This window comes from Hakea prostrata, chromosome 3 (assembly GCF_041222555.1).
Source record: "Hakea prostrata isolate BN-2017 chromosome 3, UWA_Hpros_2, whole genome shotgun sequence".
Classification (NCBI taxonomy): Eukaryota; Viridiplantae; Streptophyta; class Magnoliopsida; order Proteales; family Proteaceae; genus Hakea; species Hakea prostrata.
Genome location: NC_142602.1, coordinates 34,415,854 through 34,487,942, shown reverse-complemented (window position 1 = coordinate 34,487,942; position 72,089 = coordinate 34,415,854). Strand labels below are relative to the sequence as shown.

The window sequence follows — 72,089 nt, the reverse complement described above, 5'->3', positions numbered from 1 at the left end:
CTTAAGAATTTCCGGAAAACATTCAATAAGTTTGAGAAGGAACTCACTCGGGTTTTAAACCAATGCCTTGTAGAAGGAACTCACTCGGGTTTTAAACCAATGCCTTGTAGAAGGAACTCACTCGGGTTTTAAACCGATGCCTTTACTTAAGAATTTTCGGAAAAATTCAATAAGTTTGAGAAGGAACTCACTCGGGTTTTAAACCGATGCCTTTTGACTTTGTCGCTAGATCTAATCTTGAGTGTTGTATGATGCCCCCAATCAAAAGACAAGATGTTGAAACTCGATAATTGTATTGATTAAGTTGAAATTGTTACATCATGAATGAAAATGATAATCTTCAAGGATAATATTTCTTCAGATGCCTAGCATTCCACGAACAATCCAACTCTTTCTGAGTTGTCATATTCTTTAGCTTATAAGCTCCCGAACCGACCTGTTTAATAACCATATATGGTCCTTCCCATGAAGGGTCCCTTTGATGGCGTGGATCTGAAGCTAGGGTATTTCTCAATACCAAGTCTCCTGCTATATACCGATGATTCTTCACTCGGGTATTATAATGTGACGCTATCCTTCGTTGATAATGTTGAGTTCGTGCTATTCCTTTTGCACGAACTTCATCCAACAAATCAAGGCTATATAGCAGTCCTTGTTCATTCGCTTTTTCTTTGAACTCTCTTTCCCATAGTGTTCCAACCATTATTTCGACAGGTGCCAATGCTTCAGATCCGTAAGCCAATTTAAAAGGAGTTTCTCCTGTGGGTGTCCAAACCGTAGTTCGGTAGGCCCACAGTACATTCTGCAATTCTTCGACCCACAAGGCTTTATCAACTTCGAGTCTTCTCTTTATTCCCTCAAGTAACATTCAGTTTGTAACCTCTACTTGGCCATTGCTTTGGGGGTATGCCACTGATGACATACGATGCTCAATCAAATAAGTTCTGCAAAATTGTTCAAATTGTGGACAATCGAATTGAGTGCCATGATCTGTCACGATTATTTTTGGCATCCCGAACCGATATATGATTGACTCGAGCACGAACTTCTCCACCTTTCTTTCTGTGATGGTTGCCAAGGCGCTAACCTCGACCCACTTGGTGAAGTAGTCGATTGCTACTATAAGATACTCTCTTCCGCCCGACACCTTGGTGAATTTCCCCAAGATATTGATTCCCCACATCGCAAAAGGGATGGGATCTAGAATCGAAGTCATGGTTTCAGCTGGGCATGTAGATATCGTAGCATGGATTTGGCAATTGCTACACCGACGAACATATTCTATAGCAACTGCTTTGGAGCTTAGGCCAATATAACCCAAACCTCAAAATTTTGTGTGCCGGGGCCCGACCGCCCATATGAGCACCACAAATTCCTTTATACACCTTAGCCAGAGCTAATTCCGCTCCTTCGGGACCCAAGCATCTCAAAAGGGGTCTAGAATAAGATCTTCTGTACAGTCTTCCGTTCTGCATGATGAATCGTGCGGATCGCACCTTGATTAATCTTGCCTCTTTCGGATTCTCTGGTAGTTTATCATCTCTCAGATATTCTACTATTGGATCCATCCAGCAACGCTCCGCTTCAATATAGGAAATTTCCTTCTCTTGATAACTTGGGAATGTTATATCTTCTATGTAGATCGAAGGGTCTAAATTTTTTTCTTTGGCATTGGCTAATTTGGATAGCTCATTTTCCACTCGTATTTTCTTTTCTTGGGATCGACATACTTTCGATTCCGAATTCTTCTCGCAATATTTGCACAATTTCTTGATATTTCTGTAACCGGGGTTCCTTAACACCATCCTCCCCCTGTAGTTGATTGACAATAAGCTGTGAGTCACTATAAATAGTCACGTCTGCTATCGCCTGATAAGGAAATAATAAATAAGCTTAAACCAGTCTGGTTTAAGCCCAGTTCGACCAGATCGGAATCAAACCGGCTCAGTTTAAGCCTAGTACGACCAGCTCGGATCACGTTAGACCGACCAAGTCAAGGTCAGTCGAATGAGCACAAAGGCTGAATAACAAGGTAAATCTGAATAAGATTCTAGCCAAAGAAACAGTATTCAGTCACGACTCAACTACTCGTGTTTGAGTAGGACTCAATGACTAAGAGTCATATCACAACCTAACTAGGGTTTGAGTCTCACTCAAACTCATACATAGAAAATCTATAAAAAGGTAAGGGAGCACAAGAGAAAGGTACGCTGAATAGAATTATCACTATTCGTATTATTATTGTTCATTACTTTCTTGCCTTCCTTAGTCGGATTTCTAACTAGATCGTCGGAGGTGAAAACTCGACCTTCACGATCGAGTTCATCTATGCAGGTTTAACCGGCTGAAGGGACGAACAGATTGTGCCAGCAACAATTGGCGCCGTCTGTGGGAATCTTGATCAAAAAGTCATTGTGCAAATCAGATCAAGAACGCTAAATCAACCCTCTAAATAATAATGAGGTGATCAAATTCCCTTATGAGATAATATTGTCTTCAAATTTCCTTTAAGGTAAAGTCGTACATCCCCTCTTCTCTTAAATCAAAATAATCATTATTTGATGTCGAGTTTGAGAGTTGGTTACTCTTAAATCGAGTAATCGAAATTGTATGGCAACTCGTACACAGATTTCTGAGAATCGACCAATATGTTGGGTAACTGCATCAGTTTTGCAAAAGTTACACTAAAGACAAGGTTAATTTGCATCATCAAATGTCATTGTCACATTGAATTCTCTATTGTTTATATACAATTACTTAAAGAGATGACAAATTTACAATGGTTACTAATTGAGATTGATGATAACCATTCTTTATGTCTTTTTGCCAAGCAAGTCACATACTGACAATAACGTGAATTCATGATAAGGATTCTTTATTTTTGTCTTTTGGCTGAAGCATCTACAATAAGTGATCTGCAGACTTTTGGCTGAAGCACTAACTTCCAATACTAACAAGCCCAAAGACAATGCCCAGCCATCTGATGCATGCTGGCCGTTCTGTCGTGCTGGAGGGTATATTAGCGAAGTCCGAAGCATGTCTCCGCTGGAACGAAGGGGAGAATCGCCTAATCGGTCTATCTCTCCCAATGATGACTCGAGATGGGCAAATCCCTGATTCGTTGCAGTACTGCCAGAGTATCCAAAGCCTCGATCTATCGGGTCTTGCACTTGGGTGGTGATATATCGTCAAACCCAGTTGCTGCCAGCGGTGAAGATGACGAGGGATAGCCGGTTGCTGATCTTCACTCACTTGCAGATCGCAGGGAAAGACTTTCAGAGCTGAGAAAGGATGTTAAAGTATTCCTCAAGTTGAAGGAACAACTCGTTTAAGCATCATTCTTGCCTTCTTATGGCAGATTTCAGTAAGATCATGGCCTCGATTCATGGTTAAATTCATAATCGGGAGTGCCTTTGGTTCTTCCCCTGCTCTCGGTTCGCTGCTTCAACTCCTTGGAGAAGCCTCTCGGTTCGCTGCTTCAACTCCTTGGAGAAGACGAGAAGGCTGTTGTTTTGGTCCCAAAAGAGACGATGTTGGTTGTTCAGCCCTTTGACTCGACTCCAGCCATCTATATCCCTTGGTTCCAAAAACACAGGCGCTCTTAAGTCTTAACTATTTTTCTCTTTGCTGCTGCCAGCAATTCATCTAGGAGCTGCTTCCTCGAGAAAAGGGGGCTTACATCCTCCACTTGTTTACATCGCCCTAATGGCCTTCTACAGATGTTGAAAGCCAATAAATCTCAACCTTCGTTATTGAAAAGCAACTCATGAGCGAGGTCAGGGAAAACGGCTGCATCCAAAAAAGAAAATAAATATCCTTGAAGGAGTGCGGTAACGTGTGGATGAAGGCAACTATGACACCGCGGGATCGGCGTGAGAAAGGCTTCAATGGCAACGACTGTGTACACGCTAGCAGCAAAGCTCTGGCCTAGCGTCTCAAGCGACGTGTAAGAGCGATTCAGCTCGTTGGGTGTGATGTCCAATGTTGCCAGCGGCGAATGTTCTCTCACGTACGTCACCATCTGAATCTCACCGGCTCATTGTAACTGCATCCTTGCCGCATCGATATCAGTTCTCTCTCGCCGAGAACGAGAAAGAAGACGACAAACCGGCAAGTCACCTGGAGTGTTTTGCAGATAGTGACGCTGAGATTTCTTGCATTGTTTCAAATTTCATGGCGTTGAACAATTTATGCATCATGGCAGTCCCGTTGCAATCCGCAATTTAGCACTAGTCCTGCTGTCGCTGGTTTCCGTAAAAACCGCCCTCGACGTCTCCATAGTATGCGCCTAAGATACAAGAGGCATTGATATCAGGTTGCTGCCGGAGGTCGTGATATTTTCTGCGGGACACTACGGGTGAAGAGGCGCTGAAAATAAAAGCTCTGCCAGCTCCAACCTTTTCTAATACAGTGGCGCTGCTTCTGAACTCTTCACACCTGGCTTGGCCGAAGAAGAGTTAAGGTTTGTACGACCTCTTCGCTCACTCGCAGATCGCAGGGAGTGGGTTCTAAAGAACAAAATCCCAGCGAAGGCTCCAACCAAGCAGCATCGACATATCTGCAACGATGTTGAAGAACAAAAATGGCAGTTCTATCAAACTTCACCAAATTGGTATTAATCTCATCGTAGCCCACCTGATTCATCGTTCTTCAAAGCTTAGCAGAGAACAAATCCATTCAAACGCTTTGGCTATGGGGCTTTGGTTCAAGAAGAAATGATTCAGAATTTGAAGAGGCTTCATTCCCTTTTGTTGCGTATCAATATCGCTCGCGAAGATATTCTATTGCTCAAATCATCAACTTATGTCTTTTTGGGCTTCCTCGACTCACAAACTCACACCTAGAACACGGTGGTGATATATTAAAGTGACAATAACAGCTGTGGGGCCTCCCCACTCCCCAATAAAATATGGCAGTTATTTTTCTCTATGGATTTCCCTAAAGATCTATTTATCTATATGATCATTACTACTCTTATAATGGTGCATGATCGGGATTATTCACTATATATAATATTTTCAAAGTGGAGTTCTCGTTCTAACAGCAAAGATCCTTCAAGAGATGTTATCACCTTCTTCAGAGAAGATGACTCTATATCAAAGATTTCTTATCATTATTTCTTTTTCTGATCTTCAATTTGATGCATGATAGAATATTTAGCTTCAACAACAAAAGCTTTATACATAGTATTTTCAAAACTTTTGAGTTCGTGGAGAGCAAAATATCATCAAAGTTACAAGTATGGGAGCTCGAGATAGTCGACCATACCTGATTGGAAGAAAGGAATTCTACATACAAGCAAGAGTTCTTAGCTGGATGAAGCATAACAGCTCAAAAAATACTTGACCTATCATGCTCAGGGGAGTAAAGAGAGATAAGCATCTCACATCTCGACTTTCTTGTACACAGAGCATAAAAGGTTTGAAAAGTGACAAGTAGCTATGCTCGGCGAAAGAGGTCTAGATATACAAGTCTAAAAGACTACTATACTAGAAACCTACGAGTCGACCACAATCAACCTACTCGACTAACATTGGAAGGACGCTGCTCGACTTGATCAATAACTCTACTCGACCAGCATAAAAAAAAAAAAAAAAAGCCCTAAGTTCCTTAGGCACGAAAAAGCCCTAAGCTCCTTAGGCGAAAAAAAGCCCTAAGCTCCTTAGGCAGAAAAAGCCCTAAGTTCCTTAGGCACGAAAAAGTCCTAAAATTCCTTAGGCATGAAAACTTCAAAGATTGTTTCATCATACTCAGAGTTATCATGCCCGGGGGGTAATAGGTTATGACTGAGCAACTGTTGACGAACAATTACTTGGACTTATGACCGAACAAACCCTACCGAACAGCATGGCTTGAATGATGAACATAAAAGACAACGAACATTGAAAATTATTTCACATGTTCGGTACCAACAAAGACGAGGGTTGGATTCTTCACAACCGCCTACCAAGCAACATACTAGCAATCGTATGGAAGGATGCCACGAATGACTGATACACATTACTTCAGTATACCGAACAAAGATACTTGAAGAGAAAGGATGATAAACAGGCACACCATATGACCGAACAAAGATATTTATTTACTTCAAATTCACATCGTGTTCGGGGAATAACCGAACACAAGGTGTAAGACCTAAAGGCTTCCAGAAAAGGTGTAAGACCTAAGGGCTTCCAGAAAAGGTGTAAGACCTAAAGGCTTCCAGAAAAAAGTGAAAGACCTAAGGGCTTCCAGAAGAAAGTGAAAGACCTAAGGGCTTCCAGAAGAAAGTGAAAGACCTAAAGGCTTCCAGAAGAAAGTGAATGCGAAAAGCCCTAAGTCACTTAGGCCACCGACCTACTAAGGTCGGGAAGAAAAGCCCTAAATCATTTAGGCACAAAAAGCCCTAAGCAACTTAGGCACAAAAAGACCTAAGTCACTTAGGCCACCGACCTACTAAGGTCGGGAAAAAAAGCCCTAAGTCACTTAGGCACAAAAGCCCTAAGTCATTTAGGCACAAAAAGACCTAAGTCACTTAGGCCACCGACCTACTAAGGTCGGGAAGAAAAGCCCTAAGTCACTTAGGCACAAAAGCCCTAAGTCATTTAGGCACAAAAAGACCTAAGTCACTTAGGCCACCGACCTACTAAGGTCGGGAAGAAAAGCCCTAAGTCACTTAGGCACAAAAGCCCTAAGCAACTTAGGCACAAAAAGCCCTAAGTCACTTAGGCACAAAAGCCCTAAGCAACTTAGGCACAAAAAGCCCTAAGTCACTTAGGCACAAAAAGACCTAAGTCACTTAGGCACAAAAAGACCTAAGTCACTTAGGCACAAAAAGCCCTAAGCAACTTAGGCACAAAAAGACCTAAGTCACTTAGGCCACCGACCTACTAAGGTCGGGAAGAAAAGCCCTAAGTCACTTAGGCACAAAAAGACCTAAGCAACTTAGGCACAAAAAGCCCTAAGTCACTTAGGCACAAAAAGACCTAAGTCACTTAGGCCAACAACCTACTAAGGTCGGGAAGAAAAGCCCTAAGCAACTTAGGCACAAAAGGACCTAAGTCACTTAGGCCACCGACCTACTAAGGTCGGGAAGAAAAACCCTAAGTCACTTAGGCACAAAAAGCCCTAAGCAACTTAGGCACAAAAAGACCTAAGTCACTTAGGCCACCGACCTACTAAGGTCGGGAAGAAAAGACCTAAGTCACTTAGGCCACCGACCTACTAAGGTCGAGAAGAAAAGCCCTAAGCAACTTAGGCACAAAAAGCCCTAAGATCCTTAGGCAGGAAAAGAAAGACCTAAGATACAGGCAACAAAAACCGACCTACCCAGGTTCGGGAAAAAGCCTTGAATCTATTAGGCACCAAAAAGATTTAACTCTTTATCTAGTATACAAACAACCAAGCTGTTATGTTTGAAAAGGCAAACGCATTGATCAAACTGAGAAATCTTAAATAAACTGCTTCATTCCGAACAAGCAGAGATTACAAATTGAGAAAGGCAGGAAATGACGAGCAGAGTCAAAGAACAGAGAAAAAATGCAAAAGAAAAATTCAGCAATTGAATACAAATGCAATAACAAAATACATCACAAAACTCAGAAGAGAAAAAAGAGCTTACTTGTGAAAAAGAAGGCTGAAACGAACACCAGAGGAAGGCCTAGAGCAACTCTTGAAAACTCTGCAACTCTTTCCATCTTCGCAGAAAAAAGAAATGGAATAGCATAAATGAACGACAGAGGAAGAAGAAGGGTTTATATACCCCCCCCCCAAATATCCTAATCTAATGGAGGTCATTAAAAGGCTTCAGAGCTTCCAAAAATGATCTGGATCCAACGATCATAAGGAGGCACTTCATCTGATGGTTCACAAAACCATAGCAACTGTGCATCTTCCATAAGATTCCAATCTAAAGGTTGGGATTTAAGAAAGGAAAATGATTGAAATTCCATTATTTTTTAAATGTCATCATCAGAGGTCATAAATGCCTGGACACGTGTCTGAGAAATGACTTCCTCAAAGAACGTGCGCCGTCATTCCCAGCTTTAACGGCGCAATACCCTGTCAGATAATGTCAGCCATAAACCAGGAATACTGTGAATATAACTCAAGTAACACTGGTCGGAAATGCTGTCATAGTCGGTCATCAAATCTCTAAAGCCCGAACTAAATAAAGCTCGGACTTCAAGAGATGGGGGGCTTATGATAAGGAAATAATAAATAAGCTTAAACCAGTCTGGTTTAAGCCCAGTTCGACCAGATCGGAATCAAACCGGCTCAGTTTAAGCCTAGTACGACCAGCTCGGATCACGTTAGACCGACCAAGTCAAGGTCGTCGAATGAGCACAAAGGCTGAATAACAAGGTAAATCTGAATAAGATTCTAGCCAAAGAAACAGTATTCAGTCACGACTCAACTACTCGTGTTTGAGTAGGACTCAATGACTAAGAGTCAGATCACAACCTAACTAGGGTTTGAGTCTCACTCAAACTCATACATAGAAAATCTATAAAAAGGTAAGGGAGCACAAGAGAAAGGTACGCTGAATAGAATTATCACTATTCGTATTATTATTGTTCATTACTTTCTTGCCTTCCTTAGTCGGATTTCTAACTAGATCGTCGGAGGTGAAAACTCGACCTTCACGGTCGAGTTCATCTATGCAGGTTTAACCGGCTGAAGGGACGAACAGGATTGTGCAGCAACATCGCCAATGCTTTTGACAATCTAAGTCCAGCTATTAGGGCCTCGTACTCCGCCTCATTGTTACTTGCTTCGAATGCAAATCTTAATGCATATCGAATAATAAATCCTGCCAGGCTCTTAAGGAGAATTCCAGCCCTTGCTCCTTGCTTGTTACTCGAACCATCCACATATACCTCCCATACTGTCGGAATAGTGGGTTCGACAATTTCTTCCATGGATGCAGTAGTCTCTACTACAAAGTCGGCTAGTGCTTGAGCTTTGATTGCCGTTCGAGGCTTAAAGCTTACGAAGAACTTTACTAAGGGGAAAAGTAGTAAATACCTCGATTGAATGAGCCTGAAATTATAGCCGTAGTTTCCTAGCTACTATCATAAGAGCTAGAGCCTGCTTCTCGATCTGAGAATACCGTGTCTCCGCGTCAAGTAGTACATGGCTGACATAATAAATTGGCCACTGCTTCTTGTCTTTTTCCCCAACGAGTACTGCTGACTGCTGAAGGGGATGTTGCTAAATATAGCTATAGGATTTCTCCCTTCTCGGGTCAAGACAATAGCGGTGGTTTTCCCAGTGTCTCCTTCAATTCTTCAAAAGCTTTCTAACATTCCTCAGTCCACTTTGCCTCCTTATCGGCCCCGCAAATCTTTGAGTGCTTTGAAAAAAGGTAGGTACTTTTCTCCTGACTGTGAGATGAAACGGTTCAATGCGGCTACTCTCCCCGTTAAGCATTGCTCATCCCGAACAGTCCTGGGGGCTTCCATATCAATCAAAGCTTGTATTTTGGTTGGATTAGCCTCAATACCTCTTTGTGATACCATGAAGCCCAAGAATTTGCCTGACGAAACTCCGAAGGCACATTTCTTCGGATTCAGCTTCATTTGGTATTTTCGCAGCACCGAAAATACCTCTGTTAAATCTTCAATATGTTTCACCCTCGCAATGCTCTTTACCAACATATCATCAACATAAGCTTCAACATTCTTCTCGATCAAGTCTTTAAAAATTTTGTTGACGGCCCTCTGATAAGTAGCCCCCGCATTCTTCGTGCCAAATGGCATGACTTTATAATAAAAGCTTTCACGATCAGTCATGAAAGCCGTAAACTTTTCGTCCTCCTTGTTCATGAGGATCTGATTATATCCTGAGTAGGCATCCATGAAACTCAATGTTTCATATCCTGCAGTTGCATCTATCAATAGATCAATCATGGGCAACAGGTAACAATCTTTAGGGCAAGCCTTGTTGAGATCTGTGTAATCTGTACACATCCTCCACTTCCCATTTTCCTTTTTGACCATACCATGTTGGCCAGCCAGATTGAGCATTCAATGGGCTCAATGAAACCAAAGCTCTTCAATTTTTTAACTTAGCCTCGAATGGCTTCGTATTTTTCCATGGGGAAATTTCTCCTCTTTTGAATAACCGGTTTTACCTTTGGATCTATTCAAAGTTTGTGCTCGCAACATGCCGATCAATTCCTAGCATGTCATCTGCAGACCACGCAAACACATCACTATTTTGTTGAAGAAAAGACTTCAACTCCTCTTTGAATTCTTCCAAATTGCTCGGACCCGATATAAGTAACTTTTTTTTCATCGTCGGGATACAACTGTATTTGCTCCAGTTTCTCTACTGGCTCGGGTCTTTGCATTTCTGCCTCGTCCCAATCAACTCGTATTTCAATTGGTAACGCCATTACCTTTCTCGGGCCCTCCTTATCTTTTAAATATGCAACATAACATTGCCGAGAAATTCTCTGGTCAGATGAAACTTGACTGATTCCCATCTCTGTCGGGAATTTTATTTTTAGATGTTTCATGGAAACGATAGCACCTAACTTTGATAAGGATGGTCTCCCGAGGATGACTTTGTAAGCTGGGAGCTCTCGAACTACTAAGAAATTTACCCGAACGGTAGCTTCCTTGGGGATGCTTCCAATTGACAGTCCAACTCGGACCAATCTTTCCGCCACCGCGACGATCCTGCAAAGCCATATATGTGAAACCCGGCCCTAACCTTAACCCGGATACTCTTTTGTCTGTAGGTCCGAAGACCCGAAGTAGAAGTGAAAGTCAACTATGGGCCATATCAGTAGAAGATATAGTGTTCGACTCTGAACCTATGGAGATTGAAGATGATGCCCTATACTTGAAGGCAGTGTTGGATATAGAGAAGAGACTATGCCTTGATGAAGAGAAGATTGCTTGATGACCATAGAGCTTGGTGGTATATGATTTAAAGCCATTTTTCCATGCTAGGTATGTTATAGAATATGTGTTTAAAGTTTCGTTTGATTCCGAGTAGTGGAAGGCCCTCAAATCCCTGTCTTTGGCCTTGCTGTCTGCCTGGGTCAACTGCTTGGGTTGATCGGCCAAAGCTACCCACCCAATCGACCCAGAGATGCTGAACTCGAGCAGAATCTTCTGTTTAGGGTATCTTGCTATATATACCCCATGACTTCGTGATTTTAGTATCCCTAGCCTCCAAAACACTTAGAGAATGAGGGGAAACCATCTCCAAGCCTCCAAAAGTGTAGAAGAAGATCTAATCTTGCAAACTTGCTATTCTCTCTCTCTTGTTCTTCAATCAAAAGTTAGTATTCAATCTTTTGTGTTCTTGATTTATTCTTTCCATGATCACTCTCATCTCTCGGACCGAGATTATGATGAAGATGCTGCAACCTTATAGTCATATCTTTACAATCTCTTTTCATTCTCTTAAGCCATGATCATCTCATGCATTCTTAACATGATTTTTATGATTTCTTCTTAAACTATGATCATATTCTTATTTCGATTTATTCTAGCATTATAGATGCTTCTCTATGATTATCCATACCTCGATTTATCGTGTTCTTGTACTAGAATGAGATCTTATCATCTCTAGTTCATCTCTTTCACTCATAGCATGTTTCCAATGAAAACCATGTTTTCTACCAAAATAGAAACTATGATTTCAAATTAGTATGTAATGGTTTTAATGGTTGTTTGATGTCTAAATTATGATTTTTAGTCTTAGACTACTGTGTTAGACATTCTCTCCAAGTTTCGTCGCATTCTGGATTGTGTAGCATAGGTTTCGGATCAAGATTCTCTTTTTGGATTCGGATTTGCTCTTGGGCAGACTGCCTGGGTCGACTGACTCAGTCAACCCAGCCAATCAACCCGCAAGAACAAAATTGGATTTCTTCATCCGTTTCGATTCGATTGATGCTTATTCTTTTAGGACTACTTCCTAATGATTGTGTGATGCTATTCTAGGGTTTGTTTGCTAACTTTGGATTCATCCTCTTGTCCATCCGGAATATATTCGAATCTATTTAAGGTAAGGAAAGTTGTTACCATATTAACATAGATTGCATAGATTTAGTTTCCAATTTAGGAACTACTTAGATTTGCTACTGTTATGTTAGTTTCTATTGTGATACGAATGCTGCAAGTACATTAGGATCTTATTTCCTTATTTACTTTATGTACTTGATCATGTATGAATACTTATTCATGTATGTTTCTTATTTATTTGATCTTGTCTTATTATACTCTTTCATATGATGAGATATCTGTCGTGGATGATATGACTGAATTATGATTGTGATTGTTTAGGTATGATTTGGGATTGGGGAATGTCCTTTTGACATTTCTATCCTTGGACCTCATTTGGAGTAGTATGGGATATTTCCAATGTTGCCCTTTGACACTTTCCCGAATTATTGGCTTTCATACCTAGGACTTGTCTAGCAAGTGTTTGGCTAGGTTATACCCTTGTTATATCAGACCCGATTCGGAAGGGTATTGAGACCGAATGACCCGTGGTAGCAATGGGGATTCATGGGTGCTCAAGACCGGTGAGTTATATCTGTGAGGGAACATGAATCACATTGTGGGGACCATTTATGGGTAGAGTTGCATATGGATAGACTTGGGCTCAAGGGCGTTCAAGACCGGTAACAACCCATGAGAGGACATGAGAGCTTCTCGTTTACTATATGTGGATGACCTATAGGGTTGATGAGTCCATATTTGAGAGAGTCGGATACGCTGACTCTAGTGTGAAGGATACCGGAAAGGATCCCGAGAGGGGAGGAATGGACGTATCCGGAGCTGAGTTGATGTAACTAAGTAGATGACTTGCATTGGGCTAGGCTTTACCCCGACATGCGCCAATACTTAGACCAAATGGTGATGTGAGAGAGAGGTGACTTAACCCCCAGCCATGGATTGTCCAAGATGGATGAAGGACCCTTTGCCAACCGAGGATGAGTGAATTGAGACTTACCCAAAGAAGTATGGTGCTATGACTTAAAGCATGTCTCCTTTATAGAGAACAAAGATACATAGAGTTAGACTTATACATGCATTGTCCTGTCTCATATCATATCACTTTATGTTTTGCTTATGTTATCATGTTATTTATGCTATTATGGAATAATTTGCCTTGCTAAGTTTCTTTTAAAACTCACTCCTTTTGTACAACATCTTTTGTTAGATTATTCTCGGAGCCTTGATGACTATGAAGCGCAATATGAAGAAGCGCAAGATGAAGAAGCATACCATACGCAAGGTGTTGGCAACTATGAAGATTACATTGAGGATTCCTCGAGTGGTCTCTCTTGTTACCAAGATTAGCCCTACTGTGAAGTGGGAGTGTCTGAGCGTGATTGATGAAGTCTATGTTTACGAAGACATTCTTTACAAAGGCGGGCAATAGACTCTAGCTTAGTTAGATTATATCTTTCTTTCTTATCTTAGTATCAGTTGTAATTTCCTTTGACATTCGATCTACATTCCGCTGTACTCGTGGAGTGAGATTCCGCCTCACTCTATATTTTGATTATATATCTATTGGTATCATTTCCGCATTCTGATGATTATCTCGTTACTTTACCTTGATTCATTTGAATAATATTGTTAACCTTGATTTAGTCTTGTTCTTGATTATATTATTGTGAATGTGGGAGGCTAATTTCTCCGAAACTGGATCTTGTGGACTGTGGATCACACACTCGGGTATGCCAGATAGGGTACCGGCTGGGTGGATGTGACAATATAAATGTGTGGATGACGGCTCCATCAAGTCTTCATCTACCTTAAGTTTCTGATAAGCTGCATAAGATAAAAGGTCTGCAGCAGACCCGGTGTCAACTAACACCCTGTGTACTTCACGGCGCGCAATCTCTACCTTGATGACTATGGCATCATCATGAGGTAACCAAACGCCTCTTTCATCTTCTTCGCCAAAGGTGATCAAACCCTCACCATTTGGCCTTTTACGCTTCTGCGTCTCTCTGGTCCCAACGAATTTGGATTTTGCTTTCAGCTTCAAGAGTGATTCAGGCTCGGGACCTCCAAAAATTGTAAGGATCGGTGACCAAGTAGCATCGATCACCTCCTTACCCTTCTTAGACTTAGGAGCCTCCTTCGGTTGGTCTGGGCTAACCGAACCGTCCATTTTTGCACCTGCGTCACGTGGTTTCTCTCGTCTTCTGCTGACGAAATTGGACAAGTGTCACTGGGATATCAATCTTTCAATATCTGCCTTTAAATGTCTGCAATTATTGGTATAATGGCCATAATCCTTGTGGAAACGGCAATACCTTTCTCGATCCTGCTCCCCAGGTTTTGTAGGAATGTTCGGAGGCCACTTCAAGATATTCCGTTTCTTGATAATATTTAGAATATCAGCCCGCGGAGTATTTAATGGAGTATACTCACTTTTGTCGGGAGATCTCTGCCGCCATGCCTGATGAGGCTTCCAACTCAATCACAAATATTCTACTTCGGCTTCTGCTTGTTCTTAGGAGCCTTCTGTTCTTTTGCAGAGGCTTTATTGTCCCCCTGGCGTGCGTCTAAGATTTCCGTGACTTCTGCCTGCTTTTGGCATCTCTATACCAATTCAGCATAAGTTGTAGGCATATCTTGAAGTAATAACTCCAAGAGTCGTTGATTAGTGAGTCCAGTGAACAAAGCAGTTTTAGCTACTTGCTCATCTAGATTCTCTATCTCCATTGTAACCCTGTTGAATCTTTTCAGGTATTCCCGAATCGATTCACTCTTCCCTTGTCTAATAGTAACAAGGTTTCCTCGGTCTTCTTGATATAGATTCCACTCTGGAATCGTCCTATGAATTTGTGTGCCAATTCATCGAAATCCATGATCCTTCCTGATGGGAGGTTTGAGAACCATTTCTGTGACGCTCCTGTCAAAGACAAACCAAAGACCCTGCAAAGGATTTTATCAGAATTACCTGCAACTGCCATAGTCTGTTGATAATAATTGATGTGGGCCGTGGGATCTCCAGAGCTATCGAACGTGGAAATAGTTGGCAAACGGAAATTGTGAGGAAACTGATATCCGGCAATGGGCTCGGCAAATTGAGTCTTTCGAATAACTGAATAGATATCATCAGTTATCCTCCCTCTCGCCAATTGTCCGAGCTTTTGATTAATATTGGCCAATTCTTGACCAATATGTGCTGACCGATCCCCAACTACACGATCACTCCCTCGAGCAACACGATCATTCTCTCGAGCAACATGATCATTACCTCGAGCAACACGATCATTATCTCGAGCAACACGATCATTACCTCGAGCAACACGATCATTATCTCGAGCAACACGATCATTATCTCAAAACGACATGTCTGTTGGTTGGTGAGTGAGTTCACACTCCTGCACCCAACCTTGTATTTGAATCGGTAGTACTCCCTTGTGGTCCGTCGAACCGATTGTCGCGCCTAGAGAGATCCTCAGTTCTCCTAGGTACTTGGTCGCCTTCTCGGAAGTTTTGACCGACATTCTGTTCATCGATCAGTCTTTGATCCCACTGTGATGCGCGCCTTCTTGCATCACAATGATCGGGTCCTTGCGGTATCACCACTTGTCTGGTCAACGTTCGGAGCACCTGACTTACCTCCAACATCTGGATTTTCAGTTGATCCAGTTGATACTGGAGTGAATCTGGAGGATTATTACCTCCTTGACCACCATCTACTTCAACGGGTCGACTTCCCTCCGGAATATCTGGATTGTTTACTCCAGGAATTTGGACGCCAGCATCTCGCTGTGCAGCAGCTGCTGCTGCTACCGCTGATCTAGTCGCCATAGCTTTCTGAAACGTTTCCCACAGACGGCGCCAAATGATGCGTCCAAAATCTGCTAAGCCCTTAGATCTTCTGAGGGTGACCTGCAAAATATAGCGTCAAATGTGGCCCTACTGCTGGGATCGGGAGTCCACCTCCGATGGCTAAGTCAGTTGATGAAGGCTCTGCTAGAACACAGAGCTAAGGAATGAATAGCAAGAATACGATTCAAATAGTAAGCATCTGAGTGTTTTCGTCCATCCCTACCTTGTGGGTAGGTGATGTCTTATATAGAGTGTACCTTCGAATCTCCTTCGTTGGATGTATTTGAGCCTTCTTCGGATAGTCGTTGGATCTTAACAGATATATCCGTTGAGTGATAGACTTCTACTAGTTTGGACAAGTAGATGACTCCTAGGATAACCCGATCGTTATCTGATGGTTATCCGTATGATAGCGATAAGTGACAGTCGCCGAATTCTGCTATCCGTCATTAGGTTGATTAACCTATTCTGAACGTATCGGATTAGGGCGTGCTTGTGGCTGAGTTAGTTTTCTTCCTCAACAAGCTATCTCCTGGACCCAGCTCGCTAGGAAGAGAGTCGATTCCTTTCGTCCCGACCGGAGTCAAGGGTCGAACCAAGAATGAACCAAGTTTGATCATATTTTCTCCATATCAATATGATATAATAAAATGCAAGGAGAACAAGAAAGAAACTTTTTTGGTAAATGACAGGAAAGGATTTGGAAGATAATTAGATTCTGATAGAAAAAATGGATAGTGAAATCATGGAGGGAGGGACAAAATTTAGGAGAAGATTTTTCTTTTGTTTCTTTTAGGAATAATTCCATATTAGTAATCAAAGAATATTCAATGAAAAAAATAGAGATAAAAAATGATAGACAATAAAGAAGTAAAAACATTTTAGAGATAAAATATGATATAATAACCAATGTAGGGTTGGTAGAGTGTTAGGGTGTCGATTCGATACGGTAATGGTAATTCAGTACGGTATGGTACGGTATTGAATTTGAAAACCTCAAACCATAACCATACCGCACCATATTTATACGGTACGGTATGAAAACGGTATTTTAAAAAACGGTACGGTATGAAAACGGTATAAAATCGGTATGGAAAAACGGCACGGTTCGGTATACGGTGCGGTTTTGTTACGGTATTGTATGGGAACAATTTTTCTTTTTATGATTGTTCAAGTATGGAACACGCAAAAAAACACAATGTGAATTATAATAAGCATAAATCAACAAGTGTCTTATACAACCACAGCCAGTGGCCCAATGCAAGCAATTCATAACATCCTTCCCCACTGTTCAGATACAACATATTAAACCAAGACCATAAATAAGTGAAGTAGTACTTGGGAACTTGATCACAGTTGGGCAACCAACCAGCATGGCTATTCCCTTTCTTACCCACATGGCAGCTATTAGTTTTTGTGTAAGCTTGACCACTAGCACCTCCACCCACAGACAGCTGGTTGGGTTTTACAGCTCCATATGAGATATACCTCTGCGATTCTTGGAGAAGAAGCCTTGCAGCTGTCTTTGACTCCATCAGAAACTCTTCTTCTTCTTCGTGGCATTCTGCAATTGAACCGTTGCATCGTGGGTAGGCATCAATGGTACTGAGTGTAGCAGAGAAGACCACTGCTGGTAGAACAATGAGGAGAAGAAGGAAGAAGAGATGGTAATATCTAACCCAGCTGGTTTCCATTATAGTTTGTCTTGTTTCTCTGTTGCCCTCTTCTTCTTGTTCAGTGTTCTCTATCTTTGTGACTCTTGTCCTCTGATTCTTCGAAGTGAAGCGTGACTCTCTGAGATAAGTTTAGGGTTTAAACTGGGTTAATATCTTTACAGTAAACGGTATAAAATACGGTACGGTAAATGGTAATCGGTAAAACGGTACGGTAAACGGTATTTACCGACGGTATGACCCTGTTTACCATAACCGTACCGTACCGAATTTGGAACCGGCTCGGTACGGTACAGTTTAAACGGTTCGGTACGGTACGATTTAACGGTTTTTTAACCAAATTGACACCCTCAGTAGAGTGTAGAGATCCAAGCTTCTCAGTGGAGAGGTCATGGGTTCGACCCTTGCGAACAGCGTCTCCCTCCCTGAGGATGTAATCAAGGTGTGCGCAAGCTGGCTCGGATTAACCTCAGCTTAACAAAAAATAAAAAAATAATATCATAGTCAATTGAAAGATTTGTTTTCTTTGGTCGAAAATAAAAATATTTGGTACTAAAACAGAATACATGTTTTCATCCCGAAGGGCCTATGGCTTTATGGAGCCACCATGATGACTGGTATCCACTTGGTAAAAAAGAAAAATAGTACAATATATGGTATGATATAATATAATGCAAGGTAATATATATATATATATATATATATATATGACTCAATAAGAGTTGAGATCTGGGTTGAAAGAGATGTAAATGTATCCCTTGGCCCAAAAGGAAAGGCGAAACCCCCCCTTTTTTGCCTTCTTTAAACTCACCCCTGAGGGAGCTTTTTGTTTTATGTTTTGTGGGGTTAAGTAGGGTGGGGGGGGGGGCCGTTTTTTTTTTTTTTTTTTTTTTTTTTTATTTATTAAAAAAAAAAAAAAAGAGGGGGGAGTATAGGTCATATTTGCATATAGCTTTGCATAGTTCGACCCAAATGAACTTAAAACTTTCGGAATACCCCCTATTAATGGTATCGGTAGCGAGTTACTTTCTCCGTGATCGTGTAAGTAGTAGTTTTGCATTGCATAATTATGACATGAAACAAGCCCTTAGTTTCTTTAATGTATTACATTTATCAGATGTTTTTCATGCTGATAGATAGATTAGCCATTTATGGTGAATTTGGCTTACAGACAACTTTTATGAAAGATTATTATAAGTCTTTTGTTAGATTTATAGTTTACAACAAAGAATCGGATTTACATCAGCTTCCCGATGAAGTAAAAGATATCATTTTTGAGAAATGTTTAGATAATTATCAAAATATTCATTTTGATTTAGATCCTTATGTAAAAAGATATGTATCTGCAGGATGGAAGTATAACTTACCAACTCCTGAAAGATGTCTAGGACAATTATTTGGAAGAAATGATTGATTATATTTCTTTCATAATTATTGTTATGATTAAGCAATTTCTTTTCTTAAAAATAGTTGAAGAAATTGTTAATGAGATATGCTTCCAACAGATATAGTAGATCATGAAGATTTCAGCTTTTCTGAAGAAGATTCAGATTATTATCCCTTGGAATATGGAGAAGATAATGAAATTACAGATACCAAAAATTGGTACAATGATGACTGATTTAAAAATATTAGATTATCTTGGTCTCAAGTTTTGGATAAGATAGGACAGATTACCACTACTATAGATAGATATAAGATCAAATGTTATTTTCGCACTATTCACTTCGCATAGGCTGCATGTGGAAGATTTAGATGATACCCATGAAATAATTAATTCTCTCATGGATTTAGTTATAAGCATGAGTATAAGTCTAGAAGATAATTGGAGTAAAATCCAAAACACTATAGATAGGATAGCCGATATCATAGGAGATAAAAATAAGATATTAAAACAGATAAATCAGACTCTTGATTTAGGAAAAGATAACACCCAGATTCTTAAAAATCTAGATTACATAAATCATAAGATTGAAGATTATAGAAAAATAATCCTCAACATTGATTTATCTAAGATTCCCTCCAAAGATGAAATACGAGAGTTAATCCACCAATTAAGGTTAAGAGAACCTAAAGATATAGAAAGACAGACTCTAGCAAATCTAGAAAATTTAGAAGTTGAAGCCCAAAAGATGAGCCTCCAAAGGCAACAAGATTCAGAAGAGTTTAGAAAGAGAATGTCCTTAATAGATACAAAGATAGATAACCTTGAAAGTTTAACCAAAAAATTATTTGGAATATGAGTTTATCTTGCAAAGATAGACTATATGAGAACCAAAGAAAGATTGAAAGAATTATATTGGGGAGACCTACCAGAAGAAAATGTAGGAATAACCAAATACAAAGCTCCAGGAGTTCAGAGCAGCTTATCATAGTTCAGAATAATATTGAACTAGAGATGCTCAAGACTATCATGGAAAAGCTTGATAGGATAGAATCCAAGATTAGCCAACCAAGTAATGCTTCAAGTGCTGAAATTGACAACTTGAATTCGCCCTTGGATAGGTTAAAGGTTACTGAGAATATCATAAAACCTAAAGGAGATTTTATTAAGTATTCTCAAGATAAGACCTTTAGATTTGGTCCATATTTTTCAAAATGAGTATTAGACCATTTATGGGAAGATCCAATTCTGTAAAAAGATCAGGATATGAGTCAAGTGGCTCAAACAGCTTCGAGACTACCATAGGAAGAATATTTAGAAGATTTAGATCTTCTAGCACCCAAAGTCTTGCACTAGAAGAGGTCATAGATATTGACCAGAATATAGAAAGTTTTAGAAACAATAGATTGAGTTTATTAAAACTAAGAGTTGTATGCTCGGAATGGTTTTCTTAAAGATTCTGGCTTAGTAAGAGCTTACCAAGAACAACCCATGAATGTCACTGGTAGCCAAACTGGAGTAATCCAGGTTCTATCCGATGAAACATTGGGGAAGTTAAGATTGAACAAGAAGATGAACTTGTTACATCTTGGTGTCATAGTAATTGGCATCAAAGGACTAACAAGAAAGAATTTAGGTACCAAAGTGTTGGTAGCCCTGACAGATGACGGATGGCAAAATCCCCAGTTAATCAATTATAGCCGTTTATGAAGTAGATATGAATAACAATATAGGATTGTTCTATATTGCTCCAGATTTTATGAAAGATATAAAAGATGCTCGACGGATAAGATTAAAGATTATGACAAAAGGCTATGAGAGTTACGTTGGACATAACCTTTTGGCATGCGAGGATTTATGGGGAAAACCTCCAATAATTCTACAATCAAGTTTAATGTGCGGATAGATGATGTTATCCAAGGAATAGCATCAAAACATATAGCTTTACAAAAACCAGCCATGATTGACCCGATAAGATTGGCAGGATTAGAATGGGATGTCACACAACTCATCCACCAAAAAGATAATAAGGTAATTACTCCAACAGAGAATACCTTATACCAAGATTCGCAAGGTAATACTTTGCTTAGATTCCATAATTATTTAGAAACTCAACAAAGAGTATCCACGAGATAGGAGAGATGAAGATAGTAGTAGCATAAGATCAGAATTTGAGTAGACTTTGATGGACAAGAGAAACCAAAAAACTCGTGAAATTAGAGAAAGAGCTATAAAAAGAAGAGATGAAAGAATGAGGTTGATGGCAGAAGATGTTCTCTAAGACGAGGAATTATATTTGAAGATAATACCCATACGAAGCCGCTGAGATTGAATCCAAATTTTTGGCAAAAAATAGATGATGAGCCTACCGAAAAAGATGAGATAAGGTCAATCCCCGAATCGACCAATGACAAGATAAGAATTAGAATGGATAAGCGGGATGAATACTTGAATCGGATTCCTTCTGATTTGGAAGATGTTGGTGAAGAATTAGACAAAGAAAATTTTGTAGGAATGAACATGCAAGGAGCTCCATATGACCCTAGTAAGCCATATGGACCAGGTAATTCAGATATGAGGTTTGGAGACAGACCTAGATTAAAGATAGAAAAATTAGATTATGATGTTGAACAAATTGGACCAGGAGATATAATCAGGCCTCGAGGAAGAGAAATGCCTCGTAGAGCCTCCAGCTAGATTAGGATTAGATACTATCACAGAACAGGAAGATTATCCAACCTAGGACACCATGATCCTCAAAGGTGGGACAAGTGTCATAGATGTCCCTGGGAAACTGAATGTCGTTAACAAATTCTTTAAAGAAACTCGTAATTGGACGGCAGAAGAGATGTACAGATATTTGGAAACCTTTTTAGGGGAATCCATGAAAGCTAATTGGGAAAGGTATAAAAAGCAATCACCCACAATCATATACCTGGACTTGTAAGTCTAGGAGTAAATCCCTATAATTTTACAAGTTTTATTCATATGTTATGTACTGGACAAGATCCCAATAGTGCACAAACAAAGGTTCAAGCTATGGCTTTAACTAATCTTGAACAGTTAAGCCTTCAGAGTTACAGATACATAAAACCATTCCTTAAGTTGTATTACTATTATACCAGTATAAGTGGTAATATTTTTACTAAGGAGATAATGGACAAGTTATTTAAAAAGTTACCAGGACCCCTTGGAACAAAGATTAAAGATAGCTGGACTCCCAGTAGAAGGTGACCTCGCAAAAGATAATGTGTGTATACGAATCACACATATAATTACAAAATTAGTTGAAGAATGTACTTTTATATAGATACAAAGACAGCCTTCAAAGTACAGATTTTGGATTTTGTAAAGATATTTTCACCACACAAGCATTTGGTGAAAGAAATCAAGATCACAAACCAAGGAGAAAACCTAGATACATCCAAGCACCTAGGAAACCTCAGATAGGTTATTATGAAAGACCTAGAAAAAGATCCTACCAGGAAAGGAGAAATTGGTATTTAAGAAGATCCACTAGGAGGAAGCCCTTCTTAGATCCTCAGAAACATGCTAGGAGATATAACCCAAATAGGAATTATAAGACTAGATTAGCATGTTATAATTGTGGAGATACCACCCATCCGGTAAAAGAATGTCCCAAATTAGTCAATACAAGATAGCAAAAGAGCAATGGTGGTACAAAATACCAATGAATGCTTGATTGCAAGATCAAGAGATGTCGATCAAGAATCAAGATATAGTGTTGTATCAGGAGAAATACCAGATACCCAAGAAGAAGATACTGAACCATACCCGGATTTGATTAACCAGCTTGGTTAACCCTACAGATTTGTATATTAGAATGGTTAAAACCAAAGTGAGAAAGATAAGCATCTTTGGAAACACAAAGGTGGAAGATACCATATTGCTTGTTCAGTCGTAGAAAATACCCCTGGATTAGACCTAAGATACCAATGCAGAAATTGCCTTGACGAAAGATGTGTTTTTTGCCTAGATAATTCAAGGAATACTTGTTAAAGAAAGGGAAAGTAAAATTACTATCCCGGAATTACAAGAAAAAAGAGATTCCACCAAGTTAGAACTTTTACAAGATGAGTTAGCAATTATCAATGCTAAAATAGATGAAGATCCAGACTCGATATCGATGGTTTTCTCCGAGGTAGCTTTGCACCCTCGAAAATCTACAAAATATACGCTTTAGGGTACGACATATTTATCCCATATGATTGTATCCTAGAGCCTCAAAAGCTAACTATCATTGATACGCTCGTTACTTATACAATCAGCAATAAGTTCGGAATGATAGTCAAAGATAGATCTTATTATGCATCACAAGGTTTGCAAATCCTTGGAGGTGTGTTAGATGCAGATTATACAGATTCCATAAAGATTTGTATGATGAACCACAATGACAAAGAGATAGTTATCTCCGAAGGAGAAAAGATTGCCCAGATCATAATTATACCAAATTATGGTATTGGTCCCGAAATTAAGAGGAGAGGAGGTTTTGGTTCTACCAATCAACCAAGCACCTCACCTCGATTTCAAGAAGTACAGATACCCCTTTGCCAAACAAAAGATGATTTGAAATCTATTGAGGTAGAATGTCAAGTCAAAGTTGGTACTAAGATAGTTTCTTTAACCGGAATAATAGATACGGGTTGTACAATTAGGACATTGAACCCTAAATGGTCCAATGATCCTAAGTTTTTAGTAGATATACCACCCACTATCAGAGAGGAATAGATGGTATACCCCATACAATAGATAAGATGTTGAAAAATCCATTAATTAGTTTCAAAACTAATTGTGGCCAAAGTCAGTGGTTCCAGATGGGTAAAGTTTGTCCAAGACCAACTCCGTGGGATAACCTCCTAATAGGACTAAACTTTACTTTAAGCTTTAATGGTGCCTTACAAATTAACAAGCACTATGTTCAGATTAATAGACAGAGTATTATGATTCCCACTCTTCCCTACTCCAGCCCTCGAGTAGCGAGCGAAACGTGGTGGATAAGATAAGAAAAATTCCCGATTGCAAATGCAAAATACCAGGTTCTTGTAAGATTGCCTTAGATATTGAAGAAGATGAAAATTTTGAGTTCAGAATAGAACAAGAATTATTAGAAGAAGAATATGAGTTTAATTCTTGTTATGAGATTGAAACAGATTATTTAGATTTTAGAAGATTTGAATCTAATTTTCATGAACTGACAACTCAAAAGGTTCTAGAAAAACTAGAAACATCAAAGATTATACAGATAAAAATCCCTTAGAATTCTGGCATATAGATAAGCCAATGATTGAGCTAAAGATAAAAAATCAGGATATGAGGATTATTACAGAAACCCTAAGTATAATCCCAAAGATGATGAAGAGTTCGATATGCACCTTAAAGAGCTCAAAGAACTTAGATTAGTACAAGATTCAAATAGCCCCCATAGGTCACCGCTTTCATTGTAATGAAAGAATCGTAAAAGAAAAGAGGTAAAAGTAGAATGGTGATAAACTACAAAAGATTGAATGACAATACCGAAGATGATGCATACAACATCCCCAAGAGAGATTTCCTTGTCTCACTAATAGACAAAGCAAAGATATTCAAAGCAAGTTTGATCTTAAATCGGTTTCCACCAGATAAAGGTCCACAAAGATTCAATTCCATGGACTCGCTTTTACAACAAGCAGAGGACATTACGAATGGAACATAATGCCTTTTGGACTAAAGAATGCCCCTTCGTGTTCCAACGCAGAATGGATCGGATATTCTTAGATTACAGAGAATTTATTGCAGCCTATATAGATGATATTTTAGTATTCAGTAGAAATGAAAAGGAACATGTTGAGCATTTGCTCACCGCCTTTAGACTATTTGCTAAACATGGTGTAGTCATTTCTAAGAAAAAATTAGAGATAGCCAAAGAACAGATTAACTTTCTCCGGGCTTAGTCTTAGGAAAGGACCCGATATCTTTACAAGATCATATTTCGAGAAAAATCTTGGAATTCCTGATGTCCTTGAAGGAACAACCCGATTAAATCTTTTGTTAACTTAGTCAACCAAGCCAGAAATTTTATAAAAGATTTGGGAAAAATCTTAGGCCCCCTATATGCTAAGACTTCCACAAAAGCCGAGAAAAGATTTAACCAACAAGACATTAAGTTGGTCCAAAGAATAAAACAAATTGATTTCAAAAGTTAAACCCATGAGATATCCCAAAGATAATTACTACCATATTGTTGAAACAGATGGTTCACAAGAAGGATGGGGAGCAATACTCAAAATTAGACCAAATGAGTATTCACCTAAATCCAAAGAAGAAATCGCAGATATGCCTCTGGTTTGCACCGTAACAAAAATTTGGCATCAATAGATTTTGAAGTTGAGTCTGTTATTAAAGGATTAGAAGCCTTTGAACTTTTTCTTCAAAATAAAAAGATTCTTGTTAGAACCGATCGCCAAGCCATAGTCGATTTTATAAAAATTTAAATGAGAAAAAGATCTCACAAAGAAGATGGTTGATTTTTAGAGATACCATTATTAACAAAGGTTTTGATATAACCTTTGAACATATTAATGGAAAAGATAATTTTTTTGCAGATGGATTATCCAGATCCTTATTTGGAAAATAATTTGCAGAACTAGATTTGGTCAAGCTTCCCAAACTCAAAGATATGGCTGATTCTCAGCCCAAAGATTCTCAAGATACGATCGGTTCCCGCCAAAAGATACTTCTATTGAAGAGATTATAGCTTCGTGGTTAATACCCTGAGCAAGCAAAGATAAAGTTCCTCGGATGGGAAGTGCTATCTTGAAAAGGAAGCATGTACCAAAGAAGATTATGTATGGGCAGAGATATCTCTACACCATAGATGAAAGATTTCAATTCAAGGTTTTACTTGAAGTTGAAGAAGAAGATAGAACAATTTTAGATAATCTTTGGATTTCTCACCATCGGAGTGTCCAAGAACCAAGCAGATAAAAGCAAACGTGACTACCCCAGCTCAGCCATGAATTGCTTAAATTATCGATGAACATGGCTTATTCCAAGTCAAAGTCCAGCTTATAGATACTACGTTGTGTTTAAAGGAAAGCCGCCGGAATTTATACACAATGGTCGATGTCTCTGCTTGCATCGAAATTTTGACAAGCCTCTTTACAAAGGCTATGTTGATTTATCCGAAGCATTGAAGGATGCCAGGAAAACTCTTGGTATTAACTTCTACAAAGACCCGAAGATTGAAAAAGTTGATCAAAAAGATTTCAAAGGAGCACTTATGGCGTGCGATGAGTGTTCTATCACAAAGATGGAGATAAAAGATCTCACCGAGCAATGTGAAATAAACAGGGTGTCCATGACTGCGCCTTGTTGAAGAAGTAAACAGCCTTAAGGCTTGCGAACCGTAAGCTTGAAAGCGAGAAAGTAGAGTTGACAAGACATCTACTTCGTGCCAAAGATCTCTTAGGCATGAATGAGTCGTAGATTATGACATCATTTGTCTAGAAAGCATAAGAAAAGATCAAATGAAGATTCCAAAGATAAACCCTCTACGAGATAAACAAATTGTAGAAGCTTTAGAATCTCCTATCCAAAGAATATGTAAAATCAATTGATGAAATGCCGGTACAGTCAAGAAGCTACTATCGCGGAAGATGGTGGACCCAGCTCATCCAGCTTCTACAGATCAGATGGCTCGTAGAAGGCCCTCCAGAAGAGATGAGTATAATAGAAGATCCAGAAGAATAGTCATTGCCCAACTTGGAGACATTTCTATTCCAAGATGGGTAAACAGATATGGCCGGATACTTGGACGAAGATTCAAGAAAAATAAGAAAGCTACTTGTTTTCTTAAAAGATATGAAAAGAAGCATGATGAAAAGGTGACCAAGAAAGCCAATAGAAGGAGCAGATCCCAAATCATGGAAATAATGGATGATCAGCCCTTGAGATACAACGAGACTATTGCAGTAAATCATTAGCCTCGCACCTGAAGATTTTGAAGTGGGAACAAGAATTGCCTAAAAGATTCCACTCACAACAAAGATGCTGCTGACGTCATGCTGATGTCATGTAACCACTAAAGATTCCACTCACAACAAAGATGCCGCTGACGTCATGCTGATGTCGTGTAACCACTAAATAAGAGTCCTTTTATCTTTTATTAAACTACCTTTTATAGTTTTTGGATTCCACTTTATCTTTTATTAAATTATGTTGTATAAACTTTGAAGTCCATAGTCTATAAATAGGACTTCTTGTTTTAAATAGAAAAAAGAGAAAGAAGGAAGAGAGCTTGAGAGAGGAGTGAAGCTCGTAATAGTAATCGTTGTAAGGTTTGTAATAGATGTTTATGAAGTACCACTTTCAAATATTGCACTTGTCTTGAGAAGATCAAAGCGAAGAAAGACTGCGTCTTCTTCCGTAAGTTTTTTTTTAATTTCTTTAAGATATGGGCTTGTAGTAGTGTAGTAATTATGTATTTCATGTCATTTGCATGCATACTCGAGGTGGATAACCGTGGAACATGCCTACGTAGTGCCTCCGTTCTTGGTGACGACCACCACCGCATACATGTAGGATCATCTCGCATCAATAATCCCGGATGAGTAGTTTCAAGTGGATAACCGAAACTAGATGTATGATCGATGAGTACAAAGTTGAAAGAGACCCAACTCCAGTACTGCCTAGAATTGGTGAAAACTCGTTACGAAACCGATGTTAAAAATAATCCTAAGAATTATTCGGAAGTTCAGATGATGTTTATAACCCCGTGAAATAGCTCGGTGAGGTGCCCAACGGTCCGAAAGTCTGTCTAAGTCTTAAAGAATGAGTAAAGTTAAAGGACCCTATCTGATAAAGTCAAGAGGTAAAGGCTATAACAGTCAAGGACTGGGTAAAGGCCTCAGCAGAGCCGTGAAGGGCATTGAGTGTAAGTCCCGTTGTGCCGGCAAGGTTGCAGAGGTGCCAGATGAGTTTGTTTATGGAAGCCTCTCTTGACCTAAGGAGACAAGTACCATTAATTTGGTTGGGTTACTCCTTGAAAAAAAAAAAAAAAAAAAAATTTCACACTTGACTTTGCATATCATTTAGACTTTGCATCAACTCATATAGAACTCAATAAGAGTTGAGATCTGGTTGAAAGCAAGCATTAAATGTATCCCTTGGCCCAAAAGGAAATGCAGAAAGCATCCCTGCTTTGCAGTGCCACTTCCAGAGCGAGCTTGGCTATAAGTCTCGGTGGGTACGATGTAAGTATGCAGGAGCCCTGTAGGCCTTGTGTTTTGCGTCTGTTTGTCTCAAATATACTGGTCAAAATACTCTGAGAGTATAGGTCATATTTGTATATAGTTTTGCTTTGTTCAACCCAAAAAAATAAAAACTTTACATTAATAAAAAAAAAAAAAAAAAAAAAAAAAAAATAATTTTATATAATTTTATTTAATTTTATTTTTTAAAAAAAAAAAAAATAATATAATATAAAAGGGAGTTCCGGAGATCCTGGCTCGAATAAGCGATTGGTCGATAATGAAAAAGGGTGGGGATGACCACCAGACTCGTGACAAAGAGAGTTTCTTTGCACCTAAAGCAAGGAAATCAGCTAGGTAATTTTGCTATCTATTAATATATACAACTTTAAACAGATCAAAAGAGGTACTAAGGACTGAAATTTCATGAAAAAGACCTTTGCATAACCAATCAAAACTCGGAATTTCCTTTAGCAAATGTAGAAACCATCGGCTTGAAATCAGTGTGAATACGAACTCGTCAAATTCCAAGGTTCACAGCAAGCAGAATTTCATCCCTAATAGCTTCTAATTCAAGCAGGGCAGCAAAAGCACTGTAGCAGGCAATAGATTTTGCCACTAGAAATGACCCAGATGGAGTCCAAATAATGCAGCCTCGACCTCCTTGAGAAGCGTGGGCATCCCAAGCAGCATCGGTGAAAATGAGGTGAGAGTGAACATCCTCCATAGTTGTAAAAGAAACCTGGCTAGAGGGGGAGGGTGAAGAAGAAAGCACCAGAGCATTCTGCAATTCTGCAATTAAACTTGAAAATTGGATTAGAGTTTTATTAAAATAGGGGCTTTCCCCTTGAAATATGAACCTGTTCCTGCTTTTCCAGATGAACCAACATAAGGAAGACCATAATGTGTCCACCCATTTCATATTAGAAGAACTTCGAAATCGGGTATGAATAAAAGTCATCCATTCTTGAATTGAATTACCAGAAAATTCCAACACATCTATTCTCAAAGGCGAGAATTTCCAACATGCTAATGCATGATCGTAGAAAAAATAATGCATGGGCAATTGTTGCAAAATCAGAACAACAAATATAACAATAAGGTGAATGAGAACTCTTTCTATGGAACAAAGGTTGATTAAGAGCAACAACACCATGACCCAATTTCCAAAGAAAATTTCTTATTTTTGGGAGAGTATGAATAGTCCAAATCTCCTTCCAAAAAGTAGATGTTGAAGCTGGAGAAGCGGACAAAAGTGTGAGCTGCCTAGCCAAATGGTAAGCAGATCTAACAGAAAAAAACCCAGAATTTTCTAAACTCCAAATCCAAGAATCAAGAACCAAGGGTGAAAGAATGGGTAGGGAGAGAATTGCAATTTTTTCCCGGGGGAGACAAGGGAAGTAATAAGTCTTTCATTCTAGCATAGACTTTCCCAATTAATTAAGTCATGAACATAATCGATTCCCTAAACCAAGGGGGGGGGATGTTATTCTTTTGATGGGTAAAGAAGGGAGCCAGGGATCATGGTAAATATGTGTGTTCAAACCGTTTCCCACTCTTTTCAACAACCCCTTTTTTAGAAGATCTCTACCATTAAGAATATTGTGCCACCCCCAGGATTCACCCCTTTTATGATGGGCTTCAAGGATAGAGCAGTTCTTGAAATACTTATCCTTAACAACCCGAGCCCATAGAGAGTTTGGGTAATGAAGAAGACGCCAACTTTGTTTTGCAAGAAGGGCAGAATTGAAACAATGAAAGTCCCTGAACCCCATACCTCCAAGCATTTTAGGTTGACACATTTTATCCCAAGCAACCCAATGCAGCCCCCTACCAATCTCAGATTTCCACCAAAAATTCCTAACCTGTTGGTTCAATTTCTCACAGAAGTGTTTTGGGAGTAAAAAGCTAGACATCACATATTGAGGAATTGCATTTGCCACTACCTTAATGAGAGTTTCTTTTCCAGCAACAGAAAGGTGTTGTTCTCTCCAGCCCGACAATTTGGAGGCAAATCGATCAAGGATGTATGAAAAGGTGTCAGATTTAGATCTGCCTAATAAAGATGGTATTCCTAAGTAAATACCAAGGGATGGGGAAGCTGTGATGTGTAGGAAAGAAGAGATTGAGGTCCTGGTATGAGGTGGGGTTCCCTTACTGAACATAATTGCAGATTTTGCACAATTAATGTGTTGACCGGAAACAAGACCATAATCCGATAAGATTTGGTCCAAAATGGATGCATTTTCTATCTCGGCTTTAGTAAAGAAAATACAGTCATCTGCAAAGAAAATATGGTTTAGTTCTGGTCCATTTCTTGACAATTTAATCCCTGGAAACCTAGGAATGCTGGAGGTGGAAGATAATTTCTGAGCTAATGTTTCATGACACAAGATAAAAATGTAAAGACTCAGGGGGCAGCCCTGACAAATTCCCCTCTTTGGAATGACCTTCTCGCTTAAGACCCCATTGATTTTTATGTGGTATTCAACTGTGGTTATGCATTGCATGACCCAACCAACCCATTTTCCCCCAAAACCCAAGTGGAGAAGAACATTTTCTATGAATGACCATTCTAATTTATCATATGCCTTGCATAGATCTACCTTAATAGCCATGGACCCCTGTTTAGCTTTAGATTTTCTCAGGTGGTGTAAACATTCATGAGTTAAATAGATGTTATCAGAAATGGTTCTTCCAGGAACAAAAGCATTTTGAATCTCACTCACAAGGGAAGGAAGAAGTGCTTTTAATCTGTTGACAAGGCATTTGGCAATCACCTTGTAAGGTGTTGTGCATAGGCTGATTGGTCTATAGTGGGTCATTTTCGAAGGATTTTTTTTTTGGGATTAAGGAAATGACCGTTCTGTTTATGCTGCAAAGCATAAACCCCCTTTGAAAGAAGTGTTGCACACCTTGGGTGAAATCATCACCCAAAAGATCCCAATTTCTGTGAAAAAATCTACTAGGTAATCCATCAATTCCAGGAAATTTATTCCCCTTAATCTGGAGCAGGGCTCCATGAATTTCCTCATCCGAGAAGGGTTTATAGAGGTCCAGATTTTGTGCATCATTTATACAGGGGAGGGTGCTATTCAAAAACAAACTAGGAGAATGGGGTTGGGATGATTCAAAAAGGTTAGTGAAATAGTTTCTTACCTCGTAGTGAATGTCCGGTTCATCCGAAATCCATTGTCCCGAAGAAGACCCGAGTCCCGTTAATTGAGTTGCGGTGTCTATGTTTAGCAAGTGGCACAATGGAAGTAGGACGTGTTTTTATCCCCTGCCTCAAGCCATGTCACTCGAGATCGCTGGTGCCAGTACTTTTCTTCTTGAATGAGTAGAGATTCAAGTTTTTTTGAAAGTTCCATCTCACGAGCCCTTTGAGAAATAGAATCAAGGCAAGCAGCAATTGATTCTAATTCTATTCTAACCTTTGAAATTTCCTTTTCGCAGAACGAAATATGTTTTTACTCCGAAGCGAAGATGTTTACCAACTTGAGAAATTTTCTGTTGCAAGAGGAAGAGATTGGATCCCATTGTCTCTCGCTTGCTAACCCTGCCGAATCTAGTGTGTTAGATCTGAATGAGTTTCCCACTTTGTTTCATAATGAAAAAGATACGTTTTCCTCCCGTTAGCCTCTAAAGTCAGTTCCATTGGAGTGTGATCCGAACCAACCATAGGATACCTGTGTGCATGTAGTCCCTGATAGACTTGAAAGATGTCAGAATTGCAGAAAATTCGGTCCAGATTTTCTTTGATTAGCTCCTGCCCTCTTCATTTGTTTGACCATGAAAATTGGGGTCCTGAATATTGAATTTCCATTAGATTGCAATCATTTATTGTTTGTTGGAAGGCATCCAATTTCCACTGCGCTTTGGGTTTGCCACCAAAATTTTCCTCTCTTCTTAGTATTGCATTAAAATCTCCTAGAAGAACCCAAGGGGTGTTCACGAGATCCGCTCAACTAGATGAGTTCTTTCCATTCCATAGATCGTCCGGCAGCTTTTTGAGCCCCATAAAAAAAGAGATAAACGAAACCCTGCAGCAGACGAACAAGGTTTTATTAGTACATCCACTATATTTTGATTGGCTGAAAGTAATTGTAAAGATATATTAGAGTTCCAGAATAGACAAATCCCACCTGAGTTACCATTGGAATCCAAACAGAACATTTCTGGAAAACCAAATTTCATTTTGATTTTATTCATAAACGATGTCTTCTGCTTGGTCTCAAGAAGCAGAATGAGGTTTGGCCTTGCCGAGTTGCTGATTTTTCAGCAAATATTGCTAGGTCAAGGGTTGGCCCAGCCCCTGCCCATTCCAGAAAATAAGCCTCATGGCCCCCGTGGGGGCTGAGATTGGGCAGCCTGCCAGCCCCATTCAGAGGAAGGAGAAAGATTTGCAGAGTCAAGAGAAAGAGAAGAGTTCTGAATCGAAGAAACTGGATTTTGAGCTCTTTCGCATGCCAAATTTTTTAGAAGTCGAGAATGATTTGGCCTTTGGCTGAGAGAAGTTTCAGCAGGTGGCAAAGCTTTAACGCAGAGTTGATGTTCAAGGCGCAGTCTCTTGAATCGGTTAATGAGGTGTCCAGTAGATGGTTCTTTGAGTTGAGGGAGAAAGAAGGGATGGGTTCAGGCCCATTTTGAATCTCTTCAATACGCACAGAAGAAGTATTGTGGTTGGATGTGGCCTCAGAAGTGAAAATCATTATTGGGCTCTTGCAAGTTATTGCGGAATCAAAGGCCGGATCTGGGCCCTTAGAAATATTATGGGCCATGGTGAAAGCCCCAAATACATCATGGGCTTTGGGGGAATGGACCTCAGAAAGTGGGGGTGAAAATCGGTGGGTAATAGGAAGGTCTACATTTGGGTCAATCCAAGAAGATTCAAGTTCAGGATCCGAATTTCTGGAAGCCACTAGAAGCACTTCGACTAGGGCTGACGTGGCATTAGATTCCCTGAAAGGAGCCCCAGAGGGTTGCCCTAAGAAATCCTCCACGCCGGCGCCGCTGCCGGAGCCTGAAGGAATAAGCGGCAACGAGGGAGGCTTCAAGATCAAAACATCTGGAGTATTCTGCACCGGTGGGATATTAGTCGATACTACCGATAATAAATCTATGATTAATTGCAGGATCGGTTGAGGCACCGAGGTTGGAGGGCGATGAGTTGTTGGATGGCAGAGTAGTGCACCGACTTCAACCAGTAGAACTTTTGCAAGGAGTTTGAGCCAGGTTTCCATGGGGGGTAAAGGGAAAGGGCTTCCCATTCTGACCCAGTCACCAAACAGAGAGTCGCAAATCTGAGAACAATCAGAAGGAGATATTTGAGGAAGGTGGGGATAACCATTCCGATTGACATGGTTTTTTAAAGAACACTGAGGGGAGTCATGACCAGTTCGTCCGGCATAATAATAGAAAGCAGGGAGTCTTGAATATTTGAAATCGACCCAAATCGGAGAGGTATCAGTCCTCATTAGACGCATCCCCACTCTAACCGGCAAAAGGATCCTGCGAGTAATGCGAAAAGATAGCGGTTTCCCAATATCCTTGAAGTGGTGGAGGGGTTTTGAAAACCTGACCTCCCCAAGAGTACTTCCAATTTGCACTGCAGTTGAGTGAGTCATAAGATTTGCAGGAAGACTGAAGGTATGAACCCAAATATCAAACTCATAAAAGATGTATTTCTCCAGAGTAATCTTCGGGTCCCAAATCTGAAGAGCTATAAGGCAACCTTTGATTAACCACGGTCCTAGAGAAATGGCCATGTTGATTTCATCGACGTTCAAAGACCTTGATCGTAAAGAACCGTGAACCAATTTGTCGGGCTTCGAGTACTCTTTGAAGACGCCAAGCAGCTTGGAGGGATTTAGCAACCGTTAAAGCACTGATCCGGCGATGAGAAAAGGTACGCCTGACGAGCACAGTAGTCCAGTCTAACTCTCGAGAACTTCCGTCTTCAGAGGTAACTAAAGTTGCTTGAGGTAGAATAATTTCAATGGGTTTTGAGACGGTATTGTCAATGTCCTCCATCGAAAACCGTGAAATGGAGAAGAGCTGATATCAGAAAACTATATTTAAAATATAGAGCACAGGAAACAAGGTGTTAAAAGGAGAGCAAAGAGACAATACCATTTAAAGCTAGCTACAGTGATTGAAATAAGAGACTCAGAAACATTAATGACAGACTGGATTTAAAAAATAGCTTAAGAAGAAGGAAAGGAAGCATAAGAGAAATCTTATCCAAAAAGGATGTTACAGATGTCTCTCCATTAGAGATAGCCAAATGCCATTTCAAAAGAGAAAGGCGAAAATCTTACAGATCTTAGTGAACTGTGTTCGAAGGAAAACCCTGGCACAACCTTGCCAATGGGAAGAGAAACCTCAAAAGGAATATAAACAGCACCGCCGATACGCAGACGACATGCTAGGATAGTAACAACCTCAAAAGGTAAGAGAAAACCCTAAACGAGAAGGGAGGGATCCCAGGTAATATATGATATGTTACAATATAATGCAAGATAATAGTATAATACGATTTTAAAATCCTACCGAAAATCAGTTGGTCCGATTCCAGCATCAACGGAAAGATTTCAAACCGGATTATCCAGTTTAAACCAACTAACCAATAGACTGTCGACCCCGCACCTGAAGAATACGATACACGATACTAGAACGCTCTTGATGTCGGCTGCGAAAGTCGGAAATCTCCAGGCCTGCGTTTCACAGTGACATTTCGATTGCCTGAACGCTCTCTGCCTCCCGCTCTCTTTCCATCTGCGTTTCTCTCTGTTTAAGTCAGAACTGTAACTGGAACGATTTGGAACTTACTTACCGGAACCATGAGACCGATTTTGATGAAAGGGCATGAAAGGCCTCTGACCTTTCTGAAATACAACAGAGAAGGAGATCTTCTTTTTTCCTGTGCTAAGGATCATACGCCAACTGTTTGGTTTGCAGACAACGGCGAGAGACTGGGTACTTACAGAGGCCATAACGGGGCCGTTTGGTGTTGCGATGTCTCTAGTACGTAGTGCATGTTTCCTTCTCCTCACACCAATGATTTCGTGATTCGTTTCCCCTCTTCATACAAAGTTGTTATTATGTGTCGTGAAGGTCTCATCTTTTTCTATTTGCTGTTGTTTTTGTTCTCGCTTGAGTTTAATTATGTAGCTGAATCGATTATTGTGCTTGGATTTTTAATTGTTGTCTTTCGTGAAAGGATTCATGTTATGAGTAGTTTCTCTTATCGTGAAATTCAGACTGCAAGTTGTATTCAAACTCTAAAGCGATAATAAAAACTGCTACGGGTGTTATCTATGAAGCCCATGGTTGCTGCAAAAATCCTGCTCGACTGCACAAACAAGTGAACCTACAAAAATGTGTTCGATCGTATTGGTCGAGTAATGCCTCTGATGATTAAGTTAGCAAGTTGCAGGGCTTAAGAATAAGAAAGCTCAATACGGTTCTTGATGCTAAGGGAGAATACCTCTAAAACGCTTACCTGTTAATGGCGAAGGTGTGTGTATTCATAGATTAGGAAAATTTACCTTAACTATGTGGTGACGGAGTTCAACTTGAACTCTATAATTGTTGCTAACTTCCCGAGAGGAGAGGAGGAATGTTATCTGCTAAGAGAGTATTACTTGGATTGTAGTTGTGGAGTTTGATCTTGACTTTAAGAGCAATTCGAACTATTCGACTTGATCATGATCCTTATCCCTATCTTTAAGGAAGGTTGCAATTCATATTGTACACGTTGCTTAATACATATGTTACAAATGTTTATTCGTGGTCCAACCAAGGTTTGGTCGGTCAAGTTTTATCCTTGGTCGACCCAGGTCGACCTATTATTGTTCGGCCACATCATAAGCCCCCTAGTCATTGATCACGTTAACTCCGTGCTCAGGCCAAGGGACTAAGTTTTTCCCGATGAGGCTTTTGGTCGAACAATTTTTGACTTTACTTGTGCTTAGTCAATTTTAAAGACAACACAAACAGCGCATTAAATGCCGATTTGACAGTTGCATAGAGTAATACCGCAACACGGTAGGATGCTGGAATTTAATCTTAGCCTTCTTTCCCGAAGTTACAACTCAGCTTGCTTGATGATTGATCGAGTTTTTTGTAATCGGTAACATTATATTTCTTCTTGCCTTTGCTTATTTTATGTGGTCGATCATAATATTCTTCTTGTATGTTTCTTTTGTTATTTTCTTGGTCGAGCATTCTTCCATGGTCGATCAAAGACTTAAAAAACTTTTAAGTTACTAAATGAAAAACTTTCAAGTTGCCATGTTCTTGATGCTAATCTTTCGATCTAGACGTTCCTTAGAGTGATAGAGTCCTTGCTGGTCTCCAAGACCTGATAGTGATAGTCCTTGTTGGTCTCCTTGTTCGACCACGAATCCATTTTGAAGTCTTCGGAAGTTAGTTGAACTCTACTTGTGTTCATTGTTTAATACGCACATTATGTTACGCGGTTCACCTATGTTTGACCAAGTTCTGTTCGGTCTGGTCCATTCGTGCTAAACCCTGGTTGGTCTATTTTAGGTTCACCATAAGTCACTTGGTCATGGTGACTTCATTCTCGGATCAAGGGACTAGGTCTTCCTCTTAATCAAGCTTTGATTTGGTCGAGCGGAGTTCGGTCTAACTTTTGCTCGACCAATACTGCAGGCGGTGCATTTAGATAATATCATTTGCATCATCTCCTATTGAGCCAGTGTCTTGGTTGAACGCATCTGAATTTCTGTAGTGATTAAACCATTGATTTGGTTGAACTAGTTGTGGTCGAGCAAAATCATTGAATTGGTCAAGCTCTTGAGCTTTCATTCCAATTGGTTAGTTCTCAAATAGCCGAGAATGAGACTAGTGCTGTCGAACAGGATGAGTCCGATGAATGAGGCTTTGACTAGTCTGGTCAAGAAGGCTCCACCAATGAGGAAGATGAGGTTGGCTAGACTACAACTTTTCTTGGTCTGACCTAGGTATAGTCGTTCATGTGTTGGCCTTTGTAAAACTTTTGTTATTTGATAACAAGTTTGTTTGGTCGACCTTGTATTGGTCAAGCATTGTGTTAATCCTTTCATAAATCCTTTGGTCTTCTTTGTCGTTTCTTTGGCTATTGATTTATCATTGATCATCCTCCTTGATCGATGACTTTGCCAAGTTGCATGGTTACCTGTTCGATATATGTAGATATATGTTTGATCAGTTCCCCGGAGCATGATAACTTGGGAATTGGTCATCAAAACGAATTGATGCTAAACAACGAATTTATTCGAGAAATAAAATTTTCATTGATGCTAAAATAGCGAATTCAAAGATTTGCTCAAAAAGTGAATTGATGCTAAATAGCGAATTATTGTTCTGGATGAGTCGAGTCATTGTTCTGGCCGAGCAGAAACACTATAGTGCTCGTCAAGCATAGTCATTCCAGTGCCCAAATTATTTTAAAATACTTGCTCAAAAAGTGAAATTTGCATCGATGCTTAATAGCAAATCGATTTGTTGCCCAAAAAGCAAAATTTACTTCAATGCTAAAGCTCAAAAAGCGAAATATTTGCATTAATGCTTTTGTTGGATCAACCATTTTTGTTGGTCAATGTTGCCCTCGGTTGACCATAGTAAAATTTCTTGATTGAGCACGATATTCATATTTTTTGTAACTTTGTTGAAGACATGCCTTTAATTGTATTTGCATTGTCAACCACCGCCCTGGATTATCAAAACATTATGTTCTCAAGTTGGCATGTTTCGGCCTTACTGATAGTATTTTCTGAGATTGCTTGGGTTTCATGATTAAGGAACCTCTTGTCTGGTCTCTCGGATCACGTAAGTGATATGATCCAAGTGTTGTTGTTATTCTCGAGTCCGGCCAGTAGTGCTTCATACTCAGCTTTGATAACTTTGAACTTTGAATCGAAGTGCATATTTTATAAGTAATCTTGCTCTACTGCCTTGTGCATTACTGGATCCATCTATAGATAGGACACATCTTCTTACTTGCTTAGGAATTGCTTACTCTTCCTCGTGCTCGTCCTGTGGATGTTGAGTTTCTACTAGAAAGTCCGCTAGAGCTTGACCTTTAATGGTCGGCCGTGGTCGGAACTCGATTTGATGCTCACTGAGCTCAATCGTCTAGGTGACTAGTTGAAAATGTGCCTTTTTCTAGCGGTGTTATTATTATTATTTTTCTCAAAGTGTATTCCATATTTATCTTCAACATGTTTTTTGAGGAAATAACAGATCAAACTTCCTTAGAAGAAGATAATGTGGTCAATATCTCTCTTAACCTCCCTTGTTGCTAGTCCACTCGTGTTCGAACTTTTGTACGGGGCCTTGATTGGTGATCTTGGACATTGTCTTTTTAACTTTTAACTCTTAAAGCAATACAAAGCAGAAGCCTCGTACAATCATGCATAATTTCAAAGATGAATGCAGAATTTGGATCCAATAATGACAAGGACAATTCTGACGCATAAACGGGGACCATTAGAATGAGCCAAAAGCAAGGTGTAACATGTGAATTTCTTCCTCAGATCTATTGGTGGCTGCAACTTTTGGATCTCGTTTCCCAACTGATTCAATTCACAGAGCACCTCCATAGATCAATCGTTCATAAAATGTTCTTTTGTCAGAAATCTTGAGAGAATGGATCCAATAGGACCCTCATCAAAACAGGAAGAGCTTCATCAGTCCCTTTTAAGTCTGGAAAACTTCTTCTTGGAAGATATTCAAATCAATTCCAGTGCTGCTGAACCCTTTACACCTCATAATAGAATATGGAAAGCTCCATGACCTAAAATCTAAATCTCTGAAAAGTAAGATCACAATGACGAAGAACTCAACAACTGAAGCTCAAGACTTTAACAATGATCTCTCATTCCCAGCATTAACCAGCAGTGAGAACTAACAATAAATCATCTTCAATTCTTTGATCAAGAGGTGCAAAATAGCAATGATCCTCATGAAACAGAAGCAGAAAATTGATAGCCAAGAAACGCTTCTTGAAATAGCTTTATATTAAAGGAAGAAGTGACGCAGGTTGATTAGACAGATCTGTTGGCCCTTGACAGTTAAAATGACTAGATTTAAGATATAGATTTTAAAATATAGATTATTAGATCAGAAAAAATAATCTTTGAGAAACCCAAAAAAAAAGAAAAGGAATGATAGATTTAGGTCCCACTTATACAAAGGCAGAATTAAAATGGGAAGATTGAAAGCTTGATTCAAGCCTATAATGCCTATATATGACCACATTTTGCCATTGCTGTCTAACATCATTTGACTTCTCTGGCCTGCTGATATTGTTACAGCGACTAACTGGACAAGTATTACTGGCACCTTCCATTCTCCCAAACAATAGAAGAAAGGGGAAGAACAGAGACAAAATAGGGGAAATTGGAGTTTAATTCTCTTGATGCTTCATTCATTCTCTCTGCCTCCTTTTATAACAATAATCCCAAAATAACAACAAAACAAAAAGATAATTCTAGAACAATATTCCCTATTGCAATCATCCAAATTCTGTGATTCCCACACTGTCTTCCATATTGTCCTTTCCCTAACAAACTGTCCTTGCCTTATTTGCTGTAGTCCTTCAGATAAGCAGGCGTGCGTTTGTTCCTAACGGATCGCCTGGGAGGCCCTTCTAGAATGCTCTGCCCTGCAGTCTCTTGCCATCCCAGGTGGCATGCCTTGTGTGGTGGCCCTGTTGGTGTTAGGTGGCGTATCACTACTATCCAGTGGGGAAACAACCTTGTCCCCAAGGTTCACTACCAGAAGTTGGTTCTGTATTTCACTGTAATCTACCCATGACACCTCTTCTAGTGGCATGTCTTGCCATTGTACTAGAGGACGTGAAGTACTCATTGACTAGCTCGAATAACTACCCGTTGTTGCAAAATGGCAACTTGAATGGGAACTTCTGGTGGTAAGTGTGGAAATCCCGCGCTTGAGGAATCTGGTGCTTCTCCGAGGAATGGTTCAAGGACCGAGTTGTGGAAAATAGGATGTATCAGAGAATCTGACAGCAACGCAAGCTGATAGGCGACTTTTCCAACTTGCTCCATTATTTGGAAAGGGCCACAAAATTTATTGGAAAGCTTATGGTTCAAGCATCGAACCACTGAAACTTGTCGAAATGGTTGCAGCTTTACCAAGACCCATTTGCCCACTTGGAATTCTTTGTCTCGCCTATGCTTATCTGCTTGATTGCACATTCTGCCTTGGGCCCTTGTTAAGCTTCATTTAATGGCAGTGAGAGTGAGATTGCGGTCCTACAAATCCTGATCCACTGTTGCATATGTAAGAGGTTCTTGGAATATACTGCAGCAAAGTTGGGGGTGGACGGCCATAGAGTGCTGCAAGGGAGTTGTATGGCAGAGTGGTAGGATGAGTTGTAGCACAGATCTGCCCAATAGAGGAACTTCACCTATTTTTCTTATTTTGCTTCTATGAAAAGCCGTACACCTCCAATGTCTGATTCAAGTTCTTTGTCTGTCTGTCGGTTTGGGGATGGTATGGCGTACTCATCGCTAGAGATGTTCCCTGAAGTCAGAAAAGCTCCTTCCAAAAAGAGATGAGGAAGATTGAATCGTGAATGCCCACAATCGACTCGGGAACATTGTGAAGTCTCACAATTTCTTTGGCAAATACTCTGGCAACCTTAGTACTACTGAAATGTGGGGTAAAACACAAAAAAGGCCCATATTTGGTTAATCGATTCATGACAACCATTATTGCGGTTTTGCCGTTCAAGTTGGGAAGATCGACTTTGAAATCCATGGAAACGTCACTCCAATAGGCATCGAGTATAGCGAGTGGTTGATGTAGGCCATATTGGGGAGCTTCACGCTCGTCATCTGTTAACAAGGCAAGCACTAGGCGACGAACTCGTGAACATCCTTCTCCAACCCTCACTAGCAGACATTAGCAGTGATACGTTGTAAGTTCTTAGCACTCCAGAATGCCCTCCTGATGGTGTTGCATGAAATTCTTACAATAATCTGTTCTTGAGCGGAGAACCTGCTAGAGTAACAAGATGGTTCTCGTAGTACAGGAGTCCAGCACGAAGGGCATATCTAGAGAAGCGGCTTAAGTTGTCGACCATCCCTTGGCTTATGCGCCACAGTTCTGCCGATTGGGCTGTCTCAGATCGAAGTTCTTCCAAAAAGTCAAGTGCCGACACTAACATGGCAAGGTAGCAAAGCTCTAACTTGTTGCAGTGGGAAAGGACATTAGCTACACTGTTCTCCTTCCCAGGCTTATAATCTATGTTAAAGGTACACACAAATAGCTTTGAAAGCCATTGAAATTGCTCAAGGGTTTGAATCACTTGCTTTATCAATTCTCTTAGGCTTTTTTTATCCATCCTGATTGTGAACCTCCACCCAATAGATACTGATGCTAGTGAGCCAACAATTGTGTTATTGCCTACATTTCCCTCACATATGTCGAAGCTCTTTGTAGCTTTTGTGATATCTTCTTGCTAAAATAGCGACTGGGTGCCCCATTTGAGTTACACAACACCAATCCTTGTTCCAAATGCATCGGTCTTCTTCAAAGTTGGGCAACACAAGAACCAATGCTTGGGTTAGGGCTTCCTGCAATCTGAGAAAAGCTTGTTGGGCCTCGTTAGCCAATTAAAGCTTCCCTTTCTAAGCAAGTTTGTTAATGGGCTTGTGAGGTGGGCATAAGATTTGATAAACTGCCAGTAATAATTGGTAAGGCCCAAGAACCTGTGGATTTCCCGTACCATCTTTGGAATGGGCCACAAAATTACAACCTCAATCTTAGATGGATTAATCGCTAGACCCTGGGCCGAGACTGTATGGCCCAAATAGTTTATATTGGTCTAGTCAGAGGAACACTTGGGCCTTTTTGCAAACAATTTATTGGCTTGTAGGGTCTCCAAGACCTGCTCCAAATGTTGTAGATGGGGAGATGAAGTGGGGCAGTACACCAACAATTCGCCAAAAAAGACTAAGACTAGTATGGAAAAACGGTTTAAATACCTAATTCATCATCACCTAAAAAGTTGCCAGAGCGTTGGTGAGGCTGAATGGCATTACGAGAAACTCATAATTGACCTTCATGTGTTTTGAAAGCTGTTTTTGGCACATCTTCTTGGAACCTGATCTAATGGTACCCCAACCAAAAATCCAGTTTGGAGAAATACTGAGCATTGTAAAGTTCCTCGAAGAGTTCATTAATGGTAGCGAGAAAAAACTTGTCTGGCACTCTAATGGTGTTCAACGCCCTATAATCGACACAGAGTCTCCACCATCCATCCTTCTTCTTGACCAGTAGAATTGGAGATGAGATGGATTGATGATCCTCATCTCCAGTGTGCTATTAACCTTTTTTCGAGTTCCTTTTTTTAATAATTTTTATAATAGGGGTATTTGTAGGGTTTTACACTAACCGGCAACGCCCTTGGCTGTAGATGAATCTAATGGTCTTGATTGTGAGTTAGTGGGAGGCTTGTGGGCTCCTAGAACATGTCTTGAAACCAGTCCAACGATTGCTAGAGTTCCACTGTTAATATGGGAAAGGCACTGGGCTTGGGCCCATCCATACTTAACACAAGCAAGGCCGTGTATTGTTAGGCCTGCATCACTTTGCTGCCCATGGAGTTGCAACTCAGTTGGTGGTTGGTGTGTCTCACCCATCAATTGAACGGGGTTTGCTCCTTCACCAAACTCCATGGTTGAAACGGGTTAAAGCCTTGTAGTAAAATACTACCGGTCCTAGTTCAGCCAACTATAGAATGCCAAGTATGATATCGGCCCCACTAAGAGGTAGGACATATGCATCCATGTGTGCCGTATACCCCTGCATGAGAATGGGCATTTTCTTTATTTTACCCTCATGCCCTAATTGCCATCCATCACTAGTACGGTGAGTTGCGAAACCTGCTTAATCTCCATGCCCATCTACTTGGAGATGGTGGCCTGCACGAAGTCGTGAGTCGCCCCTCTATCAACCAGAATCTGCAACAGATGCCTGGAGACGCAACTTGTGAATCGTATTGTTGTCGGCATTGCCATTCCTGTGAGCGAATGGTATGAAGGTTCAGTTGGTAGTGGTGGGTCACCCAACTTGTTTTGGCATCGGTGGCTCATCATCAAACTACAGGAACAGCTGGAAGTAGCGGTGCCCAGGAACGAATCACTCATTGCAGTTAAAGCACAAGCCCTTCTCTCTTCTTTGTTGTATCTCTACTGCTGTTTGATGTTTGATTGGTGGAGATGTAGTGTTGGAAGCTTTGGTGGTTGCAGCAAAATTGCTAGAGGCCGAGGATGTCGGAGGTTGTGAGGATTGCAGAACTGAACAAAAAGATAATTCTAGAACAATATTCCCTAATGCAGTTATCCAAATTATGTGATTCCCACTGGAATAAATTTGACCGAAACGGTTGAAATTTTGGTCGAAGTGCCTGCATTTTCAAAAAATGAGACAAAACTACCAAGATTTCGTCCCAGTACAAAGTTTGGACTGAAATTTTGCAAGTTTCAATACTCCAACTTGTTTTTCCTCGGTTTTTGTTGATTTCTATCTCGTTTTCACCTAATTTTCACAACTCCTTTGCCTTTGAACACCTCTTTTGCTCTTCTTTTGCCTTCAAACACCTCCGGATCCATAACAACTATACCCAATAGTTCAAAACTTCCCCTTGTTATATTTTTTGTTTTGTTCATTCCTTAAATGATCTTGTATTGCTTTAAAATTAATATATGTCTAGTCTAGGACTATGCTTTATGATTGTATGTTGTTAAACTTATTTTGATTATTGCTACTATTTTTTTTTTTTAAACTATTTTCTAACTTATGTATTTTTTCATATGTATACATGATATATGGGCTTGAACTTAATATATGTGAGACACCATCACTTGATCTAGTTGGTCATTGTATTTAGTTGACTTGTTGTATATGTAATCATTCTATCAAGCAATTCATGTATGTTGATGATTCTATGCCTATATGCAATACAATTTTTACTTGTTAGAATCAATCATTTGTTAATGTACTTGAATGATAACTTTTCAGGAGTTTTTTAACAAAATACTAGTTCCATTGTGTTTATTATGCTTTTAAATAGGTAAGAGACAAGAAAATAAGATGAAATAGAGGTCATATAAGGCCCGAAACCTAGGGTTGAAATTTCAAAAAAGTACTAGTTTTGACCCCTAGAGATCTCGGTTTTTGCTTGGGTCGAAACTTAGGTTTTGACCGAAATTTGCACCAATTCCCACTACCCTCTACCATATCATCCTGTCCCCAACAAACTCGTCCTTGCCTTATTTGCCGTCGTCCTTCAAAAAAGCAGTGTGCTTTTGTCCCTAACAGATCGCCTAGGAGGCCCATCTAGAATGAGCTGCCCTGCTGTCTGTTGCCATCCCAGGTGGCGTGGCTTGCGTGGCAGCCCTGTTGGTGCTAGGTGGTGTATCAGGAACAGGGAACCCATTGCAGTGATATTAAAAGCACTTTAGTAACTCCTAGGAGTTATAGGAGTTACTTCCCCTTACATACATAATAACCACCTTATGCTGATGTTTCTTAAGGCTGCCTCAGGTTACATTCTCTTGCTTGGCTTATATTGTGACATCCGAGTTAACTTTACAAGTTCTAGACTTATGCTGGCTGTACAAACTTTAGTAGTACATTTTAAATGAAAATTTCAACTCAGGAATCCTGTCAGTTGCATTTTGAGTTGTGGTCGATTTCAGACTGAAATGTGGTACATTTCATTGATTGGGACATTTTTGACCCAAAACTTTAGGGAAACCTTAGGGCCTTAATTAAGCATCTATAGATATTCTAACCTTTAGATTGTATGCACATATACCTTGAATGGTAGTTCGTCTTGGACCTTAGAGGAAGCTCTTGATGTCCAAGATGACAGTCCTAAAGGTAAAACATCAAAAGTAGAGCAAATTACATTTACACCCCTTGTGTTTGCAAACAATTACATTTACACCCGCTAAATTTATTCTATTACATTTACACCCCTTATGTTTTTGAATTATGTAACAATCTACCTCTACTGTTAGATGTTAAGTGATGAGTCAGAATGTATTGTATTTGCAAAATTCCTAACATTACCCTTCTTTTTCAAAGCCTAAAAAAAATTAAAGAAAAGAAAATGACCGTAAGTTTCCTATCTTTTATCAAAAAATTTCTTTTTCTTGGCAGTTTACTTAAAAGCCTCCTAAAAAAATTGGATTCACCCTAAAAATTGACAGACTTTTTATGTATATATATATATATATTTTTTTTAAAACTTACATTAAGATTCACTAAGGGTAAATGTGTCTTTTTATATTTAAAACTAATAGTGTTGGGCACAAGGGGGACTTTTGTAATAGAATAAATTCTAGGGGTTGTAAATGTGATTGTTCGCAAACACAGGAGGTGTAAATGTAATTTGCTCTTTAAAATGTGAGGAAATTCAGCCAAATGGTTCCTAAAATCTAATCAAATCTTAAAGTTGATGCTGCAGAGTTGGTCACCAAGTGTTCATTCAGCTGTAAGATGAGAGAATTCTCCAACAGATTTAGTTTTTTAAGTAGCTCTGGATTTCTCAAATGCAAGGGAGCGAAATCTCAGAATTCTGCCCTAATGAGTCAAAATTAGTTAGAACCAAAATCTTGGTTGAAATGCCCTTTTTTTCCCCCCTTCTTTTCCTTAAAGTTGAAATCTTGTACACCTGTAAAGTAAAACCCTTTTGCTTATCAATGCTTCTCAAGACTGAAATATTTCACTAAAGTTTCAGTAAAATTCGGTGCTTATCACTGTTGTGCTGTTTTAATCAATTGGTGAACAAGTAAGAACAGCAAGCATGATGGAGTTTACTTTAGAAAGGAGTGTTTACTTATTACGTTTTCGGTGAAAATGGATTGTGATTTATGTTGTTACTCAAGTCTCAAACCACTCATATTATGATATATATTTCACTGCAATTTCCAGGGGACTCCAGGCGTCTTATAACTGGAAGTGCAGATCAAACAGCCAAGCTTTGGAATATACAGACAGGAACTCAGCTGTTCACCTTCAACTTCGATTCCCCAACTAGATCTGTGGATTTTTCAATTGGTGACAAGCTCGCTGTAATCACCACTGATCCATTCATGGAATTACCTTCATCAATTCATGTGAAAATTGTTTCCAGAGATCCTAGTGAACGTAAGGACATATGTTATCATTGGTGCTTTTACTGCTGATTAGGTTATTCTGTTTGTAGTTCATGTAAACTTCATATTCAAATACATATGCTCTTTGGATATCTCAGTGGCATTTTTTCTATGGTAGATTTGTGAAATGTTAGTTTGACATTGTCTCTGCTATGTTGTTGTTGGTGCATATATATCTCCAAATCCTGCTTCTTTCCTTAGGGATAGGTAGGGTAGAGATATATTTTGGGTCTTAAATGCCAAGGGTTTGCTTTGTAATAGGCTTCTTTTATGGACCTAGAATATGGGTTTTTAGGCTGAGCTAGAAATAGCTTCTATACTTGTTGCTTTTATCTCATGTCTTTTCTAGTTGGGTCACATGAACAAGTGGTTCAGTTGATTTAATTCAAGCTAGTTTATGACTAGCAATGACTAATTTGGACTTCTTTTTGAGTCCGTTTCAGTTTCCTAGTCAACCTAAATTACCTAATAGGTTATGGATTGCACGAGGCCTTTTCTCTCTAGTATAGGAGTTGTTTACTTTTAGGCCTTTAAAATAAAGTTGTAATGTGGTCTGTTGTAGAAGACGAGTATGATTATTGAAATTGCTAAGCAAAGCCGCTGCTGTCTTCTCCTTGTGTGAGTGTTCTAGTCTATTGAGTGACATAAAATGTTGCAGGATTAGTTTGTAATTTCCAATTGACTCCTAGTTGGTCAGAGGTTCTAACTAAAGCTGCCCCTTCAACCAAGTTGAAGATTTCCTCCATCAACAAAGCCCTAATTCAGCTCCTGCTGTTGAACAACTGCAACTATAGTGAGTTACTTTGAATTTCTACAATTCCTTCCCTAATTTTCTAGAAGTTCAAACACAAGGTGTTTTTTTTTATAAGAATGCTTCTGCCTAAGTAAATCTAACTGTCAAAGCCTTCTGAAATTTGATTGAATCTACTCTAACCCTGAAGGAGACTTACCAAGTTTTGTAGACATCCACCTAGCTGAATGCTTGAGATTAACCTTTTACCTTCTATTCCATTACTACTAGGAATCTTCCATAGCTCCAGAATTAAAAACTGGGTTTAGATGTAACTCTCAACATATATCCTAACCACATCCACTTGACGATTCCTGCACCATCGATCCTAGCCCTAACCACAACCTTCATGTGAGACCTTAACCTCAGTTTTGGCTCATATGAATTGGCTGGTTCATACAGGATCCTAATTAACTGCCCTTAGTTGATCCCCTTCAATCTAGAGCTAGCCATTTCTCCTTAAGAGCTAAAACAATCCTAATTTGGAAGAATTTGACCAAATAAATTGTGCCATGTTAATAAAAGAAGTGCATTTTGTTGGACGAAACACAAACTTAGGCTTATCAACAACTTAGGGTGCAGTTGGAAATGTTTGTTTTCCAAAACACATGTTTTCCACCTAAAATGTTCTTGTTTTCTGTTTTTGTTCTCAAAAGACATTTATGAGCCATAGGATTATGTTTGGTAAACCCTGTTCCTAACTGTTTTTGGGACCGAAGAAGATCAATAACTGTAGTTGGTAAAGGCTGTTCTGACAGTATTTTACATAAATTTTATGTTAAATAAATGCCATTTGTGGACTAACTTGTACAAAATTACCATGAGATTGGCAGCATCATTATATGAACGCTGAAATAAAACTATGAGATTAATGAGGTAGGCACTTGTCATGAGCAAACATTGTGTTCATAACTCTAGTAAAAACATAACATTCATTCTCTTCACAGGTTTAATATAAAATTATTTTCAATCCCATCTTTTTACTTTTTAACTCTAATTTCTTAATTGCACACAAGAAAAAGAAAGAAAAAACAGTTACATAATCTGCTTGTATGCAGAGACAAAACAATAATGGGATTCTATTCAATCAGTTAAAAACTTTCATTTACTTTCCGTGCCATCACAGTGCTTAAAGAAAAAATGTTCTTAGTATTTACTCAAGGGTGTATCTAGTTCCCTGGGAAGATAAGGAAGAGGAAGAGATATTAAAAGCAGTCTCTGGACTGACATGCGCATATAAGCCCAGATGAAACCTGTTGATATAACCTAAGCTGGGCCTAGGGTTAGGGCCTTAGGGGTAATTTGGTAAATTCCCTAGACGTAGGGTTAACCCAGGAACTTCCAGCGAAAGGGAAAAGCAGAAAGAGGTGGTTATGGGTTATTCTAAGGCTCAAAACACTGCTGCATTTGGGGATTCAGGTGTGAAATTGGTCATTTAGGGTTTTATAAAATTCTGAGAAAAATCTCAATGAAGAAGATGAGTTGCAGAATTTTCCAGATTGGGTAAATAGGGCTGATTGGGTAAATAACTGTAGAATAGATTCTACAGCTTCGGGCGATCCTAGGGGAGGCTGAAAGAGGTCTAAAGGGGTTGGGAATGAAGGCGTAACGGGGGAGGGGTGTGCTGTATCACAGGGAAGAAAAGAGAGAGGGAAGAGCTACGGTGGTTAGAGAGGGGGTAAATTTTGGGTTGAAACTGCAGGGGAAGGGGTGGGGAACTTCTGAACTTGTAAACTGAAAGGCTTGCTGGAACTGTTGCGTGAATGCTTGGAGAAGAAGATGGAGAAGTCAAAGTGCAGAAACTATAGCAAATACCCAGCCGCAGGTCACCCCAAGGGATCCCATGACTTTCTCTCTAAAGCCAATTTGCAAATTCATCCAAATCAACTGCTGATTACATCGACGCTAGGCTATTTATAGCCTTGAAACAAACCTGACTCAACTTAGGATTCCTTAATTAATAGAGATCCGACTACTTCAATGCTTGGACTCTTTAAGTACCAGAGACTTACTAATTAATGACTCAAATAACTGACTTTCAAATAGAAAATAACTCCAAAGATAAGATCCCTTTGGATAAGGAACCCTATCACAATCAACTAGCAACCTTATAACAACCAAGTAACAATCAACTCCTCCAACTCAACTGACTTTCAAATAACTCAAGATTGACTAACCAAAATAAAAATATAAAATTAGATCCCTGACCCTGGGACTGAGGGGAGTAAAACTAGACCCATATTCAGCCCCAAAAGGGCAGGGGAAATGACCAAAACACCCCTGGGGTATCTGGCCAGATTTAAGAGACTTCTTTGGGTCTGGGTTTTGGGCCCAATTTTAGGGCAATTTTAGGGGGTCCAACCCAGGTTACTTCATGATGTTAATGTTGCAAAGAATGTTTTCCTTTCTGTAATTTGCTTTGCCATATCCAATGGTGGACCATGCCCTCCTTTTGCAGATGACTTTAAAGTTTTTGCTTGAGAATTAGTGAAGTACATGCTAGTGGAAGATGGAGACATGCCAGTGTTTTATAGCTGATGGTGAAGTAAAGTCTATGGCGAGGATGCGCCTTTCCAAAATGTTCTTAAACTTTGAGATGAAATTAGGTTCCTTGTCTTGGACTCTGATCTATCTGCTGCAGCAGAGAATATAGGCTAGCAGAGTCTTTTGGACCATAGATGGAAGTACAAACATACTGCCAAGTATGAATCTAATGAAGGATTTTGTATCAACTGGATGAATGCATCTGACCCATGGGTCGATGAAAAGAAATTTGATTCAACCATGTGGGGGTACAAGGCTGAAGCTAATAGAAGTTTTAGAAAGGTTTGAACGTGGTCTTGGCAATATTATTTTTCCAGCACCAACCTAGAGTTGCTGTGAAGGCTTGGCTCCCATTTGTAATCAACGGATTCTGTTTTGCACTGATGGGTCTCCTTGTGTTATATCCTCTAGCCGAGTGATGTGCAACTGTGATTATCTGGGGTGTTATATTTATGGAAGAAACTATTAGACCTGATTTCTGACATATATCTGCAGAGACTGCTGAATCTATGCTTACGATCAAGGGGCCTCAAGGGAGAATAAATAGAGCTGTGTGGGGACCATTGAACAGAACTATAATAACTGGAGGTGAAGATGCAGTAATTCGTATCTGGGATTCTGAGGTAACTAGTCGTATTTGTGCACTGTATACTTGATAATCTCTTGTGTGGTAATCCGTGGTTTTGTTCAAAGATATAATACACAAAGAGTTTTATCTGATTGCTTTACTTTGAGGGGCTGTTGTTCCTAGCTGTAGTCATGGATTTTTTATTTTTTTTAATAAAATAACTGAAGGTCTTGGAAGGGTGGATTTTAGTCAATTTTCGTTACTTCTATTTACAGATGTAAGCTTTGCATGGAATTAATCCCACATATCGTTTAATTTTAATTGGGTTGATAAGTTTCTGGATTTCCAATTTAAAGACAGGGAAGTTGCTCAAGGAGTCGGACAAAGAAACTGGCCACCAAAAGACAATTACATCACTAGTAAAATCTGCAGATTGGTCACATTTCCTTACTGGATCTCTGGATAAATCTGCCAAGGTAATATATAACTTTCTTGTTCCTTTCGCCCACATGCACTTGGATGTATGAACATCTTTCTTCCATTTTGCTGTACTAATTGTTTTCCCCATCTTTGTTAGCTCTGGGACACCAGAACCTTGACGCTTATCAAGACATATGTGACAGAGCGCCCAGTTAATGCTGTTGCCATGTCTCCACTTCTTGATCATGTATGTGATTTTGCTTCTATGATCTCAGCCATCAGTATGTCTATCGTCAAATTTGTGTTGGGGACATGATTAGTTGTGTATTTAGATGTGAGCTTCTTGACTAACAATGGTAATGGATGTTAATGGGTTCAAATCTTTCAGTATCCAACTTGGATCTGTTAGTTCGGCACTATAAATTGTATTTGATATCTGTTAGAGGGTGAAAACCAATGCTGGGTCTTGCTCAATGTTGTTATCCAGATAGTATGACGGATGGGCAACATGGAGTCCCCAGAAAGGTTGATCATCAATTCATCATCAACTAGCTTGGGGTTTTGAACTTCTGCCCCAAACTTAAGAAGAAGAAACCCACATGGAAAGAAGGATTATACAAACAAAGGGCAGAAGAAAACCAGCAGACACTGCAATTTGTTTGTTCTTTTTGAAGAAGTAAATTTCAGTTATGAAAAACTGAAGTTTAGGGATGTTTTAGCAATAGACCAGATTAGGATAGATAGCAGGTAATTCATATACTAAGAATTGGACAGTGTTTGAATTAGAGAAATCAACAAAGGAGCAACCTCATTGCACCAAGATTCTGCAACTGCTGGGTCTGGGGGTCCATAATGTACACAACCTCACGCTTTAACTAAGAGGCTGAAATTAAAGAAAACTAAATGAGAAGAACATATTTAAGGACAATTATGTAACTTCACGAGGACTGGTCTAATTGAGCTCAAACCGTGGTCAAGTGGCTCTTGAGATTGTGGTCAAACCAGGAAAACCCCTTATTGTTAATTCTTTTAATCTGAAGGAGTTTGCTATACTTCTTCTTAAAAGATAAACATCATAAATAGGTTGCTGGTTCTACATTAAATAAAGAATTCCCTTCTACTTTTCAGTGACTATTCGTGGTGGTTACCTTCGCACCAAAGTAGGGTTTGACCAAATGATTTATGTTGTAGACATGTAGTTGATGTTTGACTGCACCTGTTGTTCCACATTAGAGCAAATTCAAATTTTTTTGTCCCCCATGGGTAAAAAAATATGGATGTCTAGTAGTTTTCTAGTGATAATTAAATAACCAAACCACATCCTTTGATCTGAACGCTGCATGGAAGATGATCAATTTGGACCCCCTCCATCTTGGAATAGGAAGAACACACAGCATTGTTTCATTGAAAGAACACACCTGAAGATCCTCAAGTGCTTCTCCTCCCAATAGTGGTTTTGTGTCTACTTGAGTTATGTTAGATTCTTTTTTATTTGAAATGTGCAAACTGATCTTCTAGAACCAAAACCCTGGCTACACCTAGGGGTTGTTTTCGCAAAAATGCTATTGGGAGGGGGGAGAGGAAATGAGAAATCCTAGGAGGGGATTGTTAGGCTTTGCTTTGTGCCCTTCTGTTGTGTGGATTATATAGGTAGTCCCCATAAAGTTACTAATGTAAGCGGCTTCTAGGACTTCCTAAGGAGGGCCCAAAGGGCTCACCAGTGTCCTATGGCCACACCAGCTACCTAGAGAATTTTGGCCAACACCAAGGGTATTTTGGTAATTTTTCAAATGTCGTGATGTTCTAGTTCTGGGTCCCATCAAGTCCAGTTTGTTATCTGGATCTTAGATATATTTTTCTTCTATTTTTTTTTTTAATTAATACTTTGCCATTTATTAAAGAGTCCTAGTTTAGGTGAGACTCCCAGAGATGTTTTGATCCCACAATTTGAGTTCGTTTTAATCTTCTTATTTTTAGGAGTTAGGACTCCATTTCTACTCTTAGAATTTGAATTGGAGTAGTAGTTGAAGTTGAGTTGGTTTTGGATAAGCCTGTTAGAGTTCTAGTTGGTTTACCAATTTAGAGTCATTTTTTATTTCTTATTTGAAGGCTATAAATAAAGCCTTCCAGCTATGTAATTTTCAAGTTGAATTGAATTTCATTAAAACTGAGTTTAAAGAAGGCCAGTCAGGTCATGGCTTCCTGGAAGGCCACGGCAGTTGTGTGAGCTCTCTCTCTTCAATCTCCCTTAGTTCATCAATCTGCAGCAGCAATTCAACATTCCCATCAGCCTTCCTCCGTCAGTCAAGGAAGTAAAGCCCTTCCCCTCCCCATTCCAGCCCCCTATTCCATTTCTGGTAGCCAATGGCTCCCTTCCCACCCTTCTCCTACATCCACAAGACCTTCGCCACCCCGCTAACCCTAATTCTGGAAATTACAGCAACCTACCCCTAACAGACCCTTCCCAACTCCTCCCCTAGCTTGCGACATCCCTAGGACCCCTTCCCCTTCAACCCTAGCCCTTCCTTTACCTTCCCCTTCTGTGTCCTCCTCTTTCCTTTCTTTAGCTTGCGGCAGCCAAGATACACCAGTGCAGAATTTCTGGAAAGAAAAGCAAAGAGAAGAGAGAAAAGAAAAGAAAGAAAGAAGAAAAGAGAAGAAACGAAAAGAAGAAAAGAAAAGAGATAAAGAAAGATCAAGAAAGGGAGGAAGAAAGATCAAGAAAGAAGGAAGAAATCTCAAGAACTGACCGTAGGTTTCCCAGCCCCTTCCACCCCCCCCCCTGCAAGCTTACCTATCCCATTGTAGTGTTAATTTTGTTCCTCAAGTTCTTCCTTTGCATTTAGGGTTTTATTAAACCCTAAGTTGCCCCAATCCACCCATCACATATTGGATATTGTTAAAACCCTGTTTCTCCCTAATCCATTCCACACAATCCTCAAACCATTATTGTGAGTTATAATTTTCAAACCAAGCTTCCATGGATTTGTTATTTGATTGTTGGCTCTCCTGGAGTGACCCAATTTTAGGGTTATCTCACGATTACACCAGTTGTGTAATCACATACAATACTCAACTTTCCAATTTTATAAAATAGAACTTGGGGGATGTAAGAAATTAGTGCTAGCCCTTTGGTTGCATTGTAGATCCAATTGGGAAACCCTCGTGCACAAATCCAATTCCGAAAGTTGCGATTAAACAAATAATTAGTACGTCATATCACAAAAGCGTTTTTCAGAACATTAGTGCCAGTTTTATAATTCGGGTGGTGGATACTGTGTCAAGTGGTACTGCAACTCGCGGTCCATATTCTTATTTCTAGAATATTGGCCTAGGTTCACTTAAACTTTGGTCATTGATTATCCAAAGAAAAAATGTTTGTAATGCAGCAACAAGTGTCCCCTACTCCCCTGAAGTATAAGGTCAATGTGACTTATGTCTACTCCGCCATTGCAACTGGCAATATTACGTGCGTAAGAATTGACTAAGTTAAAGCTGCCCAACCCTAGTGTCTTAAGTGTACAAAATGTGACAACCATATCATAAGGGTTGCCTAGCCCATATCCTAGTCGTGACTACCAATTTATTATAACAAATGGACTATATAATGTTGAATATTATAAATGTTTTATCACACGAAGTGTCAGACCAAAACATGCACTAGTGGATTAGGACACATACATCCAAAAGTTGATCTTCATTCTACAGTAGAACTATCAGGGAAAATCCTGTCTGCTTTGGAGTACAGTGAAAGAGGTAATGTAACCATGGTCAGAGTAGGCCTAATAAGGCCCAAAACTTGGGCCCAAAATAGCCCATTGGGCTTCTGGCAACCAGGCTTAGCCGAATGCCCTAAGGGGTATTTTAGTTGTTTGTCATGCCCCCTTGGGGTGTCCTAGGTCCAGTTAGATTCCGTATCTCTTAGAGAGTCTAGTTATTTTATTTTCTTTAATTGCTCATGTCATGGTTAAGTTAGTTTGGAGTCCTATTTAGAATTTTAAAAAAAATCACGAATAAAGAAAATGATGATAAAGAATGCAAGGAGAAAGCTCCACAAAAAACCCATTGGGTGAATTGACAGCCTGATCAAGCTGAAGGAAGACCATGCAACGAAAAACACAAGAAAGGATAGAAATAAAAAACTAAGTGATGTATCTTGGGTTGGGCTCCCCAAAAAATGGGCTCAAAAACCAAACCCAACAAGGCATTCAATGCTGGCCGAATACCCCACAGGTATTTTGGTCATTTTTCAAGCCCCCTTTTAGGGCTGAATATGGGTCTTGATAGAATCTCTTCGATCCAAGGGTCATGGATCTATCTTTATTTTTCTGTTTGGGTTAGTAGCTTAAAAGTTATGGTCCATTTAAGTTAGGGTTGAGTCGTTAGGATAGGGTTCCTTAATTTTAGGAGCCTTATCTTAAAGTAGTTCTATTTTAGTTTAAGTCCTGGTTTGGTTTAAAGTTGTTTGTTGAGTCACAAATCAATGTCTGTAAGAGTTTCCAATCTAAGGGCTGGAATCTCGTAGTAATTTGATTCATTTTCTAAGTGTTGATAGAGTCCAGTTTGAGTTGTAACTGGATCTCATTTGTAAGGAGATCCTTATTTGAGTCAAAGTCTTTAATTTTAGGCTATAAATGGCCTATTTATGCATTGTAATTCTCAGTTTTGAGTTAATGAAAATTATGAGTTGAAGAAAGACTTGAGAGAGGTCGTGGGATCCCTGGGAGGGTGACCTGTGGCTGGGTTAAGCTAGCGTTTTGTACAATTTTCAAGTTCTTCTTCTTATTTCCAGCATTCAAACTACAGCAGCAGCTTTATTCAAGTTTCCAAGTAAGTTACATCACCTTCCCCTTAGTTCACGCAACCCTAAAGGCCTCCCAAACCCCATCGCATCTAGTTTCATTCCCCAGGAAGACCCAGCCCTTCCTCTAACCCTAGAATCCCTTTCTCTCCCTCCTCTGTCCACAGTTCCACTTCCTACTCCCACTAGGAAACCTTCAACCCCAGCCTTGTTTGAACCCTGTTTACCCTCATCAGAATCACATAAACTTATAGATCATACTCCCAACATTGTTACCCCAAAACTGCCATGTTTCTGGACCTTTAAAAAAAATAATCTGCAATTCATCTAATTCATGGAGCAGAATCTGCAGAATTGAGGGAAGTGCAGAAAAACCTGAACACTATGCTTCAGCCCTGACCACTCAAATAAATCTGTTTCTGAACTGCAGGTTAGTAGCATTAGAGTTCTGATCTGCAGGATAGCGTTCTGATCTGCAGGATAGCGACCCATTCCCCAAACCTAAACCCAAGCTGAATCTCAGTCGACCTAGGATTTGAAACTTTGAATTTTGAAATTGAAATCCTATAAAATTTCAGATCTGAATTGACATTCCCAGCAGCTTATTGGCCTCTAAAATCCTAGCTGAAACACTAAAAAAAAAAAAAATTCCTAATTGAGTGTTGGTTCTACTTTAGAAGATCCTGGATATCCAACCCTAAATCCTGGGTTGCATCGGTAAGTATTGGGAATCTTCATGCTCAACTCATGCACCCATTATTTAGGTCCATTAGGTTGGACGATTACAGGGAAAATAAAAGGGATGACCCGTGACTAGTCCTGTTCAAAGGAAAATGAACCCAATATGGTGCTGAATTCGCATTAAAACCTGGTGCACATGAGGCTTCTCATCTAGTGTTTTTAGCTAGGGCAAGCATATCAGGGACTCTACTGTTGAAGAAAATGTGCCGTCAACATCAGCCATTTGAGATTATAAGCATATGGTAGGAACACAATCCAAAATTTAGGTCAGCAGTGAACTAAAGAAGTTTCCAAAGGTACCCTTTTTCCAAGTTTTTAATATGCTGGGTTTTCCAGGTGGTATTAGGTGGTGGTCAGGATGCATCACATGTCACAACAACTGATCGTCGTGCTGGGAAGTTCGAAGCAAAATTCTTTCACAAGGTTAGATGTCTTTTGCGGCTGTTTAACAGCTGGAGCATTTTTTTTCCCTTGGGGGAGAAAAACTTGGGGGGGGGGGGGGGCAGTGTTGGTTGGGGCTTTAACATGTGATTGACATTCTTTTTTGTCTTTCCTTCTCTTGTGCTTTAGATTCTTCAAGAAGAAATTGGTGGCGTCAAAGGACATTTTGGACCAATAAATGCATTGGCGTTTAATCCTGATGGGAGAAGGTCTAAACTCTTCTCATTATTCATATTTTATTCGACTCTTCTCATTATTCATATTTTACTTTGAGTTAAACTTGAATGAGAATGATGTGGCTGAATTTTAAATATTGGGATGCCTTGAAGATGAGATGATGCTCTATTTTATGATTAGGAAAGGGACAATTTCTTACTGTCCACCTTATATTTACTCAAACTTCCATACCGAAACTTTTTTTTTCTCCCTAATACCTCAAGAAAAGCAAACTATCACCTCTCCTGTGATTAGGAAAGGGAAATTTCTCACTCTCCACCTTATATTTACTCAAACTTCCATACTCAAAAACTTTTTTCTCCCTATTACCTCAAGAAAAGCAAACTATCACCTCTCTTTTGCCCCAGTTAATTCTAAATACTAGTTTACCCTTCCTTCCCCCTTCCAGTGGCACCCCTCTTCCATAACCCCCTTCCAAACAAATCCCTCTAGACTGCTACTTATAGTACCATGTGTATGTGTGATCCAAATTCTTCTACATGGCTTTGAAGATTGACCCATACCGATATATTTTGGTGGGGACCAGAATGTCCCATTTTCTGAGATCTATGATGGAAGCAGAGGGATTGGTCGGATAGGCCCAAGCCCAGAGCACATCACTGATATCCTTCCTGATGGTCGACCCATTTACTTGATTGGAACTCTATAACTATGTACATTACACTCTCCTATGGAGTCACAATGTGTTTTGGGAATTTTTGATTAATGGTTTTCCAGTGAGTGTTTTGTAAAGCCATTTGGCAATTGGTTGAGAGATTTCCATTCTGATCTTCTTCCGACATACTGAAAGGCATTCTCCTTCGCCCTTTGATGTCACACATTGCATGGTGTGTGAACCACATTAAATTTTTGTGTTGCTTTGATTTTCTTTCTGCTTTTGTTTGTGATTTCTTGGTCTTCGTTTTAACACCATGTTATGCTATGTATTGTTTGGGTAAAATGGATCTTAAACCCCACCTTTTAGTCCTACTCACTCCAAAATGCCTCCATATTTGGCTTCAGCTGTTAGTTCACTATGCTTACTCTCCAGATTCCTTATCCTTGAGCCGCTCCACTCAGCAGTCACCCCCTGAAGGCTGAAATCACTCATCTTATACCCTAACACTAGCCTCTTCTACTTTTTTTTTTTTTTTGGGGGTGGGGGGTGGGGGTTTGGTTTTGGGGGACAGTTTTCAAATTGTTAACTTGAGGGTGAAATGTCATGCATATGAAATGGTGAATTGTAATGTAACTAAGAATCAGATTAGTACTTCTCTTCTAGAAAAGAAAGATGAGTGAATTGGATGCAACATAGTTTCTTGCTCATTAGTTCCTATATACCTGACTTGGGAAGCATATTCTATGAGATATTTTTCCCTTCAACATTGTTTGATGGATGTTGCATTGTTCCCTCCTGCAGAAGTATACCATTTGTAAGCAGTTTCCAGAGATGGAATGGGTAAACTGCTTGTACACCTATATAACTTTGAAGGGTGGGTTGAAGATTTGTGGTAGACCAGGGGCTTCTAAGTGTTAACTTTTTTGGGGGATTTTTTTTTCCTGGGGGAGGGAGTGTTGGTGTGGGGTTTGGTTGGGAGGTGTATAGGGAGGTGGTGGGGAGGTGGAGGTCAGAGATGGGAGGAGAGGAGAGGATTGGTGGAATGTCAAAGAGAAGCTACAAGAGATGTTTGTCGAGGTTGGTGGTGGAGCAGGGGCTGCTAAGGGATGGGACTGAGAGTTGGAGGCATAGTTATCAAAGTTTCATGTAGGTCTCAAGGCATTCTTTTGGACAGGCTAGGTGTTGATCGCTTTATATACATGCCAAAAACCTAACCACAGTGCCTCTAGGTGATGCCTTGGATGCATATAGAAGATGGGTAGTTATATTTAGTTTTCATTTCTTTAGATTCTTTAAAATTGATCAAGAATTATTCCACAATACAAGACGTTATTGGTGGTTTGCTTTGTAACCGTGAGACAAGAAGCATGGGATCAGTTTGGAATTAAAGGGAAAGTAAAAAGAGAAAAACCTTAAACCTCATCGTGTACCAGGTTTGGTCAACTGGAATTTTAGAATGGAAAAGAAGTAATTACCATTTTCATGTATATCGCACGTCATTATGCTATGTTGCTATTATATTGTGATCAAGGATCGGAATCTCGGTTTCAAGGCTGGTTTCAACTTGGCCTAATACCGAGATATCTAGGTTTCGTCTGAAATTCGGTTGAAACTTGGAAATTTTGGCATGGTTTTGAACTAGGTAGTGATCCTCATATGCCCTATTTTTCATTTGATTTCTTGCCTCTTTCCTATTTAAAGCATAATAAGCACAATGGAATTGGTTGTTGGCCAAAAATCCACTGGAAAGTTATTATTCAAGTATACTAACATATGACTGGTTCCGAGAAGTACAAACTATATTGCATAGAGCATAGGATCAACATACATGAATTGTTTGATAGAATGATTACATATACAACAAGTCTACAAAATACAATAACCAACTAGCAACTACAATGTCCTAGACTCCAGTAACTCAAGTTACATGTTGAGTACCTGGTTGGAACCGGTGGATCCATCTCCTGTGACCCTGTTTCCATTAGTACTCCAAATACTGGATGAAAGCTGGCAATGATGTTGGCAATGACATGTTATGCTTAAAGTGATCCATGAATTGAGTCATTGTGTTTCTATAGGTGGAATCATCCACATAATATAGATATCCCATCCTAGGAAATGTGTCATAAGGGAAGATACTCTAATGGACACCCCTCTCAAAACTGGGACAACTAGCTGTGAGTACCCTACCATGACTGGAACTAGACCAACTGGTATTGGTGGAACTCCAAAAATGGAGTCTGCCAATGATGCATAGGCTTTCGGTGTTACTGCTTCATCACCGATACGATCCATACCCATATGTTGACTGCATACTGCTGCCATCATCAGAAGAATATTTAGATTCCCCCCCCCCCCCCCCCCCAACACTCCACCATGTGTTGATGATGCTCTCCCACATCCATATGGATCATATCCATAGCTAGAATAAGCCCCATGTGATGCAAACCTGACACTCTTTATGCCATTGTAATATCCAGATACTCTAGTAGACTCATCTAAGCTCATGGATCCCACGGAGCTTGCCAAGCTGGCCACATCCATCTGAAAACAATTCTCAGGAGGCCCACGTTTGCGACTACCATTGCGATGGCTATGTGTACGTTCTCATGATTCCTGTGGCACATGCTAAATTGGTTGAAGATGATTCTCCCCTGTGGGTATCAGTGTTTGTGGTGCTACTGGTACCTCCACATGTAGCAGTTGATAACTCGCAGTGCGACTGCTGCTGGGCCCAGATGCAGCTGGTGCTTGAACCCCACCATGACTATCATCACCATCACCACACCACCGCTGCTACCACTGTCACCATCTTGATAATCTCCTTGATGTGAACACAAAGACCCCCCCTTGGCCAAACCCTAAGTGGGCCCCTCTAATGGCTCCAAGAAAGCCCCCTTAAGCTGGCCGAACCCCCTAGTAGGGGTATTTAGGGCGTTTTTCAGCCCTCTTTTATTGTCTTGAAGTATTTCCAGATTTATCTCTAGAGTTTAATTTGGGTTTTGTTTATTAATTTGAGTTGTGTTTGAATTGGTCAGGTTGTGGATAAGCTCTTGTACAAAAAGGGTTGCTATCTTTTTGGAGGGTTCCTATCTTTTAGGAGGGTGCTTATCTTTTAGGGGTTTACTTTTAATTAGAAGTTGTCTTTTAGGTAGTTGGTGGTTGAGTGTTCTAAGGAGTTATTTTTCAAGTGAACTTCCTTGGATAAAGTCTTAAGTTGTTTAGTCTTTTATTTTCAGCATGTGTCTTTAATTGTTTAGTTTCCATGTCAAGAGTCCAGATTATGTGGTGGAATCCTTGTCTGTTAAGGAATCACACACGGTGTTAGAGTCTTTTAGTAGGCTTTAAATAAGCTTATTGTTTCTTTGTAATCTCAAGTCTAATTATGTGAATTAGGAAATTGAGTTTGGAGCACCGTGGTTCCTGTTTGAGAGGGCCACAATGAATTTTAGAGAAAAGCTTTCTTTTTCAATGGTCAGCAACCTTGTCTAGTGTTCTTCATCCATCCCCTGCCCTGTGATCCAACCAAGGACCGCCCCTCCTGCGCAAGCATCCCCAGCTCCTCCCACACCCCTGCAGCATCCCAGAAGCCCTTGTCCACCCTTGTGCAAGATCCTAGAGCCCCCCCTTCTTGCTGCTGCGCACAACAGCAGCATACCCCCCTACAGCTCCTAGATCCCTTTCCCTACTCCTGCAATACCCCAGGGCAGCAACCCCACCCCCCACACCTAGCTGCACTTTTTCCCTCTCTTTTATTCCCTTTCGATCTTGTCTCTCTGTTTCTTGTTCCTTGTGGCAGAACAGAAAAAAGAAAAACAGAAAACAGAAAAAGAAAGAAAAGAAAAGAAAAGAAAGAAAAGAAAAGAGAATAAAAAAGAATTAAAAAAAGAAGAAGAAAGAAGAAAAGAAAAGAAAGATTTGAAAGATTGTCCAAGGTTCAATGTTCCTCTTCCAAGTTCTCCAAGAACGAACCCATCTTGATCCAAATTATCTTATTCTTCTTTCCTATCAAACCTAGGATAAATTTTAAGCTTACAAATTCTTCCCATGGGAATTTGGTAAAACATTGACGTTTCCCTATCACCCCATTCAGCTTTATTAAACCAAATCTTACCCAAACCTATCCATTTAGATTCTAATTTTCTCTCCTTGTTCACCTCCCAATATTTAACAATATTATCCTTCCCTCCTAGTTTTGTTCATTATTTTGCTAGAAAATTTTGGGCCAATCCTTAATTCTATGGTATCTTTCCAAGAAACCCTAACCCTAGAATCGGGTTCACATCACTCCTTGGGGTGGTCTAGTGGCCTCATTCTCAGCCTTGAAAAACTCTAGGTTATCTTCACTTCTCATCGATGCACCCATGTGTGGCACAAATGGATGGGCATGTTGTATATGCACTCTCGCCTCTATCCTTGAGCCACCCGTAGTAGGGGTTCTCATCATCATCGTTTACCTTAAAGATGTCGGACAACTCAATAGTGTAATTATCTTTGTCTATCCCCTATCTAATGTGATAGGCCCTCAGTCTCACATTATATAATGCACATAGACAAGGTCCTCTAGATGCTTCACACCCAATTGGTTGCGCCTCTTTGAGTGGATGAGGTTGAAAGTGCTCTGATTCTGCTCACACCTAGTGGCAAAACATAATGTGAGAGGACTTTACATGCAATCACATAAAAGTTAGGTGAGTCGATCCCATATTGCAGCCACCATTCAGCTGCGACAAACATATGGAATTCAGTTAGTAAAGTCATAGTTTCATACATAAGTAACTAACTATAGGATAGGATATAATGAATTAATGATGTATAGGGATTTATCCAGTTCCTTTGACTGTTAAGTGTCTTCTGGTAGCGATATAGACAGAGAGCTTTCTTCACATATAATCTGAAACTTGTTCTTCAACTCATGCTTTATCTCTTCTCAAGTCTTAAGGTTCACATGTTCAAGACTCTTAGTATTTCTTCAGAGGATTTCCTCCTTTCCATTTTATAGCATAACCAATCATTTAGTAATAAACGAATCTAATCTTCTATGCATCTGTTGGACTGTGCCAGTCAAAATTTTCCCCTAGAGAGTCCAACCAATCAAGGAATAGGAATGAAGCCCTTTGTCGAGCAAAACAAGGAACTTCTAGATTTATCATCCTTTTATTATCGACTCTAGGAGTTGATGTAGTATCATACTAAATAATGTATGACTAGAACCAGAGTACGTCTAATCACAGGCAGTTCCTAATGGAAAACCAAGAAAGGAAATCAAAGAGAACAATGGGATCTCAAAAGGAAACCTTGAATTTTCTTTTGAAAACCAATGGTAGGGTTGTCTGGTGCTATTAAGTTGATAGTGATGTAACCTGGCAGCAGTGATCTTGATGTCTAATCATTGAGAAATTGAGGTGACCATCTATTGACAAGAGATCCCAGCAACGTGTGGCACTCGAGATATTGGGTTAACAAAATTAGGGTGTAAGAACTGATAAAAGGGAGTGGGGAAAGGTGGGTTGGCTATCTCAGACCAGGGGAATTTCACCCATTCTGTCTCGGAATTTTTGAATGGCTCTGGAAAATATTTCAATAATCAAAGTAGTCTACAGTGCTTAGGTTTAAATGAAATTAGGGTTTAAGAACTACTAATGAATTGGAGTGGAGAGATGTGGAGTTGGCTATCTACCCATTCTGGGCCAGGATTTTCATGATGACTCGAGCCAATATTTCAAGAATCAAAGTAATGTATGGTGCTGGCCTCACTCACAAATTCATATTGAAGATTCAGAATTTTTTTTTCTTCATTGGGTTAGGACTCAAAAATGGACTTAGAAATGAAGAGGGCCTAACCCAGTTCTTAACTAATAAAGTAACCTAAATTGAATAGGAAAATGTATTTATAAAGAACATGAACTAAAACAGGACTCTTAACTAAGGGAACAAATATCATTTTTCTACTTTCCATCCATATTTTAGGCTCACTAAATTTGACACTCACCAACGGAATAAAAAATTGACTTCTCTAAATTTTTTTAAGAGTAGTTTACATGCACCACTTCAAAAAATAGGTCCTCACATGCACCCTGATGTAGATTCACCATTTCTTTCCTAAGGAATGATCTAGGAGTCATATATGTATGTGGCCCTCAAGTCCATGCATTTACTTGTAATTAACCAATTTGATGGACCTAAAATATGGGTAGAAAGTGGGAAGACAGGATTATTTCTTGTATCATACAGCCCTCATACTAGGAAATCAGCACACCATAATATTGTTTTCTTCATCTGTCTGTGCCCATAAAATTGATCTGCAGTCAAATAGCTGATCAGGCTGATTGAAATGAACACACCATTATTAGTTGGAATAGGGCTTCTTCTTGTTGGTGTTGTCAGATAGCGGATTCAGATTATTTCCAATGTGTTGTCAGTCCTCTCTGCTCGTGTTTTAATCACTTTGAGCTGGGGCATTGTAGATGTTAGTTTATCCTATCAGCAACTCAGCAGTAGACCCAACAAAAAGGGAGCTACTAGATCCTTTAGAAACAAAGCAGGGTCAGGTTGGGCTGGATTATTTAAATCCCTGACCTTGACCTTGAATACCTTGGTCTGCCTCTGACTTTGTGTTGAGCTGTGCTGGGCAGGACCAGGCCATTTGAGGTCGAATCCAATAGTCAACCCTAACCATTAGTGTGACCGCAGACAACAAAAAGAAAAATCCTTAACTCCATATCGTCACACTATATATACGAAAAATATCCGATAGGGTGGTAGGGACTGGCTGGGACTGGCTAGTTTAGGGCCTGTTTGGTAACTTGAGTTTGAAGATTTCAAAAATCTAGAGATTTCAAATTTATGGAGTCGTGGTTCATAAAATTAATTGTTTGGTTAGCCTGAATCTTTGGAATGAAATCTTTAAATTCATCCTTAAAAAATATCTATGGAGTCTCTGGATTTCACCTCATACCCATAAATCTATAGATTCATGTTTTTTAGTGTAAAAAGGTGAATCCCTAGATTTCATGAATCCATGGATTCACACAACCAAACAGGTATAAATCTCCCATTTGTGAATCTAGAGATTTGAAATCTCTGGATTCATGTAACCAAACAGACCCTTAAACACTCTACCCTGACCTCCATACAGGGTTAGTATATTCAAACCTTGACCACCCTCAAGGCCAGATTTTTAAGCCCAGGCCCTATTCAAGCTTAGGGCGGGTCAAGTTGGGTTTAAGCCATTAGGGTTGAAATTTGCACCATTAGTTTATTCTATTGTTATTATTATTAAAATTTAATATCTTGTCACTTGCCAATTCTATAAACCTAATCAAATTAGTAAACATTACCATCACACCAATCCCACCATTTAAGAGAAAAGGAAAAAAATAAAAAACAATATAAGAAACACTGAGATACATATAGCATGTCGTCTAATTAGCATATTTATCTTGCCTTATGTTGTTTTCATCAAGGCATTGCTAGTTTGTAGGATCTCATAGTGATCTGGATCCATTAATCTGATTTCTCATTTTTGTTCCTACTTTCTTCGAGTAGTTATCATGTTGCATGTATGTTTAGGATCTTTACTAATGATAGTTTTGTTACTGTGACGATCCATGTTAACCAATGTGCTGCGTGCTTCAATTTATAAATAAGTATCTTTGTGGTTAATTGTATTTCTAACCTAATTTTTTAATGGGATTTCTCAGTTTTGCTAGCGGAGGTGAAGATGGTTATGTTAGGTTGCATCACTTTGACCAAGACTACTTCAATATCAAGATGTAAGGCTAAAAATCTTTCTGATACTGAACTCTTTTTTATTTTTCTTTTTTGGAAAGAAAAAAGTGATGCTACCTTTTTGTGTTAAATATGCTCATTGTACAATGAAATTCTGATACAAAGAATCAGTTATCTTACAACTGCATTAATGGATCATGAAAAGTTTTTGCAATGGGTCAGATCCAGGTTGGTGGTTATTTCCAAATGTTTAAAAAGGAATGAACACACTGTCGAGTTCAACTTATGGAAAATGATTTGAGAATAGGGTGACAAAAGAAGCCTTTTTTAATCCTCCATGCTACTACAGTCAAGTTTTCCTCCTTGCAAAATAGATTTGGTTGATCATTTATAAAGGACAAGAGAGAGGATTATATTTGTCAATATTTGCGGTGAGTATTTCTGTTACTGATAAGTTATGGAAAAAAATATGTATAATAAGTCAATAAAAATCAGAAAAATACGGAAAAATTAAAACTAAAATATGAAATCACATGTTGACACATTTTTAAATTTATACCCTCGAACAAGAGAAGGGAATGAAAGAGATGACAGTTTCTTATTGTTTTAGAATAGGGTTTTATTATTTTAAACTCACTCGATTATCTAATGATCTGGTTTAGGCTCTTTTTGGTACACCACCAACCATTAAAATAAATAAGACAAGAATTCATTTTGTCAAGAATGAAAAATGGCGAAAAAATAGAAATGGAAAAAAGTTGGGCCAAGATAAAAATGTTAAAAATGAAGAAACAAGGAGAAAAGAAGGAAAAGATGGTGTTATGAAAGAATGTGATGCTTTACCCTCATCTTACATAGAACTTAGTAAACTTACACAAATGAAGATAATGAAATCATCATAATCCATAATGGACAAAAAGTTCATTATGGATTTTGGAGGTTTTTCTATTATTTTAAATAAAAATAAAATTCAGAATAGATGCCAAACAATTTAAAATAATGAAAATTTCTCATAATTGACAATGATAATTGATACCAAAAAGAGCCTTAGTAATGTTTAAAACAAATAAATCTATGCTAGTATCGAAGATATCAAGAAAGAAGCAACGAACATGAAAATTACCTTTGATTTACAAATGCAAATGAACTGTGTAAGAATTCAAAAGTGAGTGTCAAGTAAGTTAGATGGCTCCATGAAGTTGTGTAGACTCGCTAGTGACGTGGCCTGAGTATCCATTTGGTAATCTTCTTATCTGAGACTGGCATTCGTTTCAAGAATTGTTTTCTAGTGTTATCATCAAATAACGGTGGTCTGAGTACAGTTTTTGACTGTTTGGTTTCTGTGGTCTGAGCACCGTTTTAGCCGTTTTGTAAAGTCTTTGCTGAGAATGTTTGAGAATGACTCTGGAAAAAAATTAGTATTTGGTGAGTTTGTTCTTCAAAAAGAATTTATGACAAAAACCATCATTTTGAAATAATTAGAGTTTTTCAAAATCTGGAAATAAACCCGAAAATAAGAGTTTTTGAAAATCTACTAACAGCATGTTTGATTTAGAACAATCCACGTTTTCATACCCTTGAGATCTTCCAAGAAAACAGATGGTAATTCGCAAAGTCCATATCTATCAACCGCGGTGTAGGCCATATCTGCATGCTACTGACTCATCTAATCCAAGATTCCACCCTCACATGTGAGATTGGTCTACAATTTCAGCTACCAATGTTAGGTCTACTCTAATGATCATGAGTTACTTTCGCAAGAAAACAACAATTTCTTCAATATGTCCCATTGAACCGGGTAAATGAGGACCGATCAAGTTCAATATGGCTTGACCAAGTCCTGGATGGATTGCTGACAAACCAAGGCTTGCAAACTTGCATTTCAAGGTGATGAACATATTTATATGTGAAATCTTAGGGCATAAAACATGCATTTTACACACTTAGAGTGGAGCTACTTTGGGTTTTATGTTGTTTTTGGAGATTTTAGGACTTCTCAAGATTTAAGCAAACATTTGGAGTTTTGTGTATAAAACATACAATTTTACACATCATGAGGTCTGTTCAAATTCTCAAGGGCAAAAATTGGCTTGATCTGAAGCATGATGGGCTAGAGATGTGATTGTGGGTCAACTCCAAAATATTTTAGAAATAAAGAAGAATATGGAGAGAAAGAGTCATTGCATGCTTCAATATTTTATCTCCTATTTGGGACTTGATCAAAGAAGGAAAAAGAATCATATTCAGGGAAGGAAGAGGGAAAAATCCCGTTTTTTGAGTGTCTTTGTCCAGTTTCAATCAAGCCCTTCATCGAATGGTCATCCGGTGTCTGGTTGAGCTGATTTTTGGAGGAGAGCTTCACGACTTTTTAATCCTTAAATCCAATGGAGGAATTGTGCATTTAATCTTTCTAAGTTAGTTTGATTAGTACTCCAAAACCCTCATTGGTTGAGTCAGATAAAAACTCTGATTTTGATTCAAACTCTGTCAAGAATCATATCTCATGTAATTTAGGAAATTACTCTATAAAATGAAAGCATACTCCAGCAAGGGAGAACGTTTTTCAGAGCTTGGGAGGAGCACACTTTATTTTCTCTTTAGTTTATTTAGGTTTTCTCTAGTTTTCTTTGATTGCTTTGTGGGATTCTAGTTTCTACATTGAATGTTTAAGTTCAATTTTTTATGTAATACAACTTCAATTTCAAGTTCAAGTTCAAGTTCAAGTTTCAAGTTTCAAGTTTGAGGATTTGTTTTTTTTTTTTTTTTTTTTCTGGGTCTAGCAATTGCAGATCTAGATTTGGTTGTTAGGGTTGGTTGAGATTCAAATCGTTCATTCAAGTTTTTATTATTATTCGAGATTCAAAGATGCAAGTAAGTAACCTTCACCAATAATCTTCTCTCCGCCCTCCATTCCCGCTTCTATCTACCCTTCCATATTCTTAACTTAGGATTTATTTTTTAACATTTATTTATTGTTCTCATTTTCCCTTGGATCTTTGATCAAAGATGCCTACAATCGTGCCTCTCTTTGGTTAAGGTTTCCCTTTTTCTTTTATTGCTTTGTTATTTACTTTCTGTAATTTATTTTTCTCCCTTCCCCCTCGGTCTTTGTTTAAAAATGCCTATAGTCATGTCTCTCTTTGGTTAAGGTTTCCCTTTTCCTTTTATTGCTTTATTATTTACTTTCTGCACTTTTTTTTTTCCTTTTAATATTCGTTCCTCCGATCGATAGATTGTAACACATGCAAAGGGTCCACGGTCAAAGTAATCCTAATTATACTCCCCTTCCCTTGATCCAGAGATGACACTTGGATCACTTCCCTTTTATTTTTATTTATTTATTGTTTGAATTTTTTCTTGCATTTTATTTATGTGTTGGTTATGTTTGTGTTATTTTAGTCTCAATTCGATCGCATTAGATGTATGGATTAGGACTGCTCGTTTATTTTTATTAATTAGTTAACAAATTTGAATCATTACACTCTCGCATTACCATTAAACTAAGTGGCATATCTCCTTGCGATCCACCCGTTAGCTACACGATACTGTGCACACTTGTGGTTATTTTTATTTTGCAAACATCAAGCAAAGAATCTTAGTAGGGTTCATCTCACTTCTTAAGACTTCGAAGAGACTCAGATGAATACAGAATATATAGACCTCATGATCAAATTATTAAGGGTTCTAACAAATTAGTGAGTGTATTCGGTAGAGTCCTGCTCGGACTCAATGACCTAAACGAAAGCAATACTAATAGCGGATTAGACTCCTTTGAGAAGTGAAGAGCGTTCATAGCGTTGAAGTAGGACTCCATTACCGCACGGTAAAGGCAACCTATCTAGAGTACTATAAACCCACTTTCATGCCATTATCAAGTAAACATTCTAAAGTTACCCTTAGCATCCTGAGCTCTACGAGTTATTCTTTCTAAAGTTGTGCTCTTCCATTGACTTGATCGTCGGAGACATTCCTCGACCGAACTGGTCGAGCGCATTTTTTGCAGGTGGTTTGCTTGCACTGCTGACTAGGTTTTTGGAGCAATAGTTCTACGCATTTGTTTGATCAATGAACGAAATGACACCTATAGAGGCATTAATTGCGAATGACCATTGTGCAGATGGAAAAGCTTTAATTTATTGCCACGTGGCCACGCCTTTGGGAGTGATGTAAGGTGGTTTGAATTTCGAAAGGCCTTGGTTCTCCCCCATCCAGATGGTCTGTATTTGATCCTTGGATTTGAAATCTGGTTGAAGTCCAACCATCATGATTCCTGAACCATCAAATGGTGTCCCTCCATCGTCATTAGATGGGAATCCACTCAGAATTTGTAAAGACGTCATCTGGGCCATCAGATTGCTTTCTTTATGATCCCATGGATTGGAATCTAAATAGAAGGTATAAATACCTATTTTGCCTTTTCTTCTTCTTTGTGCCTGAGAGAACTATGAAGCAAAGGCGATTTCAAGTTCCTCCTTTCCCTGTGCAACTTACCTCCAAGCTCCTCCTCTCCATTCTGCGAAGTGAAAATAGTATGTTTCTTCTTCTCTTTCTCTCTATTTCTTTATTTCTGTCTTTCTAAAATGCATTTTGGTGATGGTCTTGGATATTGTTGTTGTTGTTGTTGTTGTGTTTTTTTTCCCCTTCTGTTGGGTGCTCAAGTATTCCTAGTAGATAGAGAAAGGGGGTGAAGTCAAATAGCCTCGAAACCTCCTAGGTTCTTTAGGCATGTAGAGTCCTCTGGTTCATCTATTGCTAGTGAGAGAGTAAGCGAGTAGAGTGATGCCCTAGAACACTCTTGTGAGGATGCTCGAAATATCGAGCCCTTCTCTTTTTCCTTTGGTAGAGATTCTAGTGCCAACGTTCCTGGAGAGTTTGACCAAGCCCAAATTTCTCGACCACCTATGGTCAGTGGTAGTGAAAAGAAATCCCTGAGTACTCGAGCTCACTCTAAGGCTGAAAGGAAGGAGTGGATTGATAGCCTTTCACCTAAGGAACTCAAGGCCGAAAGAAGGAAACTATGCATGCCCAACCACATAGATTTTGACCCCAGTACCTTTGGTCTAAAATTTTATCCTTTGGAGATGACCGAGGAGGATTTGGATCTTCTCCTAGTTTGTTATGTTATCCTTGATGAATGCCTTCTCCGTGTCCCTACTGAGCACAAGCGTGCTCACAAGCCACATCAGGGTGAAATTTTCATTTATAAAGACGCTCTCAAAAGTGGATTCAGACTTCCTCTGCACCTTGTCTTCAAGGAAATCTGTTACCATTTTGGTATGTGTCTGGGGATGTTGGTGCCGAACAGTTGGCAAAACGTCATCTGCTTCTGGTCTTTTTGCCAACAAGATGATGTCGGCATCACCCCTACCCTTAACTTTTTCCTACACTTTTTCATAACTAAGAAACAATAACAAGATCTTTGGTTCTATGTTTCTAAATGAACTTCCTCCTAGTTGGGCTGGGATGGTAAATTCGTTGAAGAAGGGACCCTTCCAATCAACACCAAAGGGTGGAGGCCTAGATATGTTTTTGTTTGACCTCCCTCCCTGCTTTCCCGATCAATTGGTCTAGAGGTCCTTTGGAGGGGTCAAATAATTTTCTAGATCTGAGTGAGTCTGAGTATGTGGCCAAGAACTAAATCTTGTAGATCCCCATCGAAGACCAAAATTTTCGAGTAGTAAATGGTTACTATCTGTAATACCCGAGCATTCTACATTTTGGGGGTTTCTTCCTATTGAGCTTCCATCTTCTTCCTGAAATTCCAGATGGTATTTTTCATAATTTTTTTGAACTCTTTATGTTTGACTATTATGGGTGTAGTGTTTCTCGGGGGAGAAGAATTTGAGGAGGCTACCATTCAAAGAGACTTTGAGGATGCGAAGGCCTGTCACCCAACCAAGTCTAACAAGGTCGAGTATCCATCACATCTTCCTCTAAAGGGAAGCGAACTTCCTGACCACTAAGAGGGGGAGAACCGAGACTTCTTCTAACCTTCCTCCCCATCCTATTAAGAAAGTTGGAGGGAGTAGTCATCCTAAAAAGCCTAATGTTGAGGAGCGTCAGGTGAGAGAGCCCCACAGTGCTTTGAGAGCAACTGCCATTCTACCTCTCCCTTGACCACTCCGGCCAATCCTGGCGGAGTACCTTCTGAAAGTGCCATTCTTCGGCCAGGTTGGTCTCTTATAGATGGGTCATCCATTTTAACGATCAAGGTGGGTCCAAGATTGCGAATGACTGGTTGGTAGGTGTACATTTGCCTGCCGACCAATGATATCTTCGTGGGATGAGTTGTCTCCACGCCCATAACGTGACAGTGAGGTATATTTGAATTATCTATGTAGGATGATTCTAACATCACTCTTCTAATTTTCGGTTTACTTTATAGGATGACATGCACTCTTACTCAAGCATTGGTGAGAGTATATTTGCTCGAGAGGATCCACTTTTGTACTCGGGAGTTGGAGCAGCGTTTGAAGGATTAGGAGGCAAAGTTGTCTGTGTTGCATTCGAGCAAGGATGCTTGGATTACTCGAGAGTCTAGCTTTGGCTAGTGAGGCTGCCGCCTTGCAAGGAACCAATGATGCACTGGTGCTGGAGAAGAAGGTCCTCAAGACTCGACTTGAGGAAACACAAGGTTCCTTGGTTGGCAAGGAAAAGACGCTAGCTGGCAAGGAGAAGTAGGCTTCTTGTCTGCTCGAGAAGTTGCAGAATTTAAGATCTTGAAGTTGCTCGATTGTCTCAGTTGCTTGTTGAATGATCTCCGATCACTTTTGAGGACCTCCCAAATGAGCTTTGCCACGAAGTCATTAAAAGGCTGGTCAGGACAAGGAAATGTAGACAACTTATGGCGAAGGTTGTTGCTCTAGGCTACCAATATGCTCAGCATCACACTTTCTCGAGC

At 39.4% G+C, this 72,089-nt stretch overlaps 1 protein-coding gene across 2 annotated transcripts; it reads left to right on the top strand.

Moving 5' to 3' along the window:
• The first annotated feature begins 34,645 nt into the window (after nucleotides 1–34,645).
• LOC149022149 (eukaryotic translation initiation factor 3 subunit I-like) lies at nucleotides 34,646–65,627 on the top strand. Of its 2 annotated transcripts, none has more exons than XM_089150317.1 (8): nucleotides 34,646–35,137; nucleotides 46,094–46,309; nucleotides 50,147–50,274; nucleotides 50,576–50,695; nucleotides 50,797–50,886; nucleotides 56,518–56,604; nucleotides 56,752–56,831; nucleotides 65,161–65,613. In XM_089150317.1, the coding sequence occupies exons 1-8, from the start codon at nucleotides 34,954–34,956 to the stop codon at nucleotides 65,234–65,236; spliced, it is 981 nt and encodes a 326-aa protein (XP_089006443.1). In that variant the 5' UTR covers nucleotides 34,646–34,953; the 3' UTR covers nucleotides 65,237–65,613. The 2 variants fall into 2 exon arrangements, with proteins under 2 accessions (XP_089006443.1, XP_089006444.1); XM_089150318.1 differs by lacking the exon at nucleotides 34,646–35,137 and adding an exon at nucleotides 35,150–35,227 and having other exon boundaries at nucleotides 65,161–65,627.
• Nucleotides 65,628–72,089: the final 6,462 nt, after the last annotated feature.

What these genes read in the sequence shown, in the direction of transcription:
- LOC149022149 (XM_089150317.1), top strand. Translation starts at nt 34,954, where the DNA reads ATGAGACCGATTTTGATGAAAGGGCATGAAAGGCCTCTGACCTTTCTG. An exon ending in AAGCAAAATTCTTTCACAAG is followed by an intron (nt 56,605 to 56,751) that starts GTTAGATGTCTT and finishes CTTGTGCTTTAG; the next exon opens with ATTCTTCAAGAAGAAATTGG. An exon ending in TTTAATCCTGATGGGAGAAG is followed by an intron (nt 56,832 to 65,160) that starts GTCTAAACTCTT and finishes GGGATTTCTCAG; the next exon opens with TTTTGCTAGCGGAGGTGAAG.